This window comes from Crotalus tigris, unplaced genomic scaffold, assembly GCF_016545835.1.
Source record: "Crotalus tigris isolate CLP2741 ecotype Arizona unplaced genomic scaffold, ASM1654583v1 scf7180000018806.1695572, whole genome shotgun sequence".
Lineage (NCBI taxonomy): Eukaryota > Metazoa > Chordata > Lepidosauria > Squamata > Viperidae > Crotalus > Crotalus tigris.
This window is the reverse complement of record NW_024097205.1, coordinates 656,081-728,169: the sequence shown is the minus strand read 5'-3', so window position 1 is coordinate 728,169 and position 72,089 is coordinate 656,081. Positions and strand designations below refer to the sequence as shown.

Here is a 72,089-nt window from a genome sequence, read left to right as displayed (position 1 = left end):
GGAGATTGGGAGACGATAGCTGGGAAAATAGAGATAGATAGTATACATCTAGATCCAGATATTTGTTAATACATATGAATGTATTACACCTATACCCTTTTCATTTTGAAATCTGTTATATTGAGTTTGTATAGATTTGTCTGCATGAATCAGAGGCCAAAAACAAATGACAAAAACAATGAGTAATTTCAGAATGTTTGAATGTGTAGAAGACCTCCAAGGTCCCTTCCAACTGTGTTATTTTGTATTGGCTGATAACTGCAACTCCTTGTGCAAAAATAAGAGAAGCTACTGCTGGAATTCTCCTATATATTTACTGTATTTGTACAAACGGCAATGCCAATTTTTGGTTTTAACTTAAGTTCTATGAACTCATCCAGAATAATTTGTAAATCATGGTTATATATTTTGGAGCATTCTATAAACCAGTTCAATAATCGTAGCTTAGTGTGATGTATAAACCCAGACTTAATGATTGACCCCAAAAATTTAATCTTCCTTTTCATTACTTCCCACTTACTTAATACTAGATCAGAATCCACCCAATTTTCTGCATTCAGAATAAACTCATTTATTTATGGTTTGAATTTTCTAAACAGAACTTTGTGAAAGTAGCAACATACATTTGTTTGAGGTATTTTTTTTTCCTAGGAAAGTAAGACAGTGACCTGACACTTGTTCTACATTTGCTGACAGACTCATGATAAATTGATATAGACTTAGCTAGCTAATAACTCCGAAACAGGTGCAGTTAAATTAGTGCTAAATCACCTTGAGAACAATGGAAAACTGTATTTAGTAGCTAGCTAGCAAAAGTATTTCCTGTGAGGGTAATTCTTGAATTACTCAAGGTGACAGAATTGGAGGCATTGTTTGCAATAGTCTCTGGAAGGGGAAAGGAAAGATGGAAGTTTTCAATACATTTCCATTCTGGGAAAATAAGAACAATAGAGGATTTATAGGTTATGAAGGGTAAGGTACACTGTAAAACAAAGATAACAACAGAGAAGGAAAAGTTCTTTAGTGCACAAAGGAAAGCAAATGAAAAACATTCAAGGCAATCTTTCAGCTTTTGTCTGAGATTCCTGAATTGTGCTCTATGATCTGAGATGTTGCCATGGAAGGAATAGAGAAAAGAACCTGGATAATAGCACACTATCCATTAAATTTCGTCTTCCTCCTTTTTTTTTTTTTAAGGGAACATTTCTAAATGTAAATTTGTAAACTGTGAGTGAGACAAAGATGCTCATGAAAATAGATACATATCCAATGTTTACTGTCAGAAAGATGACTGTGAATTTTGTCTGCATGAGCTGTGAGTAGCTGCCTACAGATTTGATAGTAAAGACATCTCCTAGTCACATTCAGGCCCTAAAGATTGGTTACTGCTTTTTTAAAATGATATTTTATTAATTTTCCAATTTTACATTCAAATATTTAAAAAGCAATGTGGTGACTGGGTTATAATAGTTCAATAACAAAATCTTAGTGCAAATCTCTGGTTACAATATCAAATATTTTTTTTCTTTTTCCCTTAACATTTACTGTCTCATATTCAGGTTAGTATATTTCTAATCATATCAACTCAATAAGAACATCATTATTACATTTTTAGATTTTTAGCTTGGTTACTGCTTTTGTTACTATCATATGCTCTGTAATAGCAGATTTGTGATGTGCTTAGAAGGTAAAATTGTTCATCATCTTGATGATTTGAACCAAATATTGATAAAATGCATATTAAGATATCTAATGCAGTATTTAGTCTAATTGTATGCAGTTGCTTTCAGTTTGGGGGATATGAATTTCCGATACATGTAGCTGTCTAGTCAACAACATGCTATCTTGATCCCTGCTCATCTTGGCTTTTTTCAGTTAGTCAATGGGGATGGATTCAGTGAATCTATGTTGAGGTAAACACATTTTTATATGATGGAAAAGTACCATTGGCCTGAAGGGAATGATCTGCACACTCCTGAACAAACCCTCCCTGAAGCCAGAAGACTTAAACAATTGCAAATACTGTCTAATCAAAAAGATGCTTGAGAAGATATTGTTGATCCAGCTGCAGAACTTCATGGAGGAGACCAATTTTCTATTTTTTCAGTCTGGATTTTTGCCTAACTTTGGGGCAGAAGGAGGAAAAGTCATTTTGATGAATAACCTGCTGCAGGAGAGAAGCAGTGGAAATGCAACTATTTTGATTCTGCTTGATTTCTCAGCAACTTTTGATAAAAATAACCATTATGGCATCCTCCTGGATTGTCTCCATGAATTGTGTTGTGGTTGTTCTGCTCCCATTTGCTTGAATAGTCCCAGATATTTCTGCAGACATTTCATCTTGCAGCACAATTCTTGAGAAGTAGGGATCAGAGGAAGCCTTTTTGTGGTGCAAGGTGGTCGACTGAGCTACCTAAGTCTGGAGTATCCCAACTAAAACTATAGACAGAGGACTCCATTGAAGCAGCTCTTGGGCTATAGCCCTTCGATCCAGGCTACCAGTTACTTCTAGCTATCTGGGAGAATAAAAAAGTAATCAAAAATGAATTTGTCATTTACTTCAGAGCAGTGGTGGGAGTCTCTGTGTGGATGCTGCTTCTGGAAGTTTGTTCTGGGCCTGGGCAACAAAAAAATAGGTACTGGTTCTGCCGAACTGGTGCGAACTAGCTGAATCCCACCACTGCTTCAGAGTGTCCAACCTTGGCTACTTTAAAATTTTCAGACTTCAACTTCCAGAATTCCCCAGCCAGTCATGCTGGCTGGGGAATTCTGGGAGTTGAAATCTAAAAAATTAAACTTGCAAGGATGGACACCCCTGATCTACTTGTAGTTTCTTCTATAGCTTTGTTTGAACCCTATTATATTTTAATATGCAGGGCTTGAGGGAAATGCCAGGATCGGGGTTAAGATAACGAGGGGGAACAACGTGCCTTCCATTTTGAGAAACAACAGCTATAAATAAATGTGTAAGATTTCAGAACTAGTGTTTTTATGGTTACATGCATCTCAAATTTCAGTCACCTTACAGCTGAGTGATGGAAAAATACTTGCTTATTGATTGTTTCTTTAATTAGTTTCTAGGCAGTGGAATCCCAGCACTAGGATTAATTGTTTCCACTGAGTTGTAAAATTCTGAAACTGAACAAAAGCATGAGTGAATCGTCTAGAGGCTGACAGGCTGGTATGTGGGCATGTGGAAGAACTGAAAATGCATCTGATTTTTGCTAGGAAGAGACGTTACATCTAAGTTCATCTGAGCTAGGCTTATGGATATATAATGAGGAGCTTGCTCAGCAGACCTGGGACTTCATTTAGATTTGGTTTCCCACTGTTTTTACTGTGATTAATAAGTCATTATTTCTTTTCATCTGCCCTCCCCCTGCCACTTGATGTAGGTAGATTTGAATATAAAATACAATAAAACTTTTTTTTTAAATCAATTACTTGAAATATTACCTAATTACTGATTTGAAGTCTTTTGTTCCCCCTCCTCAATCGCATATTTATTTTGCTTTTTTTAAAAAAATTGAAATAATGTTTTGGATCAGGAAAAAAATAGTGGGTGAGTTTGTGACTATTAGACATCTCAGAAGGGACCCCCCCCCTAGTTTCTTTGGCTATAAAGGTAACGGGAGAAATGTACTTTCAGTCTTGCAATACGGTAAAATACGGTAATGTTATAATGAACTACAATTTGTTCATCTTGTCTGGACTACCTTGCAAGGCTGAGAGTATTACTGCTTGACCTACGTAGATATCCTCACATTAAATTGTGTTATCAATGAAGAGTGTATTATTAGATGAAAATAAGTCCACAAAAAGATTAATGATCAGAGATTGGTGAGAAATAACAAATATAATTATTTCCATCTACTTTTTAGTTCGTGTCACTTATTTATTTAGATTTGCTGTGGTCAAAGTGCTGGAACTTTGGTCTGATCCAGGGAAGCTACTGTCATTCTGTTCCACTATTTGTCAAGAGAGAAAAGCCAGGCAACTTTAAACATACAGTATTTAGTGGGTATGGGTCTAATTTGGGAGGATTGCTTTTTGAAAACAATGTTTGAATCTATTGAGGCTCTGGGAAAAGGCAAAGCCTAGCAGAATCCAGAAAATTAGGGAGCAAAGTCTGGCAATAAGATCGAAAAGCCTGATAAAAAGTGACATATCATGATTGGTGCCGGAGAGGAAACAAATGTATGAAGAATAGAATCAAATTGGAACCTGGCATCTGCAAAAGGCTTCTTTGAGTGGGAAGGTTTTATTATGGTTAGGTTGAAATGTTCAATTCTCAAAGGTGATTTAGTGATAAGATGGTTTTTGTGGATTATTGCAATGTACTTTATAAGAGGCTGCCTTTGAGAACCATTCAGAAGCTACATGATGCACCAGCACAAGCAGTTACGGGCACATCTTGCTATGCCCAGGCATTATTTCTGGTGTGAGAACTTCACTGTTATTAGTGACCTTCAAGTTGTTGGTATCTGGTATAAAGCCCTTCACGGCACAGGGCCTGGCTAGCTGCGGGATCACTTCTCTTCCATCATTTCAGACCATCCCATAAGATCCAACAGTATGGGTGTGTTTTATGTTCCATTCATTAAATAATGACATTTGACAGGACCTACAAAATGTATTTTCTCTGTCATGGTATCTGCTGCTTGGAATAACATCATCTAGAAGTTCTAGCTCGCGCATTCTTGCACACTTTTAAGTTAGTTTTGAATTTTTCCCCCCATCAAGTTCTGGAATGAGTTGATCCAGTGTGTGTATGCTTTGGTTAAGGTGTACTTGTCCCCCTCCCACCCCTCTCCAATTATGCTATTCTTTGTTTTTAGATATGTATTTGCTTTTAATCTGGATACTCCCCAGAGCCAGTATTAAACGGGGTGGCTGAATCAATCAGCCAATCAGTCAGTCAGTCAGTCAGTCAGTCAGTCAGTCAGTCAATCAATCAAATAACTGATTTTTTAAATTAAATTCCACATGTGAGGATAAAATGTGTCTCTAGAAAAGAGGTTTAATGATAATATGATCTCTGGGGCTATTTAATCTGCTTTCTGGTGGTTGCTTGGTAAAGAAAACAATGCCTTCAGATGGTTCTTTATCCTAACCCTAATTCAAATGCATTAGGAGAGCATCATCTTGGGAAAGACTGATCATAGTTTCCATATGTTAAAATTTAGTTCTCAGCCATTTTCAACATAGTGACCCTATATGTTGGACAGGTCTGATTAATCACTGTCCTACGAATGGCAGCCATAGGAGATTTCAACAACAGCGTAGATATTTACTTGGGGTTTTATGCAAGATAGGAGTGATACAATGCAACCTGACTGTAAGTTTAAATGGAATCTAGACTTTTCTATCTGCTTTTGGCTTCCAAATAAATAAATTTCATTTTAATAATTGAAATATGGGGTGGGAAGCCAGGTTTTAGGGATCTATATTTCAAAAATTTCAATTTACTGCAAAGTATTCAATTCTCCACCCATCTGGATGGGATCATTTGTTACAGCATACTTGCCAATTATTTGCTCAAAATTCCACCCCTGTTTATAAGAAGTCTTGATTTGATTTTTCAGCCTCGGGCTCGTTCTTTCATTCTGTGTGTTTTCAATTTCTTCCTCTGCCTCCTGCTAGACAGACACACGCATAAGCCTGTACGCATAAGCATACACAAATCACATCAACTACAAGCACGAAAGAAGAGAACTCCCTAAAAATGGTGGAAAAGTGTTTCTTATTTCAGAAGAAAAATAGATATTTCACACTGATCTCAGCTTTAAAATATAGCTCCAATGAAGGGAGGTAAATAAAAGAAAAATTAAAAGACACTAGGATTAGTATTCAAGTGGTGCATTTTGAGACTGGTTTTTTTTTTTTCTTGTACTTATTCAGTAACAATTGTAGTGAGAACCCTCCATCCCTCCTTTTAATATAAGTCCTATATTAGCAAAGAAATCCCCCCCAGAAGAGAAACCACTCACATCTCTTCACCATCGAAAAGCACTCCAAGCAAGTCTCTCTGAAGGCTAAGTTTATGAATGAAATACTTTGAATCCATTCAGGAGACCTGAGCACTCCACTCAAGTGGTTTCCATTCACCAACACTAACTATTCCATTCATAAACAAAATGGCTTCAGCTACAGCCTCCACAGAAGGCTGGAACTGATGGATTAAAAGACAAAGACACCTAAAATCTACTTCTTCATCCAGCTCAAAGGACAGAACATGACCTCTCAGCCTCAATAGGAGTCAGGCAACAACAATTAGAATATTAAAAAACACACTCTTGTACAGATCAAAGTGCATTTTGCAAGGAACCTGGACATTTAACTCACAAAGCCCCCAAGTCATATAAAAAACCATCTATTTTCCAGACCACTTTGTCAGCTGTCCCAGAACCAATTGCTGTGTCACTTCACTTCTGAACTTTAATAAAGAGATTTCCTTTCCAGCAGTCTCTATTCACCGCAGCAGCATTTTTATTTGTTCTCCTGGCTGAAGAAGCAAGGCCATTTTCTTTCAACAAAACAATATATAAATAGATGAGATGCAAATGTATCCAAATCCCTAGCCTGCCTCTTATAATGAAGAACAAAAACTTATATCAGGAAGTAAAGAAAGAGTAGTATGCTATATTGGGGCAAACATTGGTGAAATCTCAGCTGGATGTCAGACCAGGTTGGCTGAGAAAAGTAGTGGCACCCAGAGAAATTCTCTTACATTTCTCTTCTACCAGTTTTCATTCAATTTGCTAAAACAGACTTTGTTTTTGGAATTTCTTTCAAAGAATAAGAGAATTTTAATAAAATTAATATGGATGAAGTATTGCATGGTTATCCTTAGTATGTGATGAGGTGATCAAGGAGTATCTTTCCTTCAGCATATTGTCATTGTTTGTTTGTTTGTATCCTGCCTTTATTATTTTTACAAATAATTCAAGGCAACAAACATACCTAACACAATTTCCTCCTTTTATTTTCCCCAGAACAACAACCCTGTGAGGTGGGTTGGGCTGAGAAAGAGTGACTGGCCCAAAGTCACATGATCATCTCTCTAGCAGCATGAAGTTTCCCTGGCTTTCTGCATTTTCCTAAAACCTCAAAAGAAAGACATAAAGAGAGAACTTCTCCCACTGGGCTTTTTCCACAGCATTTTCTATATATAAAACATTTCAGGGTGATTCTCCAAAGGAAAACATCTCAAGGGAGTTTCTTTTCAACATTTTCATCTATGCCTAGAGATGGTCTTCAATCCAAATAGTACAAAATGATGATGAAGCTACATAAAATTGCAAACGTCCTTTCCCCCCTGAGCTTCCTGAGTTTTTACAAAACCACAAGGAAACTAATGAAATAAAATCTATTGGTGTCACTTGACCTGTTTTGTTGGTGAATTTTTCTAGTTGTACAATATTAGTATCTCACAGTTCAGATCCCATTGCAACTTTTGTTGACAAATAAATAAAGTGACAATGGAAGACTCTTCCCTCCCTTCATTCTTTATTCATATGTTTTTTTTTTTCATTCAAAATAAGTGGGGAAATTTGCAACATTATCTAACCTGGCCTTTAAAATCATTTACCTGGCCATGCTAAATTCAGAGAGCTGTCACCAAACAGTGGGAAGCTTTTTCTCTATGAAGGAGCAAGCCTGCCCTCCCTTGCTTATCTGTTTGTGGGGCTATAACTGTAATACTAGTCCATTCAGTGTGTGGCAATACAACCATCTCATGATGAATGTGCCAGTGCTAGTGCTTGTGTGGCGCACAACTAGTTTCTTTTATATTACGTGTGGGAGAATCTGGGGTGGCTAAGATAGCCTTCCTTTGTTATGTTGTGCATTTTGCATTGCAGCTTGCTTTGAATCACAAAATAGCAAACAGTCATCAGATTGTATCCTTTGATAGTTCCCCCATGCTTGGTTGGCAAAGTGCTTTTTCAACTTTAAACTTCTTATCACCCCACTGAGAAAAAGATGCATTCTTATCCAAAGTGAAGAGAGGTTAACTGTCTTTCCCTTGGCATGCTGGCAGCAAAAGGTAAACATAAACCAAACGATAATATTTTTGTTATCGCTTCTCAGCTCTAAAATGGAACCCAAGTTTGTACCTGTCATAGGGACATGTTCCAAAACAGTTAATTATCTTAAATTAGCAGAATATTTTCCATGGATATGAACTTTGACAGACTGAAATGTTATCTGGAAGTGACCTTAGGAGACTAAGTGAAAAGATGCTGCCTAGGCAACAATCAAACAAGAGACAGCATAGCCTGTAGTGCATATTGGGTGGGTCAAGAGGTCCAGGAAGGAACCTCCCAAAGATATTGGGCTGTAAAGCTGATGGCAGGAGAATTGCACTTTCAAACTTGCAAGATTCAGGTTTACAATAGCACATTGACAATGGCTTATCTTATCTAACAATAGCTCATCTGGTTGTGTTTCCTGTCTGGTCAACCTGGTAAAGCTGACAACAACACATCTGCTCTATAATTAGGAGACAGAATAAGAGAACTGAAACTCATTCACACTTCCATATTGAGGTGCTTTACTTCTGGCCAGGAGATGTTGGTGGTGTTCCTATCTGCACAGAGAATAACAAGAATTACTTTCATGGCAGTTAGGGGTTCTCCAAAAAGCAGGTCCATTTGAAGAAAACCCCTACACTTCCTCCCTCCACAACCCCAAACTCTTCCAAATGGAGGCTCTGCTTCTTGATAACACACACACACACACACACACACACACACACACACACACACACACGGTTCATGCATTCTGTGGGACTTTGGACAAATCCTCTCTTGCTTCATCTAGGTGGGGAGATGAGAGGGAGATCCACATTAAGCCCCAATTTAAAGCACAACACTGAAACTGCCCTGTCCTGATTAACTTTGAATTAACTGTCTTTTTGCTATTTGGATATTTGTCTCCCCATGAGTGATAGGAGAAAAACAGTGGAAAGAAGGCACTTTTAGCCCACAAAAGTGCAAAAGGGAGGTCTGCTTTACATCTTTATAAGTGTGGCTGCCTGGTGTCAAGCACCAGGAATATCAGGAAATCCAGACAGGTCAAATGGGTGTAAAGATTTATTGTAAGCTTGAGCTCTCTACAAGAATCTGAACTACTAATGGCCAAGGGAAATCATCAGGAGATAAGAGTAGAAGGCATTCAAGGTGGGCTGGACTTAGATCACTTGTGAGCACTAAGGGACAAAAAAAAGGAAAAATAAATAGATCCAGGAAACAACAGACCTATCAGCCTGAACTCAATACTTGGGAAGATTCTGGAAAAGATAATCAAACAACGAATCAGCGAACACCTAAAGGCAAACAAAGTCATCACTAAAAGCCAACATGGGTTTGTCAAAATCAGATCATGCCAGACAAATCTTTGACCAAGTGACAAAATTAGTGGACCAGAGGAATGCTGTGGATATAATTTACTTGGACTTCAGTAAGGCATTTGATAAAGTAGATCACAACCTAATATTTGATAAGATAGAAAAATGTGGGTTAGACAGCATCACCACCAGATGGATTCATAGCTGGCTGACCGGCTGTACTCAGTGTGTGGTCCTCAATAGAACTGCATCTACATGGAGGGAAGTGTGCTGTTCTAGGCCCAGTGCTCTTCAACATCTTCATCAACAATTTGGACAAGGGGATAGATGGGGAATTCATCAAATTTGCAGATGATAGCAAGCTGGCAGGAATAGCCAACACTCCAGAAGATAGGCTTAAGATACAGACTTGGACAGACTTGAACACTGGGTGCTATCTAAAATGAAATTCAATAGTGAAAAAAGTAAGGTTCTACATTTAGGTAAGAAAAAACAAATGTATAGGTATAGTATAGGTGGTACCTTGCTCCATAGTAGTAATTGTGAGAAGAATCTTGGAGTCCTAATAGACAATCATTTAAATATGAGCCAGCAGTATGCTGCAACTGCCAAAAGAGCCAACACAGTGCTAGGCTGCATTAACAGAGGGATAGAATCAAGATCACGTGAAGTATTAATACCACTTTGCAATGCCTTGGTAAGGCCACACTTGGAATACTGCATCCAGTTTTGGTCACCACAATGTAAAAAAGATGTTGAGACTCTAGAAAGAGTACAGAGAAGAGCAACAAAGATGATTATGGGACTGGAGGCTAAAGCATATAAGGAACGGCTGCTGGAATTGGGTATGTCTAGTTTAATGAAGAGAAGGACGAGGGGGGACATGATAGCAGTGTTCCAATATCTCAGGGGCTGCCCCAAAGAAGATGGAGTCAAGCTATTCTCCAAGGCGCCTGAAGGCAGGACAAGAAGCAACGGATGGAAACTAATCAAGGAGAGAAGCAACCTAGAGCTAAGGAGAAACTTCCTGACAGTTAGAACAATTAACCAGTGGAACAACCTGCCTCCAGAAGTGGTGAATGCTCCAACACTGGAAGTTTTAAAGAAGAGACTGGACAGCCATTTGTCTGAAATGGTATAGGGTTTCCTGCCTGAGCAGGTGGTTGGACTAGATGATGTCCAAGATCCCTTCCAACTTTATTATTATTATTACTCGTGACCTATGACGTGTTTGACCTCTCCCTCAGGCTCAGCCTGGTCATCTCCTATACCTTGAAGACCTATTATATCAGCGGTTCTCAACCTGTGGGTCGGGACCCCATTTGAGGTCAAACAACCATTTCACGGGGGTCGCCAAACAATGCAGTCCGCCATTTTTTCCCCTTTTCCTTAGCTGTGCTACTCCCTTTTATTCTATTGGCTTTTGAAAGCCAATAGAATAGACTCTCTTGAATAGAGTCTAATTCTACTGGCTTTCAAAAGCCAATAGGAATTGTCCAGGCTGTCTCTGCCCTGCTGAGCCCGCCAAAAGTCCCATTCTGCAAACGGTGCTGCGCCAGTGGAGTAGTCCTCGGCTTATGACCGGTTGAGTAGTCCTCGACTTACGACCAGTTGGGGGGTCGCGGCATTAAAAAGGTTGAGAACCACTGTATTATATGGACAAAAATAAATAAATTACAGGTTGCTTTGTTTGTCCTCTTCCCCACAATTCTGCTGGCAGTTCTACTTCTTGACAACTGGGCCAAAACCTATATATCTCTTTCTTTGCCCCCATGCTTGTGGCCTCTGCTTTGGAGCAAGCAAACACAGCATCTGGAAAGCCATAGAGCTTGACTGGAGCTCATATTCTTCTCACACCTTCTCTATGAACCAGAATTGATTCCCAAACATCTGAGTCAACATAGTTTGCATTTCTGTCATGGATGCTGTTTATTTGCACCAACTCTATGGGAAACAGAGGTCTCCAAAGTACTTAAGAAGGAATTTTTGGGAAATCCTTTCATTTTCTTTTTTTTTAAATTTTATTACACATTTTTTAAAACAGAAGTCAAAAAATTTGTTTATATTTATAAACAAATATAAAGTAAGAAGGAAAGAAAAAGAAATAAAGAAAACAGAAAGCTCAAAGTTCAAAAAAGGAAAAAAATAAAAGAAAAAAAGATATACTGCTCACAAAAATAAAGGGAACACAAATGTATAGGATCCTATACGTTTGTGTTCCCTTTATTTTTGTCAGCAATATATAAAAAAGTGGATTCCAATCTTCTTTACTGTCATTATAAATACAATCAGTGCTTTTTTTGTAAAAAAAAAAAAAGGTGCCGGAACTCACACACTTCATACAACCCGCCTTGCCTACCCTACAAGGTTCCATCCAAAAAAGGTGCCGGAACTCCGTTCTGGGGGTTTTATGACAAAAAAAGCCCTGAATACAATTATAAATTTACTTCTTTTTAATGATTATAACATGGCTCTCTTCTTTCTATAATCTATTGTGTCTAATCATCAAAACCATAAATCAATGATTAAGTTTTCCACAAAAAGTCCATAAGGGGTTTCCAGTCAGCAATAAACATAGATATTGTCTTTTCTCTAATGAAAGAACTCAATATAGTTATCTGAAGGAGTTCACCAACTTTACCAACAATTCTTTCATTGGAGGAATTGCTGGATCTTTCCATCTTTGTTCATACAAAAAACAAAATTCCATGACTTTTTTCACTTGTTTGTCTGTAAGTCCCAATAGAAAGACCACTGGCCTCAATTGTAGATTAATCTGCAAAATCCTTTGGTTCAGTGTATGTATTTGAATCCAAAATTTTCTAACTTCCTTACATGTCTACACACATGATAAAATGTCCCTTCAAATTCACCACATGAATTTGAAGCACCTATATACATTCTCAACAATGTCTCTGATTGACATACTATACCAGTCATTTTGTAAACATTCTCTTTAAAATTATATCATAGTACAGTCACATATTTTCCCATTGTTCCATCTGTAAATTATAAACAACATTTTAACCCTCTTTATCCTATATTTTTTCACTTGTTCATTTTCTGTTTCACATTTCAATAAAGGTTTATATACTGTATTCTAACAATTACATGTTCATCTTTTCTACATTATTCCATTCCAAACTCAGTCTTAAATTTCAAAACCATGAAAACCTTTCTCTACTTTAAATCATTTTAATAAATATAAATAAAAAAACCCATTGGTATTTATGCCACTCTGCCCACCAGTTCTTCCTTCGATTTAATTTTGTATCCCCCTTTAAGAAAATTCTAATATCTCATGATAACTTAGCCATTTTATTTTTTTTTCTTCTATTTCTCATCTATAAAATGTGTCTTGTATTGAAAACATAAAAGTGTTTGCTGGCACAAGTTGGATTTATGTCTATTTCATATTCTCAATGTGGTACATTTAACATAATGACTTTTAAACTTCACATTAACCTTGTCTTTTGTTATCTGTAATACTTAATATTTAAACCTCTTTTTTCCCTTGCCACACAAATTTAGAATTTAGAACACCTTCCTTCTGTCATTGTTTAAATAGTGCATCAGTTGACAAAATATGTCTGAAACAAAAATATAACTTTAGACAGAATATTCATTTTTATCACAAAAATTCTCCCCAATATTGACAATAGTAATTTTCACATTTTAGCATAACCTTTCTTAATTTTGTTCACAAAATACTTAACATATTTATTCTGAAATACATGCAAAGCATATTTATATAGTGATATCTAGACATTTTACTTCTATTTCATGTTTTTATTAACATCTTTATTTTCTATTGGCTGATTATAAAACTTGCTAATACCCCATTTTTAAAAACGTTTTCCCATTAATTTTTCAATTCCCTTTAAAGGATCTTCCAAAATGAACACCAAGCAAACTACAAAAGCTCTTAATATATGTTTCTTTTTAAATCTTTACTCCCCTTTTTCTCTCATCTTGTCTTAATAGCTACATTCAGTATTTCAAGAGCCAAAATAAAAGAAGAGATGACACAACCAGCATCCTTGTCTTATTCCTTTTTTATATAACCAGCAAGGCTTTGCTAGATCTCTATTAATAATTATTTGTGCTTTCTTTGAAATATAAATCAATCTTACCCATAAAGTAAACTTATAAAGTTCTCCTGAAAGTTCATATCTTCCAAAACTTTGAACAAGAAAGCCCAATTCAAATTGCAAAAGGCCTTCTCGGCATTTAAGAAAATCAATGTGGCTGGTTTTTCATTATGTTGCTCCAAATACTTCAAAATATCCAAAACATTTTTAACATTGTTCTTTCACTGTCTTTTAGATAAAAACTCAGACTGATTCTCATCAATAAATTCCTACATAATTATTTTCAGTCTATCAGCCAGAATCATTGTAAAACAACTTATAGACATAATTCAATAATGATATCAGCCTATAATTTCTTATTACAGTCATTACTTCCTCTTTAGGTTTTAGTGCTTTATTTTGGGCTCTTTCCAACTCGCTGGCATCTTCCCTGTCTGTTGAATAGAGTTCATTATATTTTATAAAAGCTGTAAAAGTCGATTTTCAAAGCATTTAAAATCAGTAACTGATTATCATTCCTGGTTTATTCTTTTTTATATCTTTGGAATCTTCTCTTATTGTCATAGGTCCATTTAAAATCTTTATCTGTCATCCTTGACAAATTATATTTCTTTAGATATTTTTTCTGGAGAGATGTCACTTTCTTTATACCAGTTAGAATAATAATAATAAAATGCTTTTTGCGCCCATTAATACAGTATCTTCCTCTTGTAGCTCCAATATCATTTTCTTTTCTTTTCATAATTCATATGGCAAATATTTCCCTTGTTTGTTTGCAACTTCAAGTGTTTTTGCTTGACATGGTTCATTTTTATTTCCATTTTTCTTACTGTCAGCATAGACAACTGTTGTAAAAGCTTAATTTATTGAGAAATACTTATCTTCTCTGGCAATGTCTTTGATCTTTTCTCTTTCAAAATCTTTCTCTTTAGCATCTTCTCTTGACACTTCTTTTTGAGTTCACTTTGATATTGTATAAATTGTATTGTATAAAATAACTTTTAATAAATGCTATACTTGAGTTCTAAACAATTGTTAAATTAATAACTTTATTTAAATTATTTTCAAAAAGCATTTTAATTTATTTTTACATTATTCACTATTGCTTCTTTCTGTAGCAACATTTCATTTAGTCTCTGAAAGAACTGGATTTTCTTCTAAAAACTAAACTTACAAAATTATGATCTAAAAATATTTTTGATAATGTCTCTATTTTAGAAACCTCAGTAGCCAAATTCTTCAAAGCCCATATCATGTCTATTTTTGAAAAGGATCTGTGTCTTTCAGAAAAGTAGGTGTACTCTCTGGAATTTCTGTTTGCTCATCGTTATACGTCTATAATTCCTAAACTGTCCGTCAAATTAAAAAAAAACATTTCTTATTTTTGCAAATCTATTTACTCTGTATACCTTATTTAATTCTGCTTCTATATTCTTCTCATCCCAATCCATATAATTTGCCAAAGCTTTAACAACTTTTTCTGCAATATCTTCACCAGAATTTCATGGAATTGCTCTAAATCTCAAACAAAAAATTCCTTCTTTTTCAATTCCAGTGGTGACAAATTATCTATTTCTCTGTCCAAAACTTCTGTCTTACTCTCCAAAATTTCCACTTTATCAACAATTTGTTTCTCCCTCTCCTCCTGTTTTGTCTTCTTGTCTCCTTAATACTTTCATCTCAAATGGCACACTGTACTTATAGTTAGCATTACAGTCTGGCTCACATTATCTTTGTTTTTTGTTCTGTAAAATCCATCAATTGTCTGCATTCTTTAAAATAAACAGAAAACATTTCCACAAAGGTCAGGTTCATTTCTCTAGTTTAATTCCAATAGAAAGCATTTTTTTAAAAAAAGTTTCAGAATAATTATCACCTTTATCCATTTCAAACTTCTTCCATCCATTTCTTAAACTTTTTGCTAAAATTTTAAACCTTTAAACCTTTTTTTCCTTTCACTTACCAAGTGGAAATCTCTTATCCTTCTGCTCAGAAAATCTCTCTTTAGCTGTAATTTAATTGCATTCAAAAGCATTTAAAAAAGGAACATTTGTGTGAACCTTGCATTAATATAGTTTGCACTACATCCATAAAATTGACTGAAATCCTTCAATTCTCAGCCACTCAACTCACAAGTCAACTACAAAAACCGCAGTTCCTACAGTCTTCTCATGAGTGGCTATTGGCTTGAGTGCAAGGGGTGATCTCACAATCTCTCCTTTATCCTAAAATATTATGCTGGCCTGAATTTTCCACCTGGTCACTGATCTCTGCCACAGTGCCATCACTGCTCCTTCAGGGATGTGTAGTCAGCTATAGATTCTCATCTGGAAGCCAAATTTTAGGATGTCCTTTCAAAGTAGCTTCCGTAGGCAGGGAAGCAGTATGATTCCTAGTTTGACACAATTTTATGTCAGATTACAGAGTACTGTACAGTGCTCATTATAGGCATGGTTTCTCCAATAATGAACTATACCAATGGGAATGTCACCAAAGAAAATCATTGCTCAGAGAGGTTATGCAGTGTCCCTCAGTCAAAACAGAAAATAAAAGCTAGTAAACAAATAGAAGGGAAAAGTCCTCTAGCACAGGGCTTTTCAACCTTTTCATCCATTGTACCACTTTTAGGATATGGCAATATCTGAGTACCACCAGTCGCCTAGCAAGGTGTCAAAAACCTGATGACCCCCCCCCCCAAAAGGAAAAAAGTGATAAAGTACAGGTAGTCCTCGACCTACAACAGTTCGCTTAGTGACTGTTCGAAGTTACAATGGCACTGAAAAAAGTGCCCCCCAAGGCACAGCTGAGCAAGACACCTGTCTGCCCACTCGGCACTGCTCTCATTCCCCTCTTTTCTAGGATGGTCGCGTACCACCTGCCAAGTGCCAATGTACCACAGGTGGTACCCATACCACTGGTTGAAAAGCCCTGCTCTAGCAGGTCAGTTAGAGCCCTTCAGCTTAGCAGCCAATTTTTTCATAGGTTTTTCTCTATTTTCACATGAAAAGCTCCTAATTCTGGCCAGGTCACCTTGACCTGCCTTCACCTTGTCTCAGCAGTGGGCTGACAATAACATGGAGGCTCTGCTTTGAAAATTAATACTCTCAAAATACTCTGTGCTTTTGAGTTGGAGTAAGGGTGATGTACAGAAAAATGTGTTTAGAACCTCATCCATTAGCTGGAGTAGGAGGATTTTTCTATTTGCATTGACTTGACACAAGGAATAAAGTTGAAATGTATTCTTTCTTGGTAGAAACTTTTAACTCTTGTTCTATGCTTCATTTAGGGCTCTCAAACTCAGACAGTCATGAGAAGAAAGTAAATAGATACAGACAGGGCCAACTCTTGTGTTTGCAGAGTTTTGTAGCGCACATGTGATAGCCCTATTTCAGGCTCAACAGTACATGCAGAAAGTGTCAAGCCCTTCACAGTGTGGCATGATCAAGAAGCAAATAATACAAAGTATTTGATGAGGTGTGTTTTAATGCAAAAATTGTAGAGTACAGAATTTTGGAAATTGTAGTAGGATTCTTTGGTATTCATTTATTAGTAAATTCATTAAGGCAGCAAGTGTTTGAACATTTTAATACTCTTCTTCCCAAGGTTTTTGCAGGCCAGACTCAGCTCTACTTGAGATAAATACTATGAATTTATCTTCAATCTACCTTCTATATCTGGATCTTCTTCAGAAATGTTAGATTTCAGCTGTCAGAATTTCTAGCCACCTTAGTTTAAGACTGGAGAAGGGTTACAAAACTTAAATAAAGAATACAAGGAAGGGAAAATCTAATGCCTTTCTTCTCTCCAGCTTGGTCAGTTGTTGTTGTTGTTACTGTTGTTGTTGTTGTTGTTATTATTATTATTATTATTATTATTATTATTATTATTATTATTATTATTATTATTCACTGCACAGTCAGCCAGATATTTAGACTGGACTGGGAATTTTTATCTACCTGTTGAGTCCTCTCAAGGACCTGGGATAGGCAAATGTTATTTGATGTTTTAAAGCTATTGTAGTATGTAAGCTACTACTACTATTATTATTATGGTTAATCTTCAATTCTATGCATAGTCTGGGACTGGTAAAATCTTAACAGTTGAAGTCCTAATCAAGGATCTAAGAGCTGTTAAGGTAGCAATCTAAGTATATAGACAGTTCCGAGTAGGTGCTTTTTTTCGCAAAGTCAGGATATTCCAGTCTAATAAGTTCAAAAATTCCATGTATCTAGGCAGCCCAAGGGAACATTATTATTGGTACAACCATTGATTTCTTCCTCCATAATCACTCAACTTCAATTTGCAAATCACAACATTTTGTTATTTTCTTCTAGCTTTCTCCACAATTCTTGCACTGGTATTGCAATATCAATGAACCAGACTTTTTTCTTTTCCCCAATAGTGATGTCATGAATGTTGTGGGCCAGGTGTCTGTTTGTATCCAAAAGTCCCATTTAAATGTATTAGCTACCTAATTCTAATGGACTCTTTAATAGTATGATTAATTATTAACAATACTAAGTTACTTAAAATAGTATGTATTCTATTGCATTGTTTTAATATAATAAATACTGTTAGAATGATGGACTTTGTCAATCCAGTTTTGGGGCCTCAAAGATTTATTTCCTTTGCGCAGGTTTTCAGCATATATGGACATCACCAAGAAACCAGGAATATTAGGGTCAGGAGATATATTTCAAATTACTGTATATACTCAGGTATAATTCCATTTGCTGACCCTCAAATTTTTAACAAAAACATGAAAAATGTGCCACGCACAGATACATCATGAAAATTAAAATATGAAAAAATGAGGATTTACTTATTTGCAGGTGGGCTTATACATGAGTACAGACAGGACATATCAGTTCATTTAAAAACCTGAGGGAGGAACCTATATATATAGAAAGAAAAAGAAAGAAAGATTTCTCTCTCCCATATTTGGGCTGACAGGGTGCATCAAAAAAACACTCAAGGTAAATCTCCTCCCCTTGTCTCTTCCCTCCCTGATACAGCTGACAAAGTGAGAAAGAGCCTGTGCTCTAGAGGTTAACACAGCTGCCTAACATGTAAGCAGCCCAGGTTCGAATCTCAGAAGGGTATGTTTGGCTGAAGAGAGCTAAGAAGCTCGAAATAGCTATTCCATCCTCCCTTATTCTTTGTTAGCAATCCAATATATATATGTATATTTGTTTTCTGAGGTTTTTGCGGGTGTTTGAATGTAGGTCTTTGGTTATTCGGGTTTTCTCCTGTGTAAAATTGAAAGTGTCTTGGCGACATTTCAACGAAGTCCCATTCATCATCTTCAGGCTGGTGTTTTCAGCTTCGTGCTTCTAGGAGAAATTTGCCTTTAATTTCCAGAGAGCTAGGGAGGGTCCAGTCAAAGATGCTTTCTCCACCCACATTCCTTCTGTGAGCTGAAATATCTCTTATCTAGCCTGCAACTCTATCTCCTGTCTCCCAAGGTCATTCTAACATCCCATTACAGTATCCTGAAAACTGTATGGTAATTATCAGAAATCAGCATGATTTCAAAGTATTGGAAGTATCTTCTCTTTTGTGTTGTAACTATTTCAATGGATTAAGGGAAAGCCATAGATACACTATATCTTGATTTCAGTAAAACATTTCCAAGAGTATTCAATGTCATTTTGATCAGCAAGTTAATTAAATGCTGGATAGATAGTCTAGGATTAGGATTTTAGCAAGTTAATGGCATGGCAACTCAATAATTTCAATGGTTCCTTATCAAGTTAAAGAACAGAATTGAATGAATGGGCTGCCACAAAGTTGAGTTTACTCTTCAGTGTTTTTATTAAATTTGGATAGAGTGATGAAAGAAATTATTATCAGATTTGTGGATGACACAAAACTGATTATGATATATATTAAACTCAAAATGATCTTGATAGAGTGAAGTTATATTCTGAATATAACAGAATGAAATTTAATAGATACAAATTCAAAGTTCATCCCTTAGGGGAAAAAACAATTAAATGAACCAGAATAATGTGGAGAATATTTGGCTTAGCTTTCAGAAGCTTAGTAGTGCTTCTGAAAAAGATAGTAATCAACAGCATATAAATATGAATCAGAACTGTGATGTAGTTGCAAAAACAGCAAACATCATTTAGGTAGTATCAACAAAAATATAGATTCACAATGAAAGGAAGTAATCATTTCACTGCATTCTGCATTGGTCAGCCTCAGACTATTACATCCTATTCTGGGCATCACATTTGCAGAATGATTCAGAGAAACTGGAATAAGTTCAGTAGTGAGAATAATCAGGAGACTTTAAACTATTATGAAGAGAGGTTGAAGGAGCTAGATATAATTAACCCTGAGAAAACTGAGGAGTACATGATGGCACTCTTTCAAAGGCTGAAATTAAGCCCCACAGATGAAAGGGAAACCATGCCCTTTATTATTTGAATGCAGAGGATCAATAATAGATTTAGGTTAGGAAGGCAGACCCAACTATTATGTTTTAATATTATTAACAGAGGAGCCTATTAATAAGAGACATGGTGTTTTCTTGCTCATTAAATTTGTTCAAGCAATGGATAGAGACCCATCTGCTGGGATGCTTGAATAAACAGGTGATGGAATCAGCAGTGTTTTCAAGATGAGGCCAAAATAGGCAAGAGGAGGATGTGGTGTTCAGATCCAAACCCAATCCCTTTTGAATGTGCAGGTTAACAGCACCCAGAAAAACAATAAGCACAACTGGAGCATAATTCCACAGCTAACATATTTCTTATCTGATTTCCCTATTCTGTGGACATCATTGGCTAGGGCTCAGTAATATAAATTGGCTATTTCAAATGTATAGTTATATGGGTTTAATCTGACTAAAACTGACTATGATAACAAAAAGCTCTGCTTTACAGACTTACTGTAGATAGCAAAGGTTGGGAAATTTATCCTTTTCAACTTCTGAAAAGCTATGATCATTTGGAAACAATAGTACTGAAAAAAGATTCGGAAATGAAAACAACTGAAAAGATTGGACAGAATTTCTTCCTAATTTCTCACCATTAGTTATGCTGGTGAAGTTTGATGAGAACTGAACTTCAACAATCTGTGAATGCCCAACTGCCCCTTTCAAGTGAACAAGGGCTTTGCATAATGGGTCCAAAATATGATAATTTGAACATGGTCATTTGCCTCAAGTGAGAATTCTGATTTGTTCTAGGGTCCATTTGTTTCCTTGGCTACCATTTTATTTATTTATTTATAAAATTTATAGACTGCCCATTTTACCTGAAAGTAACTCTGGGTGGCTTACAGTCATGAAAAAAAACTATATAAAACTAAAAACATAAATAAAAAAATAAAAATATAAAAACATAAAAACATAAATATGTTAGTACAAAATCCATGGTATTGTCAGGAATCCTCTTCTATGCTAAAGTTCAAAGATATCAATATGCTTTCCATCCTGCTTCTCCAAAGTCCAACTTTTGCTTCCTTAGAATGCCACAGGGAACATCACTGCTTGCACAGTTCTGATCTTTGTACGTAGATATAGACCCACCATGGCATCTGAATATCTTCTGCCAGGCCTTCATAGCTACTCAGTTGAATGCTAGACTACAGCATATTAAATTAATTTTTCACTGTGCTCCTTGACTTCCATAAACATTAGCTAAAGGACATCATAACATGCAGTTTTGAAAGATGTGTGGTGGAAAGGATGGCAGTTATTTCATGGGACAGATTTAGGTTGATCAAATAATGTAAGCATGGCCAAAGAGTTTACTTCATGCTAAAAATATAGCACATTTATTAAAAATATATATTTATAAACATTGGTATGAATGGATACCGATGTCAAGATAATAAGAGAAAACGAGAAAGAAGTGATGCTACTTACTTTGTTCAAAGTTTTATCTTTTGTTTGCTCAGGTAACTCAGCAGAATCCATCTTTCCCTCCCTGTTTCTCATTTGTGACTACACCATACAAGTTCACTTGAAGCTAAAAAGCCCACTTGCCACAACCTAACTTGAACCCCAAATGAACTAATGAAATATGAAAGAAAGCTATCTAACTATCCGTGGTACACATTTTAGCATAGAAATGCTATACATTTGTCACTATTATCATAGTGTCCAGTCTTTGGCTGAACTGAAATGCTGTTTTCCAAATCAGATATTTACATATTTACAGCCATTTCTCTAGAATCAATGAAAACAGAGAACGAGAAAAAAGTAAGTTTCCTTGTAACTATAGGGAGCAAAAATCTGGCCCAGTTAATAAGCTCCAGCCTCCACCATTTGCAAGCAATCCTTTTGCGACCATTTCATATACTAAAGAGTCAGTTCATTAAGCAGTTTGCCAGGGTCTTTTCTCAGATGTCATCAGCGGGTTGCCTCAGCAACTCACAATGTTGTATAGATGTACACAAAAATGATTACAATAAGGTTTAGAATTGTCCCAATAATCCCCAGCAGGGCGAGAATGGATTCCTCCTTGCTCTCTTTCTCTTGATTTCCTTTTTCTTCTTCATTTCCATTAGTAATTACCATCTTGTTTGCCAGTTTCTCAAACGTTCTTCTCAGAGTAACCTACAGTTTAGAGAAAGAGAGTGAAGGCTAATTGACCATTTGCAATCAGAATTTACGATAGGATTACAACACATTTCCCCACCCTAGTGCTTTCCAGACAAACTAGGATCACACTCTCAGTTCTGACTATCTTCTGCACCCAGAATAAAATTATTTCTTACTGCTCATCTGAGTAAGCAAAGATTAGACGTAAATACATGGAGGAGGCAAAAATTATACTCAGGGATGCTTGAAACCAGAACAAATGCTCAGGTTATCTACCCCTGTTTTAAATACGAATACTAAGCCCTTTGAATAAAACCTCAGCTGAAACCTCAGCCACCTCTGAACTGAACTGCTATTTTTTAAATCAGCTGCCATTTCCAAATGCTTATCAAATCCAGCCCTACTTTTTAATTTCAAAAATGTGTATCCTATAAAACTCTAATGGAATAGATGGAGGATACCTCCCCAAAACAAAAAATCTTGGAGGCTTGTTCTCCCACTATAGAAGCTTGCCTTCAGCGAAGAAAAAATGGGTTAGTCATTGTTTGGCTTATTTCTTCTGTTAGACTTGCAAGCTAATTGTTTTTAAGATAGTTTATCCTCTTTTTGCATAGTTATAGATATCAGAATGATGCTGAGTAATCAAGACAATACCAGAACAATTGATGCCCATAAAAAGAGGAAAGTCTTCAGTTGTATGGCTGTGGCTGACATATTAATTTTTTTAAATCTTCCTGAAGACATCACTCCATGGATACATTGGTCCAGGGATGATAGATACAAAAATAAATAAATAAATAAATAAAGGAAAAAATTTAAAATAGAAGCTTCAGAAAGAGACAAACAATAAATAGGAAGTCAAATCTATAAGCCAAACATCTAGACTTTGCAAACAGGAAAAATTAAGCCTGGGGACTTTCAGGAAATAACCCACTATTCTATTAGCATCTCCCTAGAGTAGCACATTGTTAGGGGAGATAGTCTACCTTTTTAGAACCATACTTTATAAAACAGGGTTACAAATTCTTGTCTCAGAGCCCATAGAGAGAACCATGGATGTAGTTTGTGAGGCAGTGTTGTCACGAGCTTTGTCAATATTAGGTCTAAGCAAACTGACTAGGATTCATTTCAATGACATGCTTTGTCTTATGGAGATTCATCATTGCGTAATCAACAAAGGATGAGGTATAACCCATATTCCTCAATAACTGATTTTGCTTCAGTGTTGGAAGCATCTTCACAAAGGGAGTGCATATACAGAACTCTGTTAGACAAAAAGGTGGGGCAGACATGATTACTCTTTATACAGTATTCTCTGCCCAAAATTTTCAGAGCTATTTTTGAAAAAAAATAGTTTCTCATTTGTGCCCACTGAGAGGCAGAGACATAAAAAACATAAAAAGCTGAAACAACAATCAAAATTATAAAATAAAAGATAGCTGAACAAACAACAAACACAACAAAAGCAAAACCAACCCATAAAATGCCCTTAGGTCCATCTAAAAGGAAGTGGAATTGTGGTTCTTTGGATATCCTGGAGGATGCAGTTCCAGAGGGCAGACGCCATGACAGAGAAGGCATGCCTCCTTAGTCCAATCAACAGCTGCTGCTTGATAGATGGGATTCAAATCATGTGAACTCTGTTAAATCTTGCAGGATGGGTAGGTACTACAGGAGAAGGGGGGCACCTAAGAAAGGCTGTTAACAGCAGATGCAATGAGGGGATAATAAGCATGCCTTAGTACAGCAAAAAACTCCATAGGAGCAATCCAATCTAAGGTCAGTGTAACCTGGTCATTCCGGGTGGAAACTAAGTTGAACTGTCCAATTAACCCCAACCTGGGGGGGGGGGGAAGGGAATCAACAAATTGCTTCTGAAATTCAGCAGACTTCTGAGCCAATAGGTCAGGGGTGTCAAACTGCCGGCCCGCAGGCCGGACGCATCATGTGGAAGCCACACCCACCCCATTGCCGGCAATGGCAAAACCGACCTGATACGTTGCATGACATCATGTGACGTCGAGAGTTTGACATGCCTGCAATAGGTCCAAGTCAAAAAGCAATTGATTGTCTGACAATGACCAAAGGACTGTTGTTGATGTCCTCCATCTTTAAATTGCATTTCAGTTGTCTCAGTAGATCTACTATATGTGAATCAGGTCCCTGATGATCTGGGAAATGTTCATAGTCGCAGTGATGGTCATGAATTCCTAAACAGAATCAGACTCAAAGGGCAGGTTGTCCTCTTCCAGAATTAACAGTCCATTATCAACCAACTCCTTGACATAAAATATAGGCTGACACACAGATGGGCCTAATAGCAACCAGTCTTACCTGTTCCTTCAAACCCAGCTTACTATCTGCACGGTAACTCTGAAAATCATTAAATCCTCTCAGGTGACAAATGTCACACACCATCATCCTAGGGAAATGGCTAGTGCCACCCTTGAAATTCAGGTTGAGTATCCCAGAAGGAAATAGTGCCCTTTCAGTGTTTTCCAAGAAGGAATCCCCAGTGTTTCCAAGTTCCCTTTCAGAGGCACTGCCATGCAGGTAGTAAGACAGATGAAAAGAGTCTTCTATAAACTGATCTGGTATTTAGCAACAACAACTGAAGACTAGGACAACTGAGGAATCAGTGACCAAATGAATTTACTGAGAGCTAGCAAATGAAAACAGTCTCAAACATAAATTTTATCTGCTCCATGAGTGGTCTGCCTCCAGATTCTCATCATTTCTCCCTCTGCTCATTACAATAATCATTACCTGTTCTTACTCTCCCTGCCATAACAAAACTCCCACAAACCTTGCCCTACTTCCTAAGTTGTATCTAGCACACATTCAACTCCAAAACTAATCATGTATGCCTGGAAAGCAACTGTGGCAAACCATTCCTTGGACAGTGCATGAATTTCACATCAGAATTACACACACACACAGGACCATTAATTGATTTTATCATTTATTATCTATCCTGAATATAAAGTAAAACATGTGACAGTTCGATAAATGGCAAGAAGTCATTGTTTTCAGGAAATTCTTTTGGTCACAGTAAAAACAAGCTTTATCATATGACCAGCAATGGGTATTTGAAATGCAGAAATTCGGCTTACATCGCAATGTATTAGGTTAAATATTTATTGTGACACTGCTCTGGGATGCCAGATTTTGTCACATCAAAATACTTAGCCTCAGCCAGCAAACTAATAATTATTAAAATCAGGAGCTGGCTGCTTCTTGTAGGTATTTTCTATGTAATTACTGTATTTATTTTATGAAATCATAGAATTAGGATGGTCTTTGGAGGCATCTGGTCCATCTCTTTGCTGTTCACTGTGTAACTCAACCACATTTTGGCTGTCTCCCAAAATAATTAATATAGAAGCAATAGATTCTGGATGTTTCCTAATTATGTCCTAATTATATTCATAAGTACATCTGGAAATAAATCAAGTATTGAAAATACCACCCTTGCTAAAGCTGAATTCCACACTGTCAAAGGAATAAAAGTAGATATAGTAATATTAGACATATTGCATGTTTTTTAAAAAAATCACAATAAGAACAGTCATGTACAATACCTATGCATTAAGAATAAACAAGTACAAGTTTATGCAAAATGAAAAAATGTGTTTTGATTCAAACTCAAAGCAAAGATTTTCATTCCGAAACTTTTATGCTGGCTACGGTTTAACAGAAACAAAGGTTGAAATATAGCTTGGACTGTCACAAGGAAGAGGGGGTAAACTTATTTTCCAAAGAATCTGAAGGCAAGACAAGAAGCAATGGATGGAAACTAATCAAGGAGAGAACCAACCTAGAACTAAGGAGAAATTACCTGACAATTAGAGCAATTAATCAGTGGAATGACTTGCCTCCACAAGTTGTAGGTACTCCAACATTGGAGGTTTTAAAGAAGAGGTTGGACAACCATTTGTCTGAAATGGTATAGGGCTTCCTGCTTGAGCAGAGGGTTGGGCTAGAAGACCTCCAAGATCCCTTCCAACTCTGTTATTCTGTTTTTAGTCTTGGTGAAATCAAAACTTAAAATAGATTGAGATATTTGGGCTGAAGGAAACAGTGGGATTCAGAACAAGGGTCTTGGGTTGCAAAACACTAAAAACTCTTATAGATCCAGTAGCCTTAATATAATCTTCCCTAAATATAAAGCAACCATTCACCCTAGTTTTATAGGTATTTTAACTGAAAGAATGTGAGGACAGAGAAGCTAATTTTATATTTTTTATTTCATACACAAACCTTCCAGAAAATCACCTTCGTCAAAGAAGAAGGACATCTTGGCAAAACGTAGTCATTTCATTTCATTATTTCATTTTATTTCATTTCATTTCACTGTTTATTAAATGGATACAGGAACATGTAACATCTATCACCAACCCAATATTTAAGTTCATTTGAAGATTTATATTTATTTATTGGCAGGGAGGCAGGCAGGAATGCAGGAATGCTGCTGTCAAGAAGAGAGCCCACATCCTGAGAAACACAAAAATTCCCTCTCCCCTGGCTGTCATTATTTGCATCTTAAGTGTCAATGGCTTTAATATCTTCAGAACTCAGTAGTACATAGAACAAAAGAGTTATTATGAATCCTTCATTCAACCTTGCTTTGCAAATTCTTTTAAACTTGAAAAATGACAATAAACAAGCTAAACTAATAGCTTCAGTTAGAGTTTTGCAGCAAAGTACACTTTCAACTACATACACAGTATACCAAGGTGTGAACAGAGTACACACTCCTATATTTAAGCCTAGCAGGCAACCGGTGTGTCATATTTTGCATTTTTAATTGTACTCCGAGATCTCCACAACAAACCTGGTAAAACAGGGTGAAACACAGAGGGTAAGATTGAACACAAAAGTTAAAAATTCTGAAAGAGTCAATCAAATCAAAACAAGCTATCACTATAATATTTGGGAGCTGGATGGCAGATATGATAGTTTCCTGAGCTACAGCTTATGCTCTTTTTCCTCTTGACTGTGGAGCTTTCAGAGTGCCTTTGAAAATGACACATGACACAATCACTGCTTATATAAAAGCATCCTGAAACTCATTTTTTTAAAAAACAAATTATTGCACAGAATGGTCGTAAGTAGCTGATTAACAAAATCAAAGTGCATTATTACTTTCTGCAGTTGTATCATTTGTGTGTGAAATAAGCACAAATGCATACCCTTTAAATGCCACCTGCAATAGTCTTGATGCTTTTCTTTTGAAAACTTCTGCTTTCCCCTTGGAATCGTCACAAAAGATTCCCAAGATTCCAATTCACAGCACTAATTTACTTTTTAGCTAGAAAGAAAGTAGCACAATGAATGACAAAAAATTGTCTTCTATTTTCTTCTGGCTGGGCTCTGTGGTTTGCTAGCCAGAGAACTGCTTCTATCCTACACATGTATGTTGTGAGTGGAGGAGCCTGGAAAGCCATCAGAGTCGGAGGGAGGCTCTGGTGAGCTGCAGGACTTACAAACTAATGAAAAGGCTGGTCCTTCCACTCGTAATCAAGCTGGGAAGCTGAGTCAGACTTGGAGGAAGCACAGCTGGAAGACCTCAGAGACACTTGTAAATGAAGACAGGTCACATCAGTAGGACAGAGGGAGGCAATGGGGCAACTCCAGGGGAGGAGGAAAAAGCAGTGAGAAGCCATGCCTTGGGGGCTGCATAACAAAAAGGGAATGTGTGGGCAGGGCTGGTTGCTGGAGGCAACCATTTGCAAAGAACTTCAGCATCAAGAGATCATGGTCTGTTTATTTTGTCTGGGTTATTTCCTGTTTGACTCATGCTCCATTTTGCTTTTGGACAAGGTCTTCATTGGAAAAGTGTTCTGTTGCTTTTGTTTTCTGGGACAATTATCAGGTCTGTAACTCAAATAAAAAGGGTTTATTTCCCAGTCTACTATTAAAAAAGGGGTTGTCTTTGTGAATTAACAAGGACGTACGTAAGCTGGGACAGAACAAATTCCTCAAAACAGGTCAACTGATAAAAAAAATTGCCAGGCATCCTTTTTTTAAAGAAAGGGTGGCGTTGAGGCAGGTATGAAATAAGAAACATTATAAGGGAACAAAATCAAATTTGTAAGGGAGGGAGGAATATTAATAGCAACCAACCAGAATGAATAACATGAGGGTTGGTAAAGGATGCCTGTGTGGGAAAATTGTCCATGTTCAGGGTGGGAGATCTTGAATTTGTGACAATTTTCACTTTTTCTCTTATATCAGTTCTGTATTTCTTCTTTGTTAATCCGTCAGGCAATAACACACTGTCTCATTACCAAAACTATGAGAAAGGAGGGTACTAATTTGAATTGCCCAAATTGATTTACATATAGTGATGGACATTGAGAAAATATTATTATAATTTAGGTAGAAAATAATGCATCTCTCCATCAATACAATTGTGGCTGAGTAAGCTATGTACCTGCCCAGTTTACTGTCTAGAAACAACTATTAGTTAGCAATTTCAAGCCCCTAACTTCAACCCCAAAACCAACAATGACCTGGGGCAATTCTTTCAAGCTGAGTGTTCTATTGTTTCACATCTATAGATAAAAACTTCAAGACTGAGAACTCCACTATCTGCATCAATAATATACTCTGAGAATTATTAAGGAGGGACTGTCTTCACCCTTTTTCTCTCATACAAAACATCAGGGCTAAGTTGTCCCTTACTCTTCTGGAATGCACCCTCTCCCTTCAGGGAATCCACCTCCTCAGTACACTCCATTACATCTAAGCTTGAAAGCTTAAAAAAGAGAACTAGACTTATACTGAGTAGTTTTTCAATTGATTTTGTTTGCACTTCAGTACAAAACAAAATAACTCATAATTCTTGAACTAAAATGTGAATGAAAATATAATTGTCCTTTAATGTTTTTGCAGTTCTGAGAATGTGGCAATGGATTTCTCCAATTTAAAAAGATGTACAAAGCTTTTTTGTATATTTGGGAAATTATGTATAAAATACAAGATATACTAAGTTCATTAATGCAAAAAGTATTTATTTATTTTATTTTATTTTTAAAATTTATAAGCCGCCCCACTCCCAAAGGACTCTGGGGGGCTAACAATAAAAAACACATAAAACATAACAAAACAACAATACAAAAACAATCATCCAGGGGTAAGGTTTTATAAACCCTAGGCCTGCCGGAAAAGCCAGGTCTTAAGTAGCTTACGAAAGACCAACAGGGTGGGAGCGGTCCTAATCTCCAGGGGAAGCTGATTCCAAAGTGTGGGCGCCATCACAGAAAGGCCCTCCTCCGCAGCCCTGCCAACTGGCACTGCTTGGCCAATGGGGCCTGAAGGAGGCCCAGCCTATGGGATCTAACCGGACGTAGGGAACTATGAGGTAGTAGGCGGTCTCGCAAATAGACTGGCCCTGAGCCATATAGGGCTTTAAAGGTAATGACCAACACCTTGAATTGGACCCGGAGACCAATAGGCAACCAGTGCAGCTCACGGAAGATAGGTGTAACATGGGTGTATTGAGGAGTACCCACTATCACTCGCGTGGCTGCATTCTGGACCAACTGTAGTCTCCGAATACTTTTCAAGGGTAGCCCCATGTAGAGTGCGTTGCAGTAGTCCAAACATGAGGTGACAAGGGTGTGAGTGACTGTAAGGAGAGCCTCCCGGTCCAGGTAGGGTCGCAACTGGTGCAACAGACGAACTTGTGCAAAGGTCCTCCCAATTGATGTTCCAAATTCAGCTGTGGATCAAGGAGGACACCCAAGTTGCGAACCCACTCCGAAGGGGGTATATTTTCCCCCGCAAGAGTCAACACTGGACAGTCGACATGATCCTTGGGAGGCAACATCCAAAGCCACTCGGCCTTGTCAGGATTGAGCCTGAGTCTGTTAACCCCCATCCAGACCCTCACGGCTTCGAGGCAACGGCCCATCACATTGGCCGCTTCACTGAGAGAGCTCGGGGAGGAGATATATAACTGGGTATCATCAGCATACTGATGAAACCTCACCCCGTGCTGTCTGATGATCTCACCCAGCGGCTTCATATAAATGTTAAATAGAAGGGGAGAGAGGACCAACCCCTGTGGCATGCCGCATTCAAGGGGCCTCGGGGTTGACCTCTGCCCTCCCACCAATACCGATTGCGACTGGCCAGAGAGGTAGGAGGAGAACCACCGTAAAATGGTGCCTCCCACTCCCACCCCTTCGAGTCGTCGTAAAAGGATACCATGATCGATGGTATCGAAAACCGCTGAGAGTTCAAGTAGCACCAAGACAGAGGAATAACCTCTGTCTCGGGCCCACCAGAGATCATCCATCAGCGCGACCAAAGCGGTTTCTGTGCTGAAGCCGGGCCTGAAGCCAGATTGAAAAGGGTCTAGATAATCCGCTTCATCCAGAGACCGTCGGAGCTGGAGCGCCACCACTCTCTCTACAACCTTCCCCACAAAGGGGAGATTGGAGACTGGACGGAAGTTATTTAAATCAGCCAGGTCCAGGGTAGGCTTCTTGAGCAGGGGTCTCACAACCGCCTCCTTCAGGGATTGTGGAAAAGACCCCTCCCTCAACGAAGCATTGATCAACACCTGGAGCCAGCTTCGTGTCATCTCCTTGGCAGCCGAGACCAACCAGGAAGGCAGCCGAGACCAACCAGTATGTAATAAGTATTAGTAGAGGCCAAACTACCAAATACAAGGACAGAAGCCAATATTACTTTAATACCAAAAGAAGATTCAGATTTGACTCAAATAAAGAATTATAGACCAATATCTCTATTAAATGTGGATTGTAAAATTTTTGCTTCAATAATAGTAGAAAGACTGAAGAGATTTTTGATTCAATTTATACATCTAGACCAAAATGGATTCTTACCAAGAGACAAATAAAGAACAACCTAAGAATGATTTTAGATATTCTGGAATATTGCAAAATGTATCCAGGGAAACAAATGGCATTAATTTTCTTAGATGCGCAAAAAGCTTTTGATAATGTTAACTGGCAATTTATGGTACAACAATTAAACTATATGGATTTTGGAGAAAACTTTATAAATATAATCAAAACAATTTATCATAGACAAATGGCTAAAGTATTTGTAAATGGAGATTTTACAGAGAATTTTAATATTAAAAAAGGCACAAGAAAAGAGTGTCCACTATCTCCATGATTATTTATTTTAACTCTGGAAGTGCTGAATAGAAATGTAAGACAGGACTCAGAAATTAAAGTTATGGAGATAAAAGATGAAAAATATAAATTACAAGCATTTATGTATGAATTTGTATTTATACTAGAAGATCTCTTGGAGAAAAGCCCTAAATTATTGACAAAGATTGAAGAATTTGAAGAAGCAGCAGGATTGAAAATAAACAGAGATAAGACTAAAGTCAAAAACCTTACAGATAAACAAAAAAAACAACTGTCAGAAAAAATAGATCTCCAGATAGTTAAGAAAGTTAAATACCTGGGGATATACTTAATTAACAGCAAGGTGTGCGACATTAAAAGAAGTTAATTATCTTAAACTATTAAAATAAATAAAATTATATTTGGAAAGATGGAAAAATCTACAACTATCAATGTTGGGAAGAATAGTGACAGTGAAAATGAATATTTTACCAAAACTACTTTTTCTATTCCAAACAATACCTATAAAATTAGAGATAATTTTTTTGATGAGTTAAATGCATTGATTTTGAAATTTATCTGGCAAGGAAAAAAAGCCAGAATAAGACTGAAATTGTTACAAGAAGAGAAAGAAAATGGAGGATTTTGGCTACTAGACTGGGTTCTATACTATCAAGCAGCTGCATTAACATGGTTAAAATAGTGGATAACCCTTAGACACAAAAGATTACTATACTTAGAAGGACACAACTTACAACTTGGATGGCACGCTATTCTATGGTATGGGAAGAATAAAATCCATAAATACTTTCAAAATCACTATATAAGAAATGCCTTGCTTTTGACATGGGAAAAGACAAAAATGAAAATTTATATGAAAATACCAGGATGGATCTCAACAATGGAAGTGTTTGTGCACCCAAAATGTAATCAACTATGAGAAACTTGTGATATAAAGAGACATTTCGAATACTGAAGGGAAATTACAAACTAAACAAGAATTGTAAGAACAGGGCATTGAGCTATCATGGTGGCCACACTTGCAAATGCAAATGAAATACGAAAAAAATGCTAATACATATGGGTTTTTTTTAAAGATCAAACAGTGTTCAAGCAGATACTATTGTCATCAGATGAAAAACTGATTAAGAAACTCTATAAATTTTATTTAAACCTGAAGATGAAAGATGAACAAGTTAAAGAAACAATGATAACTTGGGCAAAAAATTATGGGCACAATGTAGAATTAGATAAATGGCAAAACTTGTGGGAAAGAAACTATAAAATAACAAGGGCAGCTATTTATAAAGAAATTTTATATAAAATGTTTTATAGATGGTATTTGCCACCTGCAAGATTAGCAAAAATGTTTAAAAACATGTCTAGTAATTGTTGGAAATGTAGGCAAAAGCCAGGCATGTACCTTGGGTGGACATGCCCTAAAGCAAAAGAAATTTGGTCAAAAATATACATGTGACTAGAGAAAATGTTAAGAAAACATATAGATTTTAAGCCGGAACTATTTCTTCTAGGTATAATCATGGAGAATTATGACAAAAATGTATATATTTAATATTACATATATTAGCAGCGAGAATTACATTTGCACAGTATTGGAAAAATGAAGAAACACCATCAGAAGAAGACATAATTAGGAAAATCTTGGATTGTGCGGAAATTGATAGGCTTACATTGAAAATGAAAGGGAAAGTGGACCGGGCTTTCAAATCACACATTTTGAGGAATGCCTTACTTCGAGTTTGGAAAAAGTATTATCATAGGTTAAATTATAAAATACCTATCTGGGGGATTCCTAGACATGCAATTGAGGGAATTTCTAAGGGGATGAATTTTGACAAAATTTCGTATAAAGAATTATTAATTTGGTCAGGTTTGGATTGGCATTTAAAATCCTTAGATGTATTAAGGCAAGAAAATATTCTACAGTCATGGTTTCAATATTTACAAATAGTGGATAGGTGGACTGTAGATAAGAAAGAGGGAATAACACTAGAAGATGAAAATTTGGTTATTCAGATTAAAGATCAGAATCAGGCCCATATAAAAAGAATTTATAATGCTTTAATAGAATTAGACTCGGAAACAGAATTGGTTAAAGACTGTATGATTAAATGGGCTCAGAATATCCAGGAACCTATTCCATTGGACTTATGGGAGATAATTTGGATCAGAAATGTTAAATTTACACAAGCTCAAAATTTGAGGTAAAATTTTTATAAAATGTTTTATAGATGGCATCTAGATCCTAAAAAATTATCTTGCATGTACTCTAATTTACAACCCAAATGTTGGAGATGTGGTAATATGGATGTGACATATTTTCACGTTTGGTGGAATTGTAAAAAGGTAAAGGCTTTTTGGATTATGATTTGGTGGAACATTCAAAAGATCTTTAAAAGGAAGATAAAGTTTACTCCTCAATTATTCTTATTGGGTATTTTTGTGGACTTAAATGACAAACAAACTATTTTAATGTTGAATTTATTAACTGCTGCAAGGTTACTAGTAGGCTCATATTGGAAGAAAGATTCGTTGCCTACTTTAGAAGAATGGATATTTAAAGTTTCTAATTTTGCAGAAATGGCAAAAATCTCTGCTTATTTGAAGGATCATACACAAGAAAGATATATTATTGTATGGAGAAGATGGATAGATTATATTCAGAAAAAATATGGGGCTACAAATTTTCATTTATTTTATGAGTAAATTTTATAGTAAATGTTGTAGAAGATTTGTTTATGATGATGTAATTTAAGGGGAGTTAAGGGCTAAGTATGATTTTTTTTCTTTCCTTTTCTTTTTTTCTTTTTTTATTGTATATTTTTTATTAATAACCCTGTACTCTGCTCTGGGAAGTGAGGGGGGGAGGGTCGAGGGTGGGTGGGTGGGTGGGTGAATGGGTGGGTAAGGATAATATAGATATGGTAGTTTATGAGAGAGGTGCTGCTTGGGCATTTCCCCTATGCTGCGTTCCTGTGTTTGAGAGGGATGAGAGGTGAGGAAGCTGCAGGGAGGAAGTAGGATGGTAAGAGGAGAAGGGGAGGGGAAGAAAGTTGGAGTGGAGGAGAGAAAGAGGAGGGAAGTAGGGAAGTATTAGAGAGGGTGGACGCAGCCTGGGGGGAATGAGCAAGCGGCACCAATGGTTATGAATTTATCTTATCTTGTAAATTGTATTATGTTGAATAAATGGAAAATAAAAACTTTTTATTAAAAAAAAGAAAATGAAAGGGAAAGAGGATACAGAATATTTCCAAACATGGGATAATTTTTTTAAATGGCTAGAAAAATGGAGTAGAGAGTAGGAATGGAAGTTGTATTACTATTAATGTCAAATATGTGAACCCAGACAACACGTTGTTTAGCAAGCACTAAAGATTTGTAACTATAAAAACGTAATAAAATATCTATATGAAAAAAAGATGTACAAAGCTTTTTTGTATATTTGGGGAAATTATGTATAAAATGCATATTACAGTGACAATTTCACACAAATTGTGTACATAAGTGAAAATGTACGTAAAATACATATATTAGTGCTAAGTAAAATTACCTACAAAATGAACACATAGGAGCACATTCACAGCACTGTGCGGAGGGAAACATAAACAAAAATATGGAATTTGCATCAAGCTTGTTTTTTAAAAAAACACCAGAACCTACAAACTAGCAGTTTTAACAAAACTAAAATTACTTACTAGCTGTCTTGCAAATATTAGCACAATCCACTTTGATGTTTAAATCAATTATTACTTTCAATATTTTGATTTCTTATTTTTGTTGTGTTGGGAGCTGTTTTGTCCTCTATATTAATGCATTTTAGAATAATATTTTAATTATTTAATATGTCTATCTAGAACAGAGTTTCTTAAACTCAGCAACATTAAGATGTGCAGATTTCAATTCCCAGAATTGCTAGCTGGGAAATTCTGAACGGTAAAGTCCGCACATCTTAATATCACTGAGGTTGAGAAACATTGATCTAAAATAATGAAGAAAATAAGCTATGATAACAGTGAAGTGGTAGAAAGTGAAACAAAACTGTGGTTTTCAAGGCTAATATATTACATGGTTGGTATCCTTTCTGTTCTGTGCTCTGTTAACTGAATAAAGCATTTGCTTTCTATATTAACTATTACAGTCATGCTTTTAATGGGTGATAATAGTATTTCCTCCCTCCATCATTTTTTTTCCTGGTACAAGGGCCACTCACAGCATTTTTAATTGGTTGGCTTCACTATTCTTCTGATAACTGTTACTTACTCCCACCCCCACCCCTTTTTTATTGCAGTTAGTAATTTTTGTTGGCCATCAGGCTACTGTGCTTTCAATAGTGCATAACAATTAGAAAATAAATGTCTCCCACAGGGAGATTAGTTTATAATAATGGCTCATTGGCTGAACTTATATTTTTCAATACAGCTTTTACATGTACAAAGAGGTTCTCAAGAGAACAACAACACAAAATGACAACATAGTGCGCACATAGTATCGTCACAGATAGCTCACATTCTAGAAAATGATATGCCTCTTCAGCAGTACAGATCTCTGCACAATCCAAGACCCTAATCAATGATTTCCAGACAATTAAGAACATGCTATACAGCCTTGCTTCAGACTTAAAGCTGGATATTTGGAGGCAATGGAGAAAAAGAGGTGGAAGCCACAAGAATGCCCTGTGATCCCCACAGTTTGTAGCCCTCCACAACTACAACTGAATAACTGAAGAAGGTAGTTGTTGCTACCAGGTGTATAAATGAGATGTATAAATGACACGCTGAAAGCCTCTCTCAAGTCCCTGGATATTAACACCATCTCTTGGGAACTTCTGGTACATGATCGACCGATATGGTGCACTTTGGTGTACCAGGATTGCCAGACATATGAACATAGAAGGACAATCTTGGCACAAGAGAAGCGAGCACTCCACAAAGCCAGAGCTGTAAATGCTGAAGTAATAGTGTCTACATTTCTTTGTTCAGTATGTGGCAGAACATTCCGTGCTAACATTGGTCTTATCAGCCACCTATGGACACATTGCTGATGGCCCATAATCTACAAGATGTCAAGATCCTCATCGAAATCAATGGACGAACAACATAAATGAGGTCAGGGAGGTGAAAAAAGACCATGAGGTTTTTAACCTATGAACGTGTAGCAAAACTAGAAATCCTGCCATTTTATTTTGTCAAGTCTTACTTTCCTAATCCCAAATTCTGCTTAGTCTTGATGCTTACAAACTTGGAAAAGTAAGCTCTACTAATAATTGTATAATATTATGATCATTTTTTAAAAATAGCTCAATCAGTTAATGTTCAATGAAATGCACAGCTTGCAAGTGGGGGACGGGGTGACTTCCATTTTCCGAATGCAAACCTCACACTCACTAGCACCGATGGTGTTACCTAGTTAGATAATGGAATGACTATAAGCAGAGAACCAAATTAAGAGAGCATGGTTCAGGACTTCATAGACACGAGAGATATAAATTCTGTGCCAGCTTTCCAACCCCATTCAGTAATAATCAATTACTTTTAATGGTAACAATTATTAATTTAAAATAAATATTTAATGCCTACTCAGGTATTTTGGGTGTCTCTGGGGAATCCCTATCCTTGTTGGTCCTTATTGTGGGGAACCTGATAGCAACAGTATGAAGGCTTGTTTATTAAATTTGTACACCTCCTGACTCCAGTGATTCTGAATAGTTAGCTACTGTTCCTTCCTTGATATTTTTTGAAGTTTCAGTCTAGCCTACAGCTCTGATAGTCCCTCAAGGTCTCCCTGTCAAGCTGTAGGTTGCCTACAGCCCGGGGGGGGGGGGAGACATGGGTTTGGAGTACACAGGTGGTTGCTATCAGTGTGAGAGCGGAGATCATCAAAGAGATGTTTTGGCAAATAGAGGTTTTCTTCTTTTAACAAATGTTTGAAGACTAATTGGACAATGTGATCTGAGCTGTCAGAGAGGTGAGGGAAAGTTTTACTCTTTTAATTAACTTTTTCCCATCATATTGCCAGAGCTGGTATTCCTTCTATTATGCCACTATGCTTTGCCTAATAAAAGATTATATTAGAGATCTCAATGTCTCTGGTGTGTTTACTTTGTTGGGGTTTTCAGCCAAAACTGTGACACTCACATTCAGCAGGTCTAACTCAGCTTCATTTCACTTCCCAATGCAGACAAATTCAGTCAGGTATTGTTCATTATTGAATAGAGTTCATTGGACTTCTGAAATTCATAGTCTTTGAGATACAGATACAATGAAAATCACTCTCTGACTTCTGCCCAATCGCATTCATATCTGATTAGCAATTTTAATATAGAGTTCTAGGTGTCATAGAGTGGATAAAGGACCAATAGGGACTGTAAAGTAAGGAGAAAGAAGCTATAGATGACATGAAAGCAATTGTGATTTCATATAAAATATCTCTGTCACAAGACTTTTCTGAATGGATAACGAAGGATTTAAGACTAGTGAGTTTCAGTCTGAATGATATATTTTAATATATAAGACAACATGTAAATCATGTCATCTCAAGATTATACAGATAGTCCTTGACTTACGACAATAGAGCCCAAAATTTATGTTGCTAAGTGAGAAATTTGTTGAGTGAGTTTTTTCCCATTTTACAACTTTTCTTGCCACGTTTGTTAAGTGAATCACTGCAGTTGTTAAATTAGTAACACGGTTGTTAAGTGAATCTGGCTTTCCCACTGACTTTGCTTGTCAGAAGGTCGCAAAAGAGGATCACATGGCCCCGGGATGCTGCAATGGTCATAAATATGAGCCAGTTGCCAAGCATTTGAATCTTGATCATGTGATTACGGGGATGCTGCAACGGTCATAAGTGTGAAAAATAGTCGCTTTTTGCAGTGCTGCTGCAGCTTTGAACAGTCACTAAACAAACTGTTGTAAGTCGAGTCACTAAACAAACTGTTGTAATTACTATGTGTAATAGGCTGTATCACAGGTCACAGTAGCACCATATCCTGTCAGTAATTTTGAAACAAAGCCTGCGCAAAACAGAAAGAAAACCAAGATTTCTTGCAAGAAGTTAGTACAGATCTTTACCTTCTATTAGCATTTCTACAATCCTGGTCTCACTAAACGTTTTGTGCTTGAGTGATGTAAAAACTGAATTTACCTTTGATGTAGAATGCTGGCTTCACATTAGCAATTTAACATTTGATGCTCCTTTTAGGGTTGACTCAATTGCTCTAGTTTCCCTTGATTGCAATTGGCAGGCTGATGAGTATAAAATCTACAGCAGTGACTATACATAAAAGAAAAGTATCACAATTTATTTCTTTTGGAAAGGTTGGCATGGTGTCTGTCACCTTAGATTATTTACAACTTAATGCCACCTGTGCATGATAGAGTGACTCAGAGGCTCTCTTAAGCAGGTCATGAAATGTTAACCCTTTATATCTGGCCTTTGAAACATTGGGAAAGCTATTATAATTTACTGTGTTTTTTAAATCTTGGTTTGTTTTCATAATTTCTTGAATGTAGGCTTCATGCCACTGCTTCCTCATTTTTTTAAAAAATACAGTTTTTTTAAAAAATTAAAACTTCAGCGCTTGTTATTAGTATTTACTCCTAAGTAAAGTTGTATAGAAGATGCAGAAGTGAAACCTGCCTCTCTTTATTTGGAAATAAGTGTCACAGAGTTCACTGGCATTGCCAAATATAACTGCATAAGACTGCAGTGTGGCTGGAGGCTTTTTCTCTGTCAGGAGAAAGGAGGAAAAAAAACCCCTACTGACAGACGAATTCAGGCATTAAATGTCTTGATTTGCAGAGCAGCTCTATTAAAAAGACTACGCATCATATAAGAGGAGGGGAAAAATCTCCCAACTTAGTATTTAGATTAAAAAATTAAGGCATGGGCCAAACAAACTCATTTAAAATTACAACAGGGCTGAAATTTAGATTGAAGAGGTATTTTTTTTAAAAAAAAAAAATATTTGTCCACTGAATTGAGCAATTCAGTTTTAAATATTTGTTTGTCTATTGAATCCAGCAATGAATTCTCCTTTCACAAACGTCTAATATATATTGTTTTTGTTTCATGAAGGCCTCTCCTGGGATGCATAAGCTTGCTCTGTGCTGTAATTAGAGTGGCTGCCTTATTATATGTTCTGTGCATAGAGTGAAGGGGAAAAAAGACCTTGCAAACATATTTCAGCCTAGCTGTGAGGAGACCAGGTTTAAAACCATCTAATATATTCAGGCAGCTATCTGCTCTCTACTATCTGCAGGGATGAGCAAGATTGGCTTGTCTACTTGTTGCTTAATTGTTGTTTGAGCGTTTCCTCCCTAAAAAAAAAAAGTGGCTTCTTTAGTGCACAACCATACAAATTAAGCTGATTTGCCACTGGCAATCAGAATTTAGTTTAACTTTCTCCAATCAGTGGCTTTCTAGTTATGTTAGATAAGATAGATAAGATTCAGCCACAGTTTTGTTCCATACAGTATAAACCTTGTGAACTCTCAAGATTCCTCCTTCCGTTATATATTCAAGATGGACAGTATTTAATATTCATTTGTTATGTATATGTAGGGGGGTAGGTCTATACATATGTTGTATATAGTATGTAAATGTTTGTTTTCTGAGGTTTTCGCCGGTGTTTGTATGTAGGTCTTTGGTTATTCGAGTTTTCTCCCACGTCAAATTGGAAGTATCTTGGCGACGTTTCAACGAAGTCTCATTCGTCATCTTCAGGCTGGTGTTTTCGGCTTCGTGCTTCTAGGAGCAATTTGCTCCTAGGGCATGGCTTCGGTTGTCACAGCAAGCTGGGTGGGCGTGGCTGGGGTGGGCATGGCCACTTCAATGTTGCTCATGGGGGGAAGCCTGTGGAGGCTGGGCAGGGTTGGGGGAGATCCAGGGTTCTCTGGTGGGTGGGCCAGTAGGCAGGAGGCCCAGCATAGATGGGGGAGGCATGCAATCCTAGCTGGGACTGGGGGACCATGGCGCTGATGGGGATCTGGCTTTCCCTGTTCAGGGTGGCCTTTGGCTTGCTGGCTGCAGCGTGGTCTACCACTTCTACTCAAGCTTGCTAGCTGGCCGCTTCACCTCCTTTGTGCCTGGTGGGGCTGCTGCTCTGAGCAGCGGCAGCAGCCTAATGGACCTGTGCAAGCTGCTGGCAGTGGTGGCATGCATGTCCACAGAGAGGACTCTAAGTGCCGCCTCTGGCATGCATGCCATAAGTTTGCCACCCCTGTTGTATGTATTAATAGCAGCAAGAATTGCATTTGTTTAATGTTTGAAAAGTGAAGAAAGATTACTCGAAGAAGAGGGGATTAAGAAAATACCAGAATGTGTAGAAACCAATAGAGCGATATTGAAGAACAAAGAAAAAGAAGACAGAATAATTTTAATATGTCTTGTTAAGTAAAAAATGAACCCAGACAACACGTTGTTTACTAAGCACTTATGATTTGTAAAATATAGAAATAGAAAATGTAAAAATAGAAAATCAATAAAATTCCATAAAAAAAAGACTAGAAGAAGAAACAAGGATTTATACTTTCATTCTTTCAAGTCCTGATTATATGTCAGGTGTTGTTTCTAGCAACAACAATGTATTTAATTAATACATCTTCTAATAATTTCATATCTGGTTATATTCAACATGAGCCATCATTTAAATTGTCAATGAACAGTATTTGCAATTCATACAGATAGCAGTTTCAAACTGCTAATTACCTTCATGTAAAAAAATATGTTTCTGAAAAGGTAGGACTCTTAATAAATATTATCTATCTTTCTAAGAGAAATAAATTTATTTCTTCCTGAGTTATGATTTATACTGGGAATCCTTTCCTATCACTATCAAACATTTTTTTCAATCCTTTCAATATATATATTTTTGGGGAACAGAAGGCTTAGACTCTTTATTAAAGACATCAGTTATCCATCCATGCCACATTTTCCCAGTTTGTGCACAAACAATGCTATTAATATTCTGCACCAGTTTTATAAAATAAATAGCTTTTCCTTGATATTTCTCAGCAGGATAGTTTTTCATTATTACATTGACTTTATTTATTAGTATTCTCGAATACCTGCATAAATTCAAAATTATTTAGCTCATCTCCTAGAGACTCTCTAGAAGGAGGTGTGGAAGACATGATTATCAGATTTGCAGATGACACCCAGATTCACCAGCATTTTATGCAATAAAATCTTTATTCAGAATAACCTATCCAGTTTTATCAATGGGGCAAATGCAAATGCTGCTCATTACAGGTACAGAGAGAGATAGGTTAGTGGCAGTGATTGAGAAGAATCTAGGAGTTTAATGGAATGCCATCTGAACATAAGAAAGCTATGTCATACAACATCTTGAAGGGCTGGTGCATTTTGAGCTTCATTAACTCCTATCACAGGAGATAATAGTTCCGTTATGCTTGTGCTGATGATCACATATAGAAATAGAATAGGAGATAGTTTTAGAGGACATCTATCAAGTTGCTGGGGAGACTGGGAACCAAGACCTATGAGGAACAGTTAAATAAGCTGGGTATGTTTGGTTTTGCTAAAGAGAAGACTATGGGAAATATGATAGCAGTCAATAAATAGCTAAAAGGCAGTCACATGCAAGAGAGAATACTTCTGATATCTGTTAAAACTGAGAGCAAGATAAAGTCTAACTGACAGATTTTTTTTTTTTGCAAAAGGAAATTCAAGCTGAATCAGGAAGAATTTATTGAATTTATATTAATAACTGTTAAAGTCTAGCTGTAACCACACTGGATTCCCTACCCCTCTCCTTTCCCCACCCCCACCCCACTCCCTGTATTTTCAAATGAGAACAAGATAGCCATCTGTTAGAATCCATAAATCACCTGCAGGAAGCAGAGCATTAAACTAGATGGTCTTTTCATCTAAACCATCTATAATTTTATGGTTTTATAGTAACCAATTTCTATCTACCTAATCTATTGCATCCAGCTATTCCTACCTAAATTAATAAGGCAAAAAAGAAAAATAGATGAGAAAGAATAAAAAGAAGTTCCTTTTGTATGTTATAAAGTAGAGTTCCCCAATCTTTCGGGGTTGGTGGCCTGGACTAGGGGGAGGGGGGAAACAAGGGATGGTTTTGGGGGGAGAGTGAATGTGCACGAACACCCGTTGCTCATGCGAGTGGAGCCATAAGCACTCGCATGAGTGGGGCCTGCAATGGTCTCGTTAGTGGGGCCACAAACACCATGGTGCTCATGCCAACATTTGCGCAAGTGAGGCTGGGAATGCCTGGGATGCTTGCTCTGATGCTTGTGTGAGTGAGGCTATGCGTGCATGCACACCGACATGTGCCAGCTAGTCACTCATATGGCCTGGTGGCCAATAGGCCATGCCTAGTAGCGGGCCCTGGCCACAGGTTAGGGACCCCTGCTATAAAGCTCTTAAAAATCCACTTCAACCCTATAGTACCAATGTAATCAGTAACAGATCTGTATTTATATTAATGCCAAAGACTGCTTACTACAACTAATCTGACATCAACTTTGAGCAGGTTAGAGGAAGGTTAGAAAGAAGTAAAAAAGATTCATTATTTTTAAAGTGGCAATTGCAGAATCCATAGCATAATATATCCAAAATAGGGGGTCTAATCTTCTAGTGCAGAGTTCTCCAATCTTTTGGGATTGGCAGCCTGGAGTGAGATGAGGGAGTGAAGAAGGGATGATTTTGTGTGTGGGGCTGAATGTATGCCTGTGTGTGTGCCTGTGCACAAACACCCATTGCTCGCACAAGTGGGGCCATGAATGCCTGCAACGCTCACACGAGTGGAGTCACAAATGCTCGTATTGCTCGTGGCGAAGCTCACATGAGAATGCCCATGACGACACTTGCGCAAGTGGAGCCACGAATGCCTGCGACACTTGCACAAGTGAGCCCGCACACATCAGCCAGCCATTCATGTGGCCAGAATTCCCCAGCCAGCAACTTGAAGTCCACATGTCTTAAAGTTGGCAAGGTTGAGAAACACTGATTTAGGTAAATTCTCAACCCTCTGCATTATATTTTGAAAGCACAAGGGAAGTAAAATCATTGGAAGCATTCATTAGATATTAAAGATAATGAAAGTCACATTTTTTTTCTTTTTGAATGAAATTTAGATTTTACTTTTGCATCAAAAGAACGGCATTTAAGACATCTAACAATAAACAAAGTTAAAAAAAACCTAAAACAATAAATTAAACTGAAAACTAAACAATAAATTATAAAATAATACAAGCAATATTAGAAGCTCAAGGAAAACAGGCCATTAAACACAACAGAGCAGTAATAAGCAATAAATAAACCAATAAAAAGAATGAAATGTAATGATAGCACTATTAAAATTTTGATAGCATCCTCCGTCCAAAAATCTGTTTTTTACACCACAGGCCTTCTTGGATAAAAATGTTTTGAGGCCTGTCAGCAAAATGTCCGAAAGAAAGGAGCTGGTCTGGCTGCTTTTGGAAAGTCTGCTGAGTCCTCAGCTCAATCCTCTACTTAGCAAAGCAGCTTCAGTACAAAATCACAAAACACTTCTAACATTCTTCTGTAATTAAACAATGATCTGCTATGGTAATTTTGAATTTGGGAAACGAACAGTAATCCATTCCAGCTTAGATCCTCTTCCTTTGTGTATATATTTATTTTGAAGATGTATGAATTATTAACATTTATACAATTTATTAAGATTGACACACATTTATTTGCATATGCCATTGATCCTGTGATAACAGCAAGCTCTTCAGTATAAAAAATGACTACTGCTAAAAATGCTTTTTACAGAGGCTTAAAAATACTGAGATATCCAATATTGACCTAGTTTGCTTATTGTAATCATATAGTAAATAAGATTTATATGAGCAAAAATAATGTTATTAAAGTGAACTACTTTGGAAGAGAGGAACCAGAATTATGCCCCAAGCTTTAATGACTCTGCTGCCATGACAATCAAAGAGCTTGATTTGACAAAACTTTTATCCACAAGAGTTGTTTTTATTCACTTCTTAGCTTCTCATCTGTTTTAAATAGGTGCATAAGTCACTATGCCTCAGTGTTAAGGTCAGTCAACAAGAATTGCATTAAAAAAAAAGGTGGAAGGAAGAATATGTATGTTGTATATGACTAAAATGTTATGAGATCACATCTCCTACAGTGGTGCTTAAAAGTTTGTGAACCTTTTTTTTTACTTTTCAATATTTCTGCATAAAAATGACCCAAAATGTAGTCTGTTCTGTGCACAAGTCATAAGTAAAGATAAAGGCATAGATAAAGAGAACCTGGTTAAATAAATTAATTAAAACATACTTGTTTGTTGATTTATTGGGGAAAATTATTGAAAGCTACATATTTGTACATGGCAGAACTGTTGTGGCCCTTTGGGCAGCAATAACTACAGCTACACATTTCTGTTAACTGTTTGGCAGTCATGCACATCAGCTTAAAGGAATTTTAGCAGATTCCTCCTTATAGAACAGCTTCAGCTGAGGAATGTTGGTGGGATTCCTCACATGAACTATCCTTCTACAACATTTCTATAGAATTCCAAAACATCAACTTTTTTTTGGCTGCTTTTTTGCATTATCTTACCTCTTGACTTACTTTCTCTTGTGTTTTAGTTCACAGACAGATATCCCAACTTCTTTTTGTAGAATTTGCTGGTACAATTTGGAATTCATAGTTCCATCAGTGATGGCAAAATCTGAGTGAGGCATAGTGAGCTAAGATGTCTCTGGAGAAGTGAAGATCACAGTGCAGCTAAGACTGAAGTAAATGAGGGGTCCTTGGTGCTCTTTGAACTTGGTTGTTTTTCTTCATACATTTCATTACCCAAACTAGGTAACATGATCATGATGTTGATGATGATGTTACCTAGTTGGGCAATGAAATATCTTCAAGAAAACAACCAACCTTTGAAAGCACCAAGAACCCCTCATTTCAGGCTTGAGCTACAAATATTATCCTCTGTCACTGAGCTAAGTGTCCAAGAGAATATCTCTATGTAAGGAGAGAATAAGAGATTGTCCACTTGTGCTTCAGAGATCGCAGGACATTGGTTGGCTAGTGGGAGACAAGGGAAGCCGCTAAACTCTCAACGATGTCAAAGCCTTTAAGGACTCTCGGTTCATCCAACATCACTTTCTAAACACTTTTGGATTTATAATTAAAATAATTATACATTGAAAAACTTCTTCCAAGAACAAACTCTGAAAATTACTTGGTGAAAAAAAGTCATCCCATACAGAATAAAACTTAATAGCTTAAAGAATTTAAGAATATACTAAATGGCCAAAAGCTAAATATGAATTTAATTCAAAAAAAGTTTTAAACAAATTAAGTGAGCTGAAGAATTTGGAATATTAGGGATTTTGCTAAGATTTTTGAATTAAATAATTAAATATATTTGTGGGACCATAAATTATTCAATCTATTAGGAAAGAGATGATTGGTTGACATGAAGTCAGGAAAGCAAAGGCTCAGAATGAACAAAGACTTGCAACAAAAGTCAAAGATAATAAAAGTTTCTTTCAACATATAAGTAACAAGAAAAAAAGCCAAGGAAACAGTTGGTCCACTAAAGAGAGAAGATGGCAAGGAAGTAACAGGCAGCAGAGAGAAAGCAGAGCTGTTTAATTCATTCTTTGCACCAGTCTCCACACAAAAAGAAACTACAGCCCAATCTACCAAAAATATCTGTAAAAGACAGACTAGAAATAAAAATTAAAATGAGCAAGAAAATGATAAGAGAACATTTGTCTGATCTTGATCAATATAAATCACCAGGATCTGATGGATTACATCCTAGAGTCCTGAAGGAGCTGGCAGATGTTATTTTTAAAAGATATGGTACAATGTTATACCATTGTACCATATCTTTAAAAAATCCTGAAGCAGTAGGGAACTGCAGAGGATTGGAAAAGAGCTGATGTGGTTCCTATCTTCAAAAAAGGAAAACAGACTCAGGAAATTACAGACCAATCAGTTTAACATCAATACCTAGGAAGATACTGGAAAAAATAATCAAAAAACAGATCTGTGAACATCTAGAACAGCGGTTCTCAACCTATGGGTCGCGACCCCATTTGGGGTCGATCGACCATTTTTCGGGGGTCGCCAAAGAAGGCGATCCGCCATTTTCTCCCCTCAGGGGGCGGCGCCGCGCATGCACGCCGTGCATGGGGTGGCACATGGGGGGGCCGCCCCAATGTGTGCCGCGCCGCGCATGTGCAGAACATTTGTGTGACGGGGGTCGCCGTCACACAAACGTTGAGAACCGCCGATCTAGAAACAAATAAAGTTATAAGTAATAGCCAGCATGGGTTTATTAAAAACAGATCATGCCAAACCAATCTTATTTCATTGGTGCTATTTGAAATTGTTCTGCCGGCAGCAAGATCTGACTGCTGGGCCAGCAACGGATTCTATTGCAAATAAGGGCTGTTTCCAAAGGAGGCAGAGGAGGAGAGGTCCCGGGGCTTATGGAGCGAAGGAACTGGATGAGGCTGTTGGCAGGCCCAGAGGATGGGAGAGAGGTTTTTGGAGGAGTTGGTGGCAGCGGCAGTGTTCTCCAGGGGCAAAAAGGAGTGAGGCTTCTTTAAGGAAAAGGTGGAAGAGACAAGATCAGAAAAAGGAAAGGAGGCGAGGTTGTCGTGCAGGAATACAAGCTAATTTGAGGGCTAATCCATGTGGAGCTCCATTTTCATCTGTCCTGTTTGCCATCGTTCACTCCCTAGAGACTAAAATGGAAGATCTGTAACTTGAGCTGGCCACAACCAAGGAGTGTATATCGGAGGTGATGACCCTTTGAGAACTGTATGCAACGAAATTTCATTTTGATGTATGTCGATTGGTGTACTTTCAAAGTGACAATAAAGTTGTTGTTGTTGTTGTTGTTGTTGTTATGGATCATCGCACAGTCAGTCAGATGTTCAGACTGGATTTGGCATTTTGTCTACCTATCGAGTCCTTACCCAGGACCTGGGATAGGCAGATGTGGATGTTTGATGGTATTACAGGTATCGTCGCAGGATGGAAGCAGTTCCTAATAAGGCTGCCTTTTGCAACTGACTAATAGCGAATTTGTCAATGCCAATGGTATTCAAGTGGTGCTCCAGTTGTTTTGGGATTGCACCCAAGGAGCCTATGACTATTGGTACTACCCTTGCTTGCTTTTGCCACAGTCTTTCTATTTCTATTTGTAGGTCTTTGTATTTTGTTATCTTCTCCAGTTCTTTCTCTTCTATTCTGCTATCTCCAGGCACTGCCACGTCCACTATCCAGACTTTTTTGTCTTTCTTATCGACAATTGTTAAGTCTGGGGTGTTATGTTGCAGGTGCTTGTCTGTTTGAATTCTGAAGTCCCAGAGCAGTTTAATTTTATCATTTTCTATGACTTTCTCTATTTTATGATCCCACCAGTTTTTGCTTACAGGCAAATGATATTTTTTGCAGATCTTCCAATGCACCATTGTTGCTACTTTGTCATGCCGCTGCTTGTAATCAGTCTGTGCAATCTTCTTGCAACAGCTTACCAAGTGGTCCACTGTTTCTTCAGCTTCTTTGCATAGGCGGCACTTACTGTCTGTTGCTGTCTTCTCAATTTTGACTTTGTATGCATTTGTCCTTAAGGCTTGGTCTTGTGCAGCCAGAATTAGTCCCTCGGTCTCTTTCTTCAATTTTCCTGCTCTTAGCCATTGCCAGGTCTTGTTATTATCTGCTTTCCCAGCTATTTTTTTCATGTATTGGCCATGTAGTGCTTTGTTTCCCATGCCTCTATTCTGTTCTTCATTTGGTCTTTCTTGTAGGCCAGTTTGGTCTCTCCAGTAGTCAGTAAGCCTTCCTGATATACTAATTTCAGTGCATCTTCATCATTGTTCTTCAGATATTCTTCCAAAGCCATTTTTTCTTCTTCAACCATCTGATGTACTTGTAGCATTCCACGCCCACCTATTTGCCTTGGTAGATAAAGTCTATCAATGTCACTGCGTGGATGAAGGGCATGATTCATTGTCATTATTTTTCTGGTCTGCCTATCCATTGCTTTTAGTTCTGCTTGAGTCCAGTCCACTATTCCAGCTGTGTACCTAATGACTGGGATTGCCCAGGTGTTGATTGCCTTTATGGTATTTCCTCCATTGAGTTTGGACTTTAAGATCTTCTTCACTCTCTTGATGTATTCACCTCTAATCTTTTTCTTGACTTCAGTGTGCTTGATGTTGTCAGCTTGAAGGATACCCAAGTATTTGTAGTACTCTTCCTCATCCAGACTCTTAATGTTATTTTCGTGGGGCATCTTGATTCCTTCAGTTTTCACTATTTTTCCTTGTTTGATAGCAAGTGTGGCACATTTGTCCAAGCCAAACTCCATTACAATATCTTGGCTATATATACGGACAGTGTTGAGCAGCGATTCTATTTCAGATGATGTTTTTCCATACAGTTTCAGATCATCCATGTAAAGGAGATGGGATAGTCTGGCAGATGTTTTTGATGTTTGATAGCCATGTCCTGAGTTATTCAGTATTGTTGACAGAGGAAACAGTGCAATAACAAATAGTAATGGTGATAATGAATCTCCTTGAAATATTCCTCTCTTGATATTAACCTCTCCCAGCTTCTCACCATTGATCTGCAACTGTGTCTTCCATTGTGCCATCGATCTTTGCACAAATTTTCTGATGTTTCTACTGACTCCTGTTATTTCTAGGCACTTTATTATCCAATCATGTGGCAGAGAGTCAAATGCCTTTTTGTAGTCAATCCATGCCACATTCAGGTTGGTCTTCCTTCTCTTGCAGTTTTCCAAGATCATTTTGTCTATTAGGAGTTGATCTTTTGTTCCTCTGCTATTGGGGCGGTTTCCTTTCTGCTCAGGTGGAAAGAGATTGTTTTCAACTAGATGCTGTTGTACTGCATCAGCTACCACACCAGTTAGTAATTTGAAAGTTGTTGGTAAGCAGGTAATTGGCCTGTAGTTACCTGGTGTTGCCCCTTTTGCTGGATTTTTCATTATTAGGTAGGTTTTCCCAGTTGTTAGCCACTTTTCAATTTCTCCTCCTTGTAGTATATTGTTGAACTGCTTGGCAATGAGTGGGTGTATAACAGTTAGATGTTTCAACCAAAACCCATGCAGTTCATCTTCACCTGGTGCTGACCAATTTTTGATTTTCTTTGCTCTTTTTTCTACCATTTTTGTTGTTATTACTAGTTCTTTCATTTCAACTTCTGTTTTATTTGCATCCACCTCTTTTAACCAAGCCGCATCCTTGTTGTATTTCTTTGGGTTATCCCATATCTGCTTCCAGAACTGCACTGTTTCTTCCTTGTCAGGTACTGACTGATTCCTTGTAGTTTCTCCATTGATGGATTGGTAGAAACATTTCTGATTGGATTGAAATTGGAGTTTCTGCCTATAGTTTGCAATTCGAGCTTCATATCTACTGATTTTCCTGGCTATAGCTGTTACTATTATTATTATTATTATTATTATTATTATTATTATTATTATTATTATTATTTCATTCTCTGACAAAAATGACTAAATTAGTCGCTGTGGACATAATATACTTAGACTTCAGCAAGGCATTCGACAAAGTAGACCACAACTTACTTCTTGGTAAACTAGAAAAATCACCAGATAGATTTATAACTGGCTGTACTCAATGAGTACCTTAATGATACTACATCTATACGGAGGGAAGTAAGCAGTGGGTACCACAAGGTTCCATCTTAGGCCCAGTATTCTTCAATATCTTCATAAATGATTTAGATGAGGGAATAGAAGGGGAACTCATCAAATTTGCTGATGACACTAAGCTGCCAGGAATAGCCAACACTCCAGAAGACAAGCTCAGGATCCAAAAAGAACTTGACAGACTTGAACACTAGGCCCTATCCAACAGCATGAAATTTAATTTGGAGAAAAGTGAAACCTGCCTCAAAAACAGTAACTGTGAGAGGGACCTTGGAGTCCCAGTGGACAATCACTTAAACATGAGCCAGCAGTGTGCAACAGCAGCCAAAAAAGGTAGTACAATCTTTGATTGTATAAACAGAGGCACAGAATCAAAATCATATGAAGTATTAGTACCGCTTTATAAATCCTCAGTAAGACCACACCTGGAATACTGCATCCAGTTTTGGTCACCATATTACAAAAAAGATTTTGAGACTTTGGAAAAGTGCAAAGAAAAACAGCTATAATGATTAAGGGCCCTGAGACAAAAACATATGAAGAACAGTTGCAGGAATTGGGTAAGGCCAATCTAGAGAAAAGGACTGGGGTGACATGGTAGCAGTATTCCAGTATTTGAGGGGCTGCCACAAACCTATTTTCCAAAGCACCAGAAGACAAGACAATGGCTGGAAACTACTCAAGGAAAGAAGCAATCATAGTTATGTTTCTGTGTGACCTAAATATACAATATTATTTACTGTTGGAGGAGAAGGATCTCTTTTGTGAAGCAGTCAACCTGCTGTACTAAACCTTCTTACATCATTGACTAGAGCTGTACAAAGCGCAAGCATGTTCTTGATTTCGTCCCCACTAGACTCCACAGAGGCTGAAAAGAAGAGAGCCATTTCATTTGGGTAGGGTGTGAGGGATAGAATATTACACATCTGAATGTTTGCATGTGGTCCCAAAATACACTCCTCTGTTCCACAGAGCACTATCTTCTCATTTGACATGGCTCAAAACTTCGTCTATATGCTACCAAAACTATGATTGTTATGATCTTTAAGTGGGTTAAAAACAATGCATCACAGGGCAACAAATTTTGAGCCAAAATACCTCAAATAGGCTAACTTACAAAATGTGTTCCAAATCCAGGACCCTTGACTTCTAAGGGGATGAAATTTGGGATGTTGTGGCTATTTTAGTGCTAATCGCTCTGCCACACTTGGCTTGCTGTTGCTCTGCTGCCACATGATGCTCATTTCAAATATTGCATTTCCTAGCCACTCTCACAATCTCTTGCTTTCTCCCCCATCCAGCAATAACAATTTACCTGCCTGCTGGGAAGGGAAAGGAAGAGAAGGGGGAAAAAAGCAATAGAGAAGGAGGAAGGAATTTGAAGGGTGGAAAACAGGGAGGGAGGCAGCCCCACATATCTTTCTCAGCCAATGCTGCCCCCTGTGTGCTCCCCTGACCTGCACATACACCTGCATCTCCCCTTACCCATGCAGCATGCCATGTGCACTCCCACACACTCTCCACCACCCACCCCTTCCTTTGTGTGTTCCATGACCCGTGTGTCTTCCCTTAGGCACTCCCATACACCTTTCTCAGTTTATGCTGTCATTCCCCCCCCCCACACACACTGCGCTGTCCCTGACCTGCACGGCATCTCTTGTGCAATCCCAAGCACTCCCAGGTATTTTCCCCAACCTATGCTTGCCTGAAAGCCCTCCTTGACCTGTTCAATGTTTCTTAGGAATATCTACACTTCCTTCCCAACCCTTATGCCACCTATCACACAGCTCCACATACTCTTTCGTAATCTATACCCCCCCCCCCAAAAAAACATCCTTTCTCATTTCCCCACCCAGCAGCAGATACTTACCAGCCTTCTGGACTTGAACCTGATGCTTTTTTGCTGACTTTCCCACTGATTTTCTCCCAACAATCTTCCCACAATTAAAATAAATGGGGAAGCTGGCAGGAATTTTAGGGTGGGAGAGGGAGGAAGGAAGAAAAAGAACAATAGGGAGAGAGGGAGAAAGGAAAGAATGAATGAATGTGGAGGGAGAGACAGTGTGAAGGACTGAAGGAGGCAGGGAAGGAAGGAAGGAGGAGTGAGGGAGGAAAGAAAAGGAAGAAGGTGGGAAGGGAAGAGGGATAAATCAGGGATGGACAGAAAGAGACGGGAAAAGAAAGGAAGAGGGACGACCAGTGAGGAAGAAATGAAGGGAAGAATGAAAAAGGAAGGGTGGGAGGGAGGGAGGGAAGGGAAGAAGGAAGGAAGATTGCTGATGCTTCTTGCCAGCTTCCCACAAGGAAGCCCAATGGAGAACCTGGCAGGAAGATAGAAGTTGTTCCCGTTCTCACTGCTTTTTTTGCCCACAAGTGGTGCCTCTATTTAAGTAAGGAAATATCTCTGTAATAATGACTCAGTGGGACATGGGTTGTCTAGTCAACCTTATGGAGCTTTGATTTCAAAGAACGTTGCCCTGAATGACATCAAAGGGGGGTACTTTTCAAGAGCTCCTTAGGGAGGCCTTAGTTCTTAAAGCATTCTTTGTATTCTATTTCTGCATATTCTGACATATGTATATCCAGGGCCTTTTTTTGTCCTAGAATGCATGGAACGGCGTTCCGGCACCTTTTTTCAATGGAATTTCCAATTTCTTGCGAAAAAAAAAAAAATCTCACAAGGATTGGAAGATCTGACTGAACTTTTTTTAGTCCCACAAACTCCATTTCCCTGCAGCAGAAGAGAAACATGCCAGAGCTGTAAAGCAGATTAGCAAAGAAATGCTTTCGAGAAGAGGGAGGAGCTGCGGCAGGAGGAGAAGTACCAGGAAACAGGGCTGTCATTTCCAGAAGGGAGAAGGGAGATGTGGGGCAATGCAGGGCAGCAAGCAAGTGCTATTCTCTGCTCTGCATCTCTGCACAGAGCTGCCGTGTTTTCTGTGAGACAGGTGACAAAGGACTGGCGGAGGGAGGCAGTGGGGGAGGCTTGTGCCGCTCAGTCACAGCACAAGCCATGGGAGAGTTGGCAGAGGACAAGGAGGAGGCGGCTGTGCCCGGGCAGTTGATCTGTGGGGTGAAGCTTAAAGAAAGCCCCTCCAGTGGCAGACAGTGGCAGTGGAGGTGTTCAACATCACTCCCCCCTGGCTCCAAAATGGCGGAGGAGGACCGGGTCTACCTCGCCCATCCCATTGACCTTAGCATGGCAGTCCAGCTCAGGAGGGGAGTGAAAGGTTGCTGATCAAGGAAAGGCCTGGTGACAGGGGGGGGCGCTGTGTTCTGGCACCTTTTTTCTTACAAAAAAAGCACTGTGTATATCACAATAGGTACAGTTTTTGATGGAGGAAATTGGACTGCTGCTTTTATTGTAACCTGCTATTAAGAGAAATGTCAGAAATTAAGGGACAGCAAGGAATGGAAAAATGACTGGGAAAGAGTGTTGAACTTCCTGGATAGGGGGAGATACAATAGGAGGCTGCAACCAGTCATTGCAGAGAAAGCAGGACAGAAAGCTGTCTGGTCTTACTTCCTTTCTAACCGAGGGAGTTAAGATGACAACCAAAATGGCTTTTCCAACCTATTCAATGCCAGATCAACTGCCGATAAAACATAAACCATTAACTGAGCTGTGGTGACACAGTGGTTAGAATACAGTATTGCAGGTTAATTCTGCCAGCTGCTAGCAGTTCGATTCTGATTGGCTCAAGGTTGACTCAGCCTTCTATCCTTCCAAGGTCAGTAAAATGAGGATTCAGATTGTTGGGGGTGTGTGTGGATATGCTGACTCTGTAAACTGTTTAGAGAGGGCTGTAAAGCACTGTGTAGTGATAAATAATTCTAATTGTTATTACTATTGCTATCTTTTATTTCAGACTTCATCCTGGATGAGAATTCTATCCTGGTGTGTATCAGAGATATCTGACTAGGGGAAGAGGAGGTGACAGAGTTTATTTCTCCCAACTGTCTTTGCTGGGCTACTTTGAGGTGCAGAATCTTAGAACTGGAAGGCAAGGAGGGATGCGAGTCCTGGCACATAGAAATTCCACTAACTAGATGCTCTAATCCAGGGGTTCTCAACCTTGGCAAGCTTTGCTGGCTGAGGAATTCTGGGAGTTGAAGTCCACAAGTCTTAAAGTTGCCAAGGTTGAGAACCCCTGCGTCTAATTAATAGATCCCAAAATTTTGAGTGCATGCTATTGTCCAGGAAGTTCCTAGGATAGAGAAGGTATATAGTCATCCCCATTGTCCACTCTGCTGTCTAGCTGTCTCCTGAGCTAGTTAGATTAATCTCAGGCATGGTATAAATTACCCATCTTCGCCTGGGGGATTTCAATGTTCACACACCGAGGTTGCCTTGTCAGAGCTGGCAAAGAATTTCCTGCCTACAGTAATTAATTATAGATCTACCCCAGCTGGTTCCTGGCATCAGCATGTAATGGAACACACACTGAGCTTAGTATTTTAACCAGATGGAGTTGGTGATCAGAAGACTGTGGAGCTGAATGAGACATTATTGAAATAGACTGCATACTTGATATTATCAGCCTTAAGTGCCCCTTTCTTTCTTGTAGAGCCAGATCATCACTTTGGTTTACTAGGGAGCTGAGAGTGATATCCTTATGAGTTCTGTTGTGGACTGGAACTTTGCGCTCTCTTCCCTAGTTGTTCTGCTCCTTGCTGATTATGCCAGAAGATTTTTCTGGAGGACATTTAGTGCATTGACCTACTTGATATGTTCATATGGAACATGTGAATTGGTAAGATTATTTCAGACATATGTCTAAACCATTTGGCTTTGAAATTAGGGAGGGAAAGATTTAACTTTAAATGCCTACAAATTTATATTGGGCTAACCCTTCAGCAGATCAGCCATGTTGCATAAATACCATATGATAACCCTGTGCAAATAACACATTTGCCTTACACCACCTGCTCTGCCTGCCTACCCAGAAACGAATTAGAGAAACAGCAATAGGAAAAGCCAGGCTCTCAGTTATAGAGCTCATTGCCACAGTCCTGGTAGACACTGAACGCGGCTCCCTTCTAACCCTGATTGGCTGCAGGGGCAATTAAATCATACCAGGCTTGAAGTCAGTCCTCCTGCAAGTGCTTATAACCAAAAATGACTGTAAAGGAGAAAAAAAAAACAAAAACCTCTTGGCAGAACTTCTTGCATCTGAGCTCTGAATATATTGACAGACACTACAACAAACATCGTTGTTCCTACTTGAGAGCACTGTTTGCATCCCTGGTGTCAGCTGTCTTGTTTTCCAGTCCTTGCCAGCTCTCTCAATGTGCAAGGAAAATGCTCGTACATGTGTTCCTTTTTTCTCCCTTCTTGGCACCTTTTGAAGGGTTTATTATGGAAAGGGATGTCTGTCTATTTTTCTCCTTCATTAAAAGGCTTGCTTTTCCTACAAGGAACTTGGGTGCAATTTTCTTCTGGGGAGCAAGTTTGTGAAGACTGACCAAGTGGTAGGAGTCTGGAGGCAGTCTTCTCCCTTCTGTCAAGTGATGCTGGGAAGATAATGTATGGTGGAAACTGGGGGAGAAGGGGCATTGCTGGAAGGAAGGCAGCCGGAATGTGTGTATGTAGGAATATGTAGAAGATTTTTTTTTTTTACTTTTTGACTTCCTTTTGAAGTCCTGAGCATGGACTCAGTGCTGCTTTTCTAGAACAAAAATATTTTACAGTTCTGTTATGAAATCTGGTACAAGGACTGTCTTTCCTGGAAAAAATATAAGTTGGGTGAGCTTGTGGTTGTATGTGTTGTGGGAAATCCAGCCATTGTCTTAGTATGCTATGCACACCAGGCTGCCATGTAGCATTTTTAAAGACTATTTTGCAAAAGTACAACCACTGTGATGTGGTAACCCAGACTCTACTTGCTGACCGAAGTTTTATATCTTTCCAATTTGTCTCTTATATAAATCTATAATGTTCACATCTCTCATTCAATGTCATCTGTTCAGTTTTTTTTTCCATCCTTTGAACAATCCAGAATTTAATTTTGCCAAATTAAATAAGGTCTTTTCTGACCTTATTCTCATGCTTTTCAAGGTTTCAACTTAGAGTAAAACTCAGGGTTTTCAAAGGGTTTCAACTTACCAAAAGAAGAACTGAGCCTTTGGGGCCTTTTGGTGCTCTCTGGGCTTGCTTGTTGTCTTGCAGATGTTTCATTACCCAGTTGGATAACATCTGTGCTAGTTTGGTAATGAAATGTCTGTGAGAAAACAACCAAACTTAGAGAGCATCGAGGACTGTGGTTTTAATTTAGTGCCTTTCTCTCTTGTGCCTACATTGTAGTTCCTCATTAATAGTAAATAATACAGAACAGAATAATGGAGTTGTAAGGGATCTTGGAGGTGTTCAACCCTCTGCTCAGGCAGGAAATTCAATACCATTTTAGGCAAATGACCAGGATTAATTTATCCTACATTATCTGAAGGCAAAGTCTCTTGAAAAGGCTCTAACACTGGGAAAAGTAGAAAGAAACAGAGGAAGAAGGCCCTCAACAACAAGGTGGATGGACTCTGTTACAGTGATGATGAATGCACTTCTGAAAGACCAGAATAGAAAAGAAAATCTATCTGTGTGGTTGGTCAGAGTTGATGGTGCATAATCAATCAATCAATCAATCAATCAATTATATTGACTAACATGGATCCTCTCAATTAAGCTTAGGATGGAATTTGAAATTCCTTTAAAAAGTGGCAGAAATGAAATGCCTCTCAACATCTGTCCTTTAGTGTTATCAGGGAAATATGTTTACAAATATGAAATCTTAGGACTTTTTAATTAAAGAATGATTCACACTTAACACATTTCTTATATAAAGTTATATTCTGGCCATCTTTTTATCTGACTAATCTAGTCACCAATGTTTGCTAATTCAAAAATATACAAAGACCCAAAGTCATCTGCCCCAGCATAAGATATATTTCTTTATCAAAAGGAAACCTTTAGTTTGACTCCAAACAAATTTATTTAACTTCAGTGGGATTCAGCCTCTCTGCAGATTTGCTTAACATTCTAGTACAAGATAAGCAAAATCTTATACTTTTCTCAGCTGTGAGAAAAAAGTGTAACATTCATATTTTACCTACAGAACAGGCCACAGTTACTTTTGCTTCATTGTGACTTTTTTTTAATATGCACCATACTAAACAGAGGAACATGTGGTGAAAATACGGCTTTTCCAGAAACTTTTGAAGATGTTATGTGGTGATTTCTGTTATAAGAAACTACAGCTGCAATTGTGGAAATTGCTGGAAAACAGCATCTGTGTGATTCCTTCATTGTCTATGGAGCTTCTCAGTCATCCTGGTCATAGTTATCCCAAAGATGCTTTTTTTCATGAGGCAAGTAAACTTTCTTGTTTTTCTTTGAAGATGTTTCACTTCTCATCCAAGAGCTGAAGAAGCTTCTTGGATGAGAAGCAAAAAGTTTTCAAAGAAAAACAAGGAAGTCCAGTTGCCTCACGAAAAAGGATCTTTGGGATTCTTTTGTTGTGTAATCATTGGTATGCATGACATCACATACAGAAAATGAGAGGTGATGGTGGTTAATCAATCTTGAATTAAAAAATCCAATCAACTTATCCTTCTCCACACCTACGGAGTCAAACATTTCTTTATATCATGCTTTCTAAATAGTAATTAACTTTATTATAGTTTTAGACCAGTTTTTATCTTTTTATCTATATTTTTCTATTCACATGGCATTTTGTGGTCATATCATTTATTTTATGCAGGAGAGTGAGACTGCAGAAGACTATTTGGAAAGTACCAAGCTAGACTCACAGGAGAATTAAAAAAATGTGGTCCATTTTTTCATTTAAAGACGTAATTGAAATCAATGAACAACTCATAAATATATGCACAGTAGGGTCACTAACTCATCACCTGAAATCTCAAACTACTACAATACACCACACTGGTACTACTTAAAAATCAGTGTAATAAACATTTGATTGATAATGCTAAGCGCTGATACCCATCAGAAGAATAATAGAAGGAAGAGTATTTTTACACATGTTTTAGAATTAAAATGGAAACAACAACCACAACAACAATTGGTGCACCACAAATAGCGTTCTGTGTGAGGAAAGAACCGGCCTTACCATGCAGTGCATCAGGAGGAGAAAATCTGCCAGCATGCCACAGCAATTAAACTCAGCATAGAATCTAAATTCCCTTTGGAAGGTGTGAAGATTATCCAGCTCATCTTTTTGTGCCAAGTGGACAGGTTTTCTCTAGGCTTCAATCTTTCACCAGTAGTCAAAGCCTTAGCGTGCATCCTACTTCAGTCAGTGAGAGGAATATTTCCTCCAGCTTTGCAATGCCATTTCTCATCAGCCCGGAGAAGTTCTTCATTCCTCTGCTGACATCAGAGACTCCAAGAGAAACAGATAAAGATGGGGAGAGGGGGACAAAAGGTAAGAGAGAGAGAAAAAAAGATCATAATAATGTATATTGAGGCAGGTCTCTGAAAAGGAATGAGGCATTCTATTTTCATACTCCGAGCAATCCACTTTTATCCATTTTACCTGCAGAGAGGCAATTATTTTGTAATGAACAAACGTTCACGATTCCCAGTCGGCACACATTCTGCAAATACAATTCAGTTTTGTATCATTAATGAATATTCTCCCAGCCATCAACAAGGAAAAGGAAAGATACCTTTACACTTGCCCTTATTCTCCTTTCATAACTCATGTTAGCTAAGGCAGCCAAAACAGGCATAATGTTCAGTAAAATATTCCTATCAAGAGAAAAAAAGCCACAATTATGTGTCTCAACTGCCCTGGATAAGGTTCTAATTCTGATTTCCAAAAGGGTTAGGTGTCAAAAATAGGAGTAGGGGAAGGACATCTGGAAATGGGTCGCTTCTTTGAGCTGCTCTCTTTCCATTACTAATAACTTCGACTTTCCCAGATCTTTCTGCAGAATTTGTTAGCTGATTGTGGTTGCTAAGCAGTTAATTCCAACAAAGCCAGAATATCACTAAGAAGAGGAAGATGCCAAGTGTATATGAGAGGTTTCTTTCTCTATCTCCAACTGTAAAGATGTATTAATGTTAATCCTTTTTCTGCCTGGTACTGTATATATCTGTGCTTGTCTTAAGAATGAAAGAATGTTGCAATTCACATGATTTAATATATACTCACCCAATCCCTTGCATCTAATTATTCCTGCAGTAGGCACAGCTAAGAAGCCCTTGTGAGGTTAGGTAAATAGTAAGGCTGCTGCCATTCAGCTAAAGTTCTTCAGTATTCATCAGTTTCCATAAGGTTGATTCTAATTTCACAGTTAGAACCTCATCCTTATAAGAGACGTAGGTGTGGTATCTTGTGATTAACCTGCATTTTGAGGCTGCTTAGAAAAGCTAGTTCTTCCTATTTATTCTCTCAAGTTGTGAAATAACATTTTTTTTTTGTTCCAGTCCCAATTAGATCCTGTAACCAGTTCCCTCTTTTATTCTACCAAGTGCCCAATATCAACTAGACACTTAATCTTCATTAATATATAACCTTCTCTTGCTGATGTCTAAATCAGTGGTCCCCAACCTTTAGGGTACCAGGGACCAGGTATGTGATTTTTCTGCGGTTTAGCATGCTGCCTGCATCCCATGGATGGGGCTTCACTTGTTTGCACAGCCCTGTTATTGGAATGCCGCAGACTGGTGCCAGTCCAAGGGCTGGGAGCGATCTAAACTAAGCAACTAAGGGGGAGGGGGAGAAAGAGGTTGCAGGATTATAAAACTTGCCCAGTGAAATCAACCCTTTTATCAGTCAAATTCTGAGGCCCACCACTTGCGCTCATTGTGGGAGATTGGGAAAGATCCCCTAGTGCAGTGGTTCTCAACCTTTTTAATGCCGCGACCCCCAACCGGTCATAAGTCGAGGACTACTCAACTGGTCGTAAGTTGAGGACTACTCAACTGGTGCAGCACCATTTGCAGAATGGGACTTTTGGCTGGCTCAGCAGGGCACAGACAGCCTGGACAATTCCTATTGGGTTTTGAAAGCCAATAGAATTAGACTTTATTCAAGAGAATCTATTCTATTGGCTTTCAAAAGCCAATAGAATAAAAGGGAGTAGCACAGCTAAGGAAAAGGGGAAAAAATGGCGGACTGCATTGTTTGGCGACCCCCGTGAAATGCTCGTTTGACTCCAAATGGGGTCCCGACCCATTGCCCTAGTGCTGTAAGCAGGTGGGGACAATTTAAATAAACATGAAGCTGTTTGTTGCAATCCTGGTACTCCCTTTAACGTTTTCCTGCCTTAGTATCCATCCTGCAAGTCCTAAATTAGCCAGCAGCACAAGAATTTCAGAAAACATGGCAAAAGGATAGGTGAGAGAAGGGAAACACAATATAATATTTGCACGGGCAAAGACATAGTGTGCATTTTAGGCATAGAAATGTGCACTCCCCTCTGTAACTCACTACAGCATTTGTCAATAGTGACCCATTATTTAAATGTTAAAGTGAGTATGGATTACAATTACAGAGGGAAATTCTCAACCTCTAATAATTAAATTGTTCCTGTCATTAAAAATGGAGCCTGCTGTTCTCTAAAAAATGGATCATTTAAAATGCTGAGAAATGTCCTTCTCTTAAAAAAGTAAAGAAAAACTACTAATATTAGTATTAGGTTGGATATACTTCATCTGAAACTTTTTATTTGAGGCTCATATTCCATTATGTAGCCACTTCCTTGATAAAAGCAATAGAAAAACTTACTTTTAGATATAACAGGACCCATGCTTTATCTCAATGAGTACTGCCTAACTTTACTGTGGTTCTCTAGAATCTCTGGTATAAAGTCTTTAGTTGGGGGTGTATAGGACTTTGTCCTCATTTTCTTGTCCCTTCCTCATTGCCTGTATAATTCACTGACACCTGACCTTTAGATTGCTTTCTGCCTGCAATTGCCCTTTTTTCTGTTCAACCATACCTTCATCTGGTGTATTTGGACTCTTGTGCTGCTCTGTATATCAGAATAAGCTGAAAAGCTCAATAATTAGCATTTGTTACATATCTCCCTCAATTACATATACGTTTAGAATGTTCTGTGCCTTGCTATGAACTTAAAATAACTACTCTCTGGGATTTATGGAAACTGAATTGTATAATCTAGGGCAGGGCTCTTCAACCTTTTCACCCATTGTACCACTTTTAGGATATGGCAACATCCGAGTACCACCAGTCGCCTAGCAAGGTGTCAAAAACTTGATGACCCCCCCCCCAAAAAGGAAGAAAGTGATAAAGTACAGGTAGTCCTTGACTTACAACAGTTCCCTTAGTGACTGTTCGAAGTTACAATGGCACTGAAAAAACCACCCCCCAAACCACAGCCGAGCAAGACATCTGCCTGCCCACCCGGCGGCGCTCTTCCTTCTGTCCAAGGTTTTGATTGTTGTGAGCATTTCTGTTGGGGATTGGCAGCGGGGGTGGAGGGTGTTTGGTTTTTATTTCCCTCGTCAGCTGGGTGGTTGCAACAGGTTTTGGTCACTTCACATGACCCTGGGACACTGTGACCATCATAAATATGAATCAGTTGACAAACATCTGAATGTAAATCACAAAACCCTGGAGATGCTGCAACATTCCAGCTGATTGGTGCTTCTTCAGGGCTCAGCAGAAGCACCAAGATCAGTGCTGAGTCCAACTGGAGCTTGGTGCTGATCCTGGCGCTTCCACTAAGCCCTGACAGCCCTGAAGAAGCACCGATCAGCTGGAATGCGGCACTGATCCTGGCGCTTCCGCTGAGCCCTGACAGCCCTGCAGCTCCAGCCGTCTCTCGCTCAGGCTTGTGCAGTGCTGCCATCGGTTCAGCTCATTCCCCTCCCCTGCTATCACTTTCTAGGATGGTCGTGTACCACCTGCCAGGTGCCAATGTATCACAGGTGGTACCTGTACCACTGGTTGAAAAGCCCTGATCTAGGGAAACCTTGGATATGATGGAGGCGTATCCTTCTAAATACAAAAGGGCAGTAGCAAAAACATGTTCCTTTTATCGCTGTCTGTTCTTTGTCTAGCAGATTACTAATCCATAGTTACTTCTTTTTACTTTACTTCCTAAGCAAATGGAATATACGGTCTTGGATTTTCCTGCTGATAGGATATAGTTACCTAGGCTCTAGACTTTGCCTATACTATAATGTGTTCCCTCAAATAAATAACTTCTTGTACTCATAAATCCTGCCTCACTAATTATTGATGAGATCATTATTCCCATACTTTCAGGAACATTCTAATGTTGCAGAACACTTCAAACCCCAACAGTGTAAAGGTAACAATTCCTAGAACCCTGAAAAATAGTTTTATTTATTTATAATAATAAATCAGCTAGCGCTTCCTTTGCCCCAAATAACTTTAAGTCACCACTTTAATTACTCTCCCTCGATGAATCTTTGGGGGAGGACTGTTTAGTTTCCCACAGTGCTTTGAAGCATTGCCATAGCCTGCCATTTTGGAAGGTAATTAAAATGGCACCTGCAGGCTTCCCAGGACAGGCTGCAGTGCTACTTCATGATAGTTTTCTTTTTTTTAGTACTCTGGCTGGTAGGCAAGCCAACAGGCCTCACAATTTTAGGAACCAATTAAAGAAGGCATTTTGTCCAGGGCCCTCACTGATAAACTGGAGTCAGCTCTATTGGGAAACACTGACACCAAGCATCCTCTAGCCTTCCTCTTAGAACTGATGTTTCAGCAAAATGCTTTCTGCATTTTCTACATTTCTGCTGTTCTATTTTAGCAGGAATCTTATATATGGTATGGGGGGGGGAGGGAGAGACTGGGGAGGAATCCAGTTTTGTTTTCATCCACATATTGCAGTCTTAATTTCAATTCAAGATGTTTCTTTTTTCCTAGATTGAATTTGACTGCCTACTTTGCAATTTTTACAAAAATAACTTCTCAGCTTACCCCTACACAGTATCCCTGACTCAGAATCTGTGTTTGTAAAAATATCACACTCTCCAATATATAAAAGAGTATCTAAATGCCTTCTCACAAATGTGTCCATTTTTTAAATTCAAAAATAAAGCTACAATCTGTCTCTAATAAATCAAAGCATTTCTTGGGGTTGAAACAGTGGAGATAAAATGAAGGGAAAGCCTCTTCAGGAAATATTGGGTTCTTATAGAAAAGGACAGGATATAAATGAAAACAATCAATGGAATTTTTAAGGTGCTATGGATTCATGCCCCCCAAATGGTGCTTTGAAGCACAGAAGGTACAAATGTAGCCCTTTTGCAATCTTTTGATACAAGAGCATCATTTTTCAGAATCACATAAAACATCTTGGAAGACATTGCTGTATTTTAACATAGCCTTCAAAAATAAACCCATATACAGTGTATAGGAATTATCTAATATTGCACAAAGAATTGAATTATCATCACTGTGCAGAATAAATGTCCCCAGGCTATCTGTTTGGAGTGTGGTTATAACCACAGAGCCAGTCTCAAAAAATGGAAGTGGTTTTATACCTTGGCATCTCTTAGACTTTTAAAATCGGATCAGTCTTTATCTTCAGATTGTGAATCAGATATTTCAGGAGAAAACAGAGATTCATTCAGAACCAAGCACATATCAAAAATCATCTTCTAAATTTTCCTTTTAAGCAACTATTCAGCCAGCCTTTAATTCTAATCAGTTCAATTTTTCCACCCTCTAGATTGTGTTGTTTAGATCTTAGCCTTGCAATCATATTTCAACCAAAATGTCTGATGCCTTCTTTTAAAAAATTCTTTTGTGCAGTTAAATCATTTCTGATTTTTATAAATGCCTTACTGAATGGGGAGAAATTCATGTTAAATTGACACTAAACTAAGGAGATTGTCAAACATCTTAAAGAATGAAAGCATAATTCAAAATGACCTTGACAGACAGTTCAAATACAACAGGATGATGTTTAACTATAACAGATATAAAGAGCTATATCAAAGTTGGGAAAATCAAACACACAGGTTCATGTTTAGAAGAATATAGACGTCCCAATAGACCATTAGCAGGATATGAGCAAGAATTTGGATTACTGTTAGGATAATCAGAGGAGAAGTCCTATGAAGAATCATCAATAGAATTGTGCATATTTGGCAAAAAAAGGAGACTATAGAGGGAGATGTCTTCAGTTTATCTACCTAAATGATTGTTCTGGAAAAGGGGAAAACTGTTTTTCTAGGGGAAAGAATCAATAAATTAAAATTAAAAGAGAGGTTGGATATTAAAAAGAATTTTATGTGATGGATATCCTATTTAGAGGTTTTCAAATGGGGCCTGGGGATGATTTAATAGATTGTTTTATTGAATAAAGATTGGATTTGGCAACCTATAGGATTATATGATTATTTCCCATTATAAGATTCTTCATTATGTTCATGCCTCCTAGAAATGATAACAGCAAACCATCAAAATATAGGCCAATTTTTCAAAATATTAAAGACCTTTTGGCTTAACTAAGATTCACTCTTAACTGATCTTTATAGAACAAGCACAAACATTTTTCCAGATATGAAATGATGACTGATATTATTGTAACTAAGAATTGCTCTCAAGTAATACTTAAAAAAAAAGTTAAGAAAATCAGCTAGATGAATCAAGGAAGAAAAATATAGAGAAATATTGCATTTAATGAGAAAAAAATAACCCACAATGATAAATTTGAGGACTTGGAAATAATATATATTTAAAATTAAAATGAGATGAGAGAATCATACTTGTTCTTCATTGATGATATATCAATGAAACCAGATTGCCACCATGTATATATTCAGCTGAAGTCTGCATTGAAACCTCTTCTCTGATGAGCATTCTTGCATATTTTCAAAAAAGTATTTGTCACAGAATACTTCACATTAATAAGTATATATGAACATACAAAGTGGGTGCTACTTCAGTAGAACGGATTTATGAGAAGAAAATCAAATGCGAGTCTGAAGAGGAAAAAGCTGAGAAAGGATTTCAGAAAAAGGAGAGAAAGCAAAGAAATTTACAGATGATTAAGCCATAAAGTAGTACTAGTACTAGGCAGAATTGCATTTTCCCCTATCAGATCTCACTTAGTCTGATTAAAAGGTCTTTGCTCTTCAAATTTTCTTTGTGAAATTTTCACAGTGGAGTGTGATCTTGGACTTACTTCAATGCTTGGTGACTCATGGGTGTGTCTGAATGGTGTGTTGTTCATTATATAATAATCTCTCCAGCAATGTGCATCCTCTCTGCCTTCTCCCAATTCAATGAAATCTTAAATAAATATTTCCTAAAGGAATTCCTCCTGGAATTGTTTTTCAGACTGAGTATTGAGGACAGCCAGAGAAACTATACAGTAGCAGAAAAATGTGGAACAGCAATAGCATGGTAAAATAAACTAAAAATACTGGTAAAAGAAAAAGAATTTCTCAGGAGCTTTGAAAATATGGTTAAAAAACACACACCCAAAAGGAGTTTTTCAAAGAAAAAGAAAACTTCTGAGAAATGGCAAAACTGAGTTTGGACCCTCATTAGCTTTAATTGCCTGAAAGAAAACTCTAATTAAAAATGTCACTGTATCCATTATACTTTATTTCTGAATGAAATACAGTGTGAATAAATGATTAAAATATTCAACTTTAAATTTAAACTAGACTATAGTACAAGAACATTTTAACTCTCCTATAATTTTCTAATTAAAATCAAACCAACTAAAAACTCTGGACAGCATAACTTTCCAAGAAGCTAGAAAATTACCCCATAGTTTAAAAATAACTGTCTGTAAGAAATGTATTTATGTATTTCTCAGCAAGTTAATGTTACAATGTCTTGTACGGTTCAATGGCTGCTTTATTGAAAAAAAAGTTTAGCCCAGTCTCCCAAAACTATAGGAAAAAGAAGGAGATTGGCTCTAGAGACAACTTGGATACACCAGCAGTTTTTGAGGAAAGTTACTAATATATAGTATCATTTGTGAAATTCCACTCTCAAGCCATCTGTTATACTGTTATATAAACTATGAAATATAATGTAATGTAAACTATGAAAAAAGCAAATAATTATATATGTTTTACTGCAATTGACAGATGAGTAGATTAAACTGACAAAGATGAATGAAATCAAATCCTGAAATACTTGCAAGATGGTTCGGACCTATTTTTTTTTTTACCATCTAAATCAATTGTGCTTTAATAACATTTATTGAACCACCAAATTTAAAATTGTTTCAGGATGCTGCAGATGAAGACTTGTAAAAGACCCTGAAATTTTGAGAATTTTCTCTGCACATCTCCTTCAGCTTACCAACCAATCCAGGTTCTGCTGATTTGTATTTCATTCTATTTCTGCAGGGTTTCAGCACATTGTCTGTACTACTTATGACTAAACCTGTTTCTGACCTGGAACGCACTCCCTCAGGGGTGATCTGGGGTGTTAAATTGCCATTAAAATGACATCTGGATATGTGGTTGGAACTGGGTTTGAACACTATTCTACTGCTTTGTGAGTCAGTGTGAGTAAAAGTAGTAGTAATGGTAAGGACAATTTTTTTAAATCAGGTGGTTTGTTTTATTTCTGTTTTTTAAAATTAAAATAACTAGCAAAAACAATGACCTTTGCCAACATAGTTAATGTTGTATGAATTCATGGCTAATGTAAGACATGCTTCCAATGTGGTAGCAAAATGGAGCTATCTCTTCCATTCTGTGTACAAAACTGACTTGACTGACAGTTGAATTTTGGTTCAACATCCCAGATATCTTCACTATCCTAATAAGGCAACGTTCTTTTATCTATCTAGGGGACACAAGGAAAGCTGAATGGCATCCTTTTTTTATACACACAAGCTGATTGTCTCTGCTTGTTTATTGGTAAAACTAGTCTTCCATAGCCAGATCTAATTCATTCTTACAAAACAGTTTCTATTTACCTAAAATGGGAAAAGTCATTAAAAAATTAACATGATGCCTCTAGTTTCCTTTCAAGCAATAAATATCAATTTTTAGTGTCACAATAGTGTAATATATTAGAACTGATACATGGGGAAATAGATTAATCCCATTTATCTGGCATCACACACAATCAACTTCAGGCCTTATATACATATAGCTGTATTTAAGTTTTACTGGATAGCTGTTCTTTCTATGATGGACTATTCTATAACAGTCAAGAGAAGCAGATAACTTCTGCTATCAGATCTCCTACAACATCACCAGGAAGCGGGATTCCCCAGATTTGCAGATGAGGTTTCAGAGTGGAGGGATTTATCCTAAACTAACGATGTTCTTAATCTGCCTAGCTAAAAGCTATAGCACATTTGCAATCAGTTACCTAAAGCAGCACTCAAAAGAAAAAGGTGCCCAAAAATCCCTTGCAGAAGTGATGGGTGTCTCTTTTTAGATTTTAAATAGCAGCCTCTCAGAGGCAAAACAAAACAAAAGTAATATTTTCATCAGTTTGGTTTTAAAATGTCCATTTCCTTGAATGCCATTAGAGGTGTCCAGGTCTTCTGCTATATCCCCTCTTTCCTGCCACATGCACAGAATGTTCAGCCAAATGGTATCATCATCATCTTCATCATCATCATCATCATCATCATCATCACCACCATCCATTTATTTATATCAAAAAAGACATGTAAAACTGCAGAAATAATCTAATTAAATTTGCAGGATTACCATATAAAAACATCCAAAGTGGATCAAATTATCTCTAAACTTGACAATTGTATTTTTTCTTGGTTTCTGAAGCTCGTGACAAAAACAATAATCCCCAATAAAGAATTGGGCCATTTTTTTCTGCATTGAATCACTCCAAGAAAATAAAAGAAAACTATGCTTCAAATTGAGAAATCAGTCTGTATAGTGCCCTCTCCCCCATCCAAAATCAGAATTTATTGTAAAAACTGAGATTGTGAGATAAATATTTTGGATCCCTCTTTGTAATACTAAATAGTCTTACTTAGACTTTCAATGCTCGAAATGCAGATAATGTCAATATTTGAAATTATTTGACTGAACATTCGGAGTAGGAATGGAAAACTGAATTTTAAAGATTACTTTTAAAGAAACCACTCTCATTAATAATATTAAATGATTTGTCTTTTCTATGGAACTCTTTTCACTTTCAATTAAATTTTCAACCCTATTTTTAATAAATACACATGTATGAATTCACTTAATAATGTTTGCAGAAAGGATGCTGAAGTTGTAAGCCAAAGCACACTGAGTATGCCAAAGTAAACATGCTCAGATCTGTGAAGCAAGGACCATCTCTTGAAAACAAATAAGTATGTTCCACTGGTTGTCTCTGGATTTGCGGTTAGAGTTAAACATGCATTAGAAAATTGAGAGGACTAAACAAATTTCATATTCAGATTTTTTTTACTTAATTAGTTATGCTATTAGTTTTGCTCATAGTCCAACAGAATCTATTAGGAAAAAGAACTAATATCAAATAAATTCCTGCAGAATTCTCATATTGTAGGGTTTTTTTTACTGATAAAGAGCAGTATTATAGATTTCTTGTTTATTTGCTCTTTACAAAAACACACACTTTTTCACTTCAAGATTCTTATTTCTCTCTATCATTCTAAGTTCTTTTAAATCTTTATGTGTTAATAGCTCACCTCTTTTCTTTGACTGCTCATGAGTTAGTTTTGAATTGTAAACATGCATGAGCAAAGGTGCTAAAATATCATCCAATGGAGAAAATGTAGTAATGTCTGCTGTTAATTAAGCATACAGCTAATCATATATTTCAGTTATAATTTTCCTCTGTTGGTAGGCTGGTGTTCAGATTTCATAAGATTTTCATAACTAAAATACAAGCTAATTTTAAAAATACTGCTTTTTATAAGCAGATATACTTTCTGCTGTTTTATAAAGATACAATTAATATTTATCTTCAATATAGCCTCTTATAGCCATTCCTCTGAAGTCAGTTTTAAAATGGTATCTTAAGTCTATTGTAACTTTGTTTTATAATAAGTTTATGACAAAAGGTACTGAATGAAAATTGAATTAAAATACAAATATTCTTTTTTATATTGAAAATAACTCTTATAATCAAAACTACAGTGATATACAACCTACCTTTAAAAAAGCAATATGTGTTGTTTTTTGCAAATACAATATTTCTTCATTAACAAAAAAAATCTAATGATCTTTTTGTTTAAAAGTATGGACTCTCAGTCTTTCAGTAGTTTCAATTAGCACAGATTAAAATATAAACCCCATTCACAAACTTCATTTTAATCTAGGGCTTCTATTCCCTTTGACAACGTTCAAAATAATGGAATGTTAAAAGGAATGGAATTCTGGTTTGTGTGAAAAACCTTGTGACGTCAAAGCTTTGGTATAGCAAAGGGTTGAGAAAGAAAATGAAAATATGCATTTTGGAATCATGCAGACCAACCCCGTGTATCTTTACCTAAAAACAGGTACAACATCAGTTAAGATTTATTTCAGAAGAGAAGAGTCTAATATCCTAGCATCCAAACTTATCCAGCTTAATAATACCTTTGCTTGCATAGATGATTTTAAACATGGCTAAAATGTAACAGCAAAAAAAGTGTCACTCTGACAATTGCCAGAATGTTATAATAGTGGATTGTTAAGAATTAGTATCATACCATTTTCCTCTTGCAGATTAAAAGAAGCCTTAAGACTCACCTGTTCCACTAACAAAACGTTTTAAAAGTTTAATCCATCAGCGTTTTCAGGTCTTATCTTTTCCAGGATATCAGCTCTTCAAATTAATCTGATGTGGAAAGAATAACATTCTCTCCAGCTCTTATCCCGCTTGGTTAGTGACAGCTCTTTATGGATATCAGCAGCCTTGCTGAAGTATTATTGTAATCCATCCAAGCTTCCTAAGATTGCTCAAGAGATTAAGTCTGAAATATACATCATCTTTCATTTTGGAAGCTGCTCGACGCTCTCCCTGCTGTATGTCTTGCTTCTGAGATGCTTGGATTATCTCAAACTGGAGGTAGCACAGACTTGGCTATTTATACAGCTTCTGCCTTGGCTGCCTGGAAAGAGAAGGAAAGGAGCAAATGAATCTGAACTCTTTAGAGATGCAAAATGCTCTCACAGGCGTGGGCATTTCCCAAATCAAATAGTTTGTATTCATCAAACTGGAAGGCAGCCCCTGGATTCGAATAACTAAAGAAAGCAGGCAAAGATACACATGGCTGTTTGGAGATTCAATTCAGAATAACAAGAAAAAGGAACAAGTAGCAGCAGAAGAAACAGCAGGAGAGGTTGAGCATCTTGTGATTGCCTTGAATTACACTCTTTGGGGAGGGGGGATTTTTAAAAAAAACAAAACTGTTCAAATACAGCAAAACTGTCTTCTGGGGGAAAATCCATTAAAAGAGCTAAATTGTTCTACCACATTTATACAACATATGTTTTTATTTTGCTGATGTTTAAGCCTCACAGTTGTAGTGAAAAAGAACTAGATTCATCTCTGAGTTACACACACACACACACACACACACACACACACACACACACATTAAATCATTAAAATAATTAGACTATTAAACATCAAAGTTCAAATTCATGAGAAGACCTTTTGAAATATCAAAAGATAATTAACATTCTATGATTTCTGATAAAATGATATGGTTCATTCTCTCTCTCTTTTTTTATAGAGATTGTTTGCACTACTACCTTCTAATTGGTAGAGGTAACATCCTTTCTGGCCACAGGGCTGACCTGGAAGGGGTACTGCAATCAAACTGGTTGCTAAATCTTACTTGAACATTGGCCTCTGCAATATCAGAGGGTAGCGGGGGAGAGAGGCCAGACTGAACACAGCTCTGCCCTTCATCAAAATTAAATTGAACAGGGGTCTAGAGAGAAAGCTGTAGAGACTTCTCCCTCCCATCCTTTTGGTTCATTTACCTAAGGCTACTATTTCATTCTGGATAGAAAAGAGGAGGAGGAGGAGGAGGAGGAGGAGGAGGAGGAGGAGGAGGAGGAGGAGGAGGAGGAGGAGGAGGAGGAGGAGGAGGAGGAAAGTAACCCAAACCTCATCAAACACTACAAAGTCTTCTGCAGAAACAGCTTTAATGGGAGTCTTCTGATCAATGCTATAAATCTAAAATTTTCTAACAGATCTATGAAAATGATTATACTATTCAAACAGAATTTCAACATATTATAAGGTATGTTACAAAAGCAATGAAAACAGCTGAAAAGATTCTTTCTTAAGCATTTACAGATGGACCAAACAGGGAGAAAACTATCTATGACCCATTATCCCTCATGTCCGTCCACTAAGATTCAGAAGGACACAAGTTTGATCTATCCAAGACTACAGTTGTAACCCAAGCAAAATCAAGGGGAGAAGGAGAATTCCTTGAAGCTTGGTTCTCCATTAATAAGTCAATCATTGAAAATAAAAGTACTACTTCAACCACAATCCTGAAGGCAGCATTTAAAATGAAGAATTAGGCACCCCACCACACAACAAAAATCACAACCCCCAGAAGAAACCAGACCATGTTTCAACAACAACCAGCCAGCCAGCCAAACAACATGAAATCAGACCATGACTCAGAGGCAACCAAATGAACAAACACCATTTGCATCACACAGACGATACTTAAATATCAAAGACTATCGCCCAGCAACAACAATCAACCATTCAAACAGCCTGAAACCAGACCATGACTCAGAAACATTTGGACAAGTAACATCCACACCAATTTACATCGCACAAAAAGGTATTTAAAGGCCAGTGCTCTGACAGACGAGCACAATTCAAAGCATACTGAAGATGTCCCCCTGAATGGAGATGAAATGTTTACAGCCAAATTGCCAAGCTTGGAGATCAAACCAACAGCCCAACTATCCAACCAAGCTACTAATATTCAAACACATCTCATAGATGACAATTTTCTTGTCATTTTTGTCTGGTACCATTAACAAAATTATCCTTTTTATCTGAGTACATGAGTGCATGAATAGAAAACCCTATTATACAGCCTTATCTGTTCCATAAATAATAAAATATTGATGTAGACTAAAGTTGATCAAGAAATTCTAAATCCCTCCATGTTAGCAGCCTGAAAACATCAGACTACAAAACTGCCCCTTGCTGTCTGAAATACAAGCTAAACAGAGAAGTCCTAATGTAATTAAGAAAAGATGGCCAATTTACTCATTTTGTTTGATTTTTCTCAATTTCTCAGTTATCTATCCATGATTTCAATTAATCCTTTACCATACTAGTTTGATAACATATGATAAAAACAAATTAATTTTTAAGCC

General features: G+C 37.5%; 1 long non-coding RNA gene across 2 annotated transcripts; it reads right to left on the bottom strand.

Moving 5' to 3' along the window:
• Positions 1 to 21,200: 21,200 nt before the first annotated feature.
• LOC120313851 lies at positions 21,201 to 69,929 on the bottom strand. Of its 2 annotated transcripts, none has more exons than XR_005558267.1 (3): positions 69,477 to 69,929; positions 57,946 to 58,205; positions 21,201 to 22,012 (listed from the first exon to the last, which is right to left on the bottom strand). It is a non-coding gene; the product is annotated as an uncharacterized LOC120313851 (long non-coding RNA). The 2 variants fall into 2 exon arrangements; XR_005558266.1 differs by having other exon boundaries at positions 57,946 to 58,202.
• Between the last annotated feature and the right edge of the window lie 2,160 nt (positions 69,930 to 72,089).